The sequence below is a fragment of the Camellia sinensis genome, chromosome 4 (genome assembly GCF_055761805.1).
Source record: "Camellia sinensis isolate YWXY chromosome 4, ASM5576180v1, whole genome shotgun sequence".
Lineage (NCBI taxonomy): Eukaryota > Viridiplantae > Streptophyta > Magnoliopsida > Ericales > Theaceae > Camellia > Camellia sinensis.
In genome coordinates, this window is record NC_138964.1 from 55,302,711 (window position 1) to 55,374,799 (window position 72,089).

The 72,089-nt window shown below is 40.2% G+C and overlaps 3 protein-coding genes across 3 annotated transcripts; all 3 read right to left on the reverse strand.

Annotated features, from left to right (window-relative positions):
• Window positions 1-290: 290 nt before the first annotated feature.
• LOC145823770 (uncharacterized) lies at window positions 291-23,111 on the reverse strand. Its single transcript, XM_082923287.1, has 13 exons — window positions 23,054-23,111; window positions 22,166-22,383; window positions 21,981-22,076; window positions 19,350-19,468; window positions 19,083-19,175; window positions 13,770-14,233; window positions 13,028-13,686; window positions 12,819-12,951; window positions 3,990-4,008; window positions 2,691-3,154; window positions 1,949-2,607; window positions 1,318-1,872; window positions 291-299 (listed from the first exon to the last, which is right to left on the reverse strand). Exons 1-13 carry the CDS (start codon window positions 23,109-23,111, stop codon window positions 291-293), a joined length of 3,546 nt encoding a protein of 1,181 aa, XP_082779413.1.
• Window positions 23,112-44,924: 21,813 nt separating this feature from the next.
• Window positions 44,925-46,130, reverse strand: LOC114271474 (uncharacterized). Its single transcript, XM_082922901.1, has 5 exons — window positions 46,043-46,130; window positions 45,830-45,937; window positions 45,484-45,741; window positions 45,306-45,374; window positions 44,925-45,196 (listed from the first exon to the last, which is right to left on the reverse strand). Exons 1-5 carry the CDS (start codon window positions 46,109-46,111, stop codon window positions 45,005-45,007), a joined length of 696 nt encoding a protein of 231 aa, XP_082779027.1. The 5' UTR covers window positions 46,112-46,130; the 3' UTR covers window positions 44,925-45,004.
• A 1,656-nt stretch (window positions 46,131-47,786) lies between these two features.
• On the reverse strand, window positions 47,787-50,516 carry LOC145823771 (uncharacterized). Its single transcript, XM_082923289.1, has 6 exons — window positions 49,689-50,516; window positions 49,234-49,508; window positions 48,967-49,146; window positions 48,591-48,875; window positions 48,276-48,509; window positions 47,787-48,168 (listed from the first exon to the last, which is right to left on the reverse strand). Exons 1-6 carry the CDS (start codon window positions 50,514-50,516, stop codon window positions 47,787-47,789), a joined length of 2,184 nt encoding a protein of 727 aa, XP_082779415.1.
• Between the last annotated feature and the right edge of the window lie 21,573 nt (window positions 50,517-72,089).

Here is a 72,089-nt window from a genome sequence, read left to right on the forward strand (position 1 = left end):
AAAGATGGACTGGTCCTTTTGGATTTCTTTGTGTGGGCTTGGCTCACTTCGGTTTTGATAATGGGTTCGACCCATCAGTTTGGTCAATGTATTAGGTCTAGCAGCTTGGCCTAGCCTACTGCGTATTGCGCCTAAGTGGTTGAAGAGTTGGGAAGATCATTCTTCATGGAGATGGGCTTAACTGGTTGGCCCACACATTCATTTGACTCACTTGGATTTGGGCTTAGTGGATTAGATCGGCCCAAAGCTTGGATCCAACATATTTATATTCTGCTCCTTCAATAGTAATACTACATGTTCTGAAAAATACTCAAAAATAATTACAATTTAAATTGTATGAATCAGATTGATAATAGATGTGGTTCAAGTTTAAATGTATATAATACGTTCACTTTTTGAATAAATTTTGGAGTAGAATTTATGAGTTCTTATCGTTTTTGTTTATGTTATGCAACAATTTGTTGTTGAGATAGTTAAAAGGGGGCTAAAAAATCATTCTTCAAATACCTCAGTTCTAAGAATATAAGTGATTCATTCTTCAAAACCAACACTTTGTACTCCTTAGCCGAAGTAAGTGCATGACTAAGGAGTGGTTGGCTGGAATAAACCAACTCTTGTTACTCTTCAGCCGAAGTAAGTGTAAGGCTGAAGAGTGGTTGGCTGGATTAAACCAACACTTTGCACTCCTTAGCCGAAGTAAGTGCATGACTAAGGAGTGGTTGGCTGGAATAAACCAACTCTTGTTACTCTTCAGCCGAAGTAAGTGTAAGGCTGAAGAGTGGTTGGCGGGATTAAACCAACACTTTGTACTCCTTAGCCGAAGTAAGTGCATGACTAAGGAGTGGTTGGCTGGAATAAACCAACTCTTGTTACTCTTCAGCCGAAGTAAGTGTAAGGCTGAAGAGTGGTTGGCTGGATTAAACCAACACTTAGTACTCCCCAGCCGAAGCAATTATGTCGGCTAAGGAGTGGTTGGCTGGTAAGTATAGTTTAACCAACCAAAAACCGAAACAACACTTGGAGTAATAGAAGACATTACAAATGCAAGCATATACACAATAACCGGAATAAGAGAAGTAAAATTTTCATTCAAAAAGAAGTCATTACAAGGCTGCTTAGTTCGGTTACAAAGAAAAGACTACAAAATTAAGAAAAAAGTTCATCTATTTCGGCGTCGAAGGCAGCATCGGCGTCAACTTGAAGACCGGTTTCGAGCACTACAACATTTTCAGAAGGAAGAACGGATTCGGCTGGAGCCACGGCTTCACTTGGTTGATCAAGAGTTAGATCTTCCACCACGGGCTCCGACCGAACTACCTGATCTGCATTCACAACCGAAGTATCCTCAGGGGCAGAGTCTTCATCAGAAACTTCATCGTCTGAACCCTCAAGGAACTGCTGTTGCATGGCCGTGGCATAATCCATCAGGGAGTTCGGTATAAAGTAGGCTGGAGGGTTGAAAACCTCGGTCTGAGGATCATGACCGAGCTTCTCAACGGCTCCCCTCCAGCCGCACTTAAAGAACAGATCCTTGGCCGCATTGCATTGTTGGGCATAAGCATCCTCTGCCCTCTTGAAGCCTTGTTTGTCGGCTTCCTTCACCTTCTCTTTTATTTCGGCATCCTTCTTTCTTTCAAGTTTTAGCAACTCGCGCAAGTACTTGTCCTTCAGCACGATGGCAGTCTTTTGCTTTTCGGCCTCGGCCGAACTAACCATTCCGGTCAGACGACCGACCTCACCTCGGAGTTCGGCCATTTCCTTTCTGGCCTCCTCTAGTTCGGCCGATTTCGCCTCCGCCTCTGTCGCAGCTTGCCTTGTCACTTTCCTCAGCTCCAGCACCTTCCTATGGGTGATTTGATTTTTCTGGATAGCCTGACAAAGCAACAACTTCAATTTAGCCGAAGAAAAAGAAAAGTAGAAAAACAGAAATACGACCGAAGTTACTTACCAGAATCATTGATTTCGTGGCTGACCGGATGGACTTCAGCTCGGTGGTTAACTGTTTGTGGTGATGTTCCATGTCTTTAGGCAGACACACACTCTTGGCCAAATTGATGGCCAACAGGTGGTCCTTCTCAGCAACAACCGAGTCTGTTTCCAGAATGTCTCGGTCGTTGAAAGATAGCTTCGGTGCCCAGCAACTAATGGTCCGGTCGGAAGACTCCGGTCGAGGGCTTGGTGGTAAGCTCGGCTGAATGACAGGTTCTTCATCAACCAAAACTCGTTCGGGTTCGGCAGTCCGGGGACGTTTGGTCCGGCGGGAAGAGGATGGCTGTTGGGAAGGGAGGGCGACAACGGCAGGCTGCGATTGACTGGGAGGCGTTACTTCGGGCCTAGCCGTTTCGGTAAGAAGGGCCCTAACTCTGCTCCTTTTCGCCATCTCTTCTTCTGCTGTTAGAGGGACAAGCCTTATCTCGGGCAGAGTTGGGTCCGGCTCCGGTGCTTCCTCGAGAAGAAAATCAGTTACCTTTGCTTTGCGGCGACCGCTATACCGGTAGGTCGGCTCAAAATTTAGAAGCTTTGACCAACTTCTTTCTTTAACCCGTAGTGCGGCTCGCAGAACCCCAAGGTTGGGATAACTGTACAGGGAACGGAGATGGGCGAAATCTGTAATAAAGAGAAGTGTTAGTTCGGCTAATAAACTAAACAACCGAGATAACAAACAAGACAGAAGACCGAAGCAAAATTACCAGGCTCTCCCATTTTCCAATTTATAGGTCGGCCAGGAATTTGAGCTTGAAAATCCTCAAAATTCCCAGAGACCCAAAGGAAATCATCATCGTTAAGATCTTTGTCCGGAGTATGCTTAATTATCTTCTCTCGGCGGCGGCGAATTCTGAGGTAGTAGACCCACCCAGCATTCTTTGAGCCGATGGAATACTGATGGAATATTTCGGCTAGACCAAGATTAAGTCCGGTTTGGTGGTTTAATGCGTCTATTCCCATTATAATACGGTAAGTATTGGTGGACAGTTGGGTAGGACATAACCTAGTCTGTCTAAGAAATTCGCAGATGAGCGGTTGGACAGGAAACCGTAGTCCGGTTTCAATTATTGACTGAAGGGTAAAAGGGACGGAGCCTTCATTGTCCCACGGAGTAGCATCTTTCTTGGCCAACTCCAGTTGGACATCATCAGGAATCTGGTAGTCCTGCCTGAATTCGGCCATACCACCAGGGGTTTCGACTAAATATCTATACTTACCCATTTGTTGAATAAGTTACGAATAAATTATTTCGGTACGAAAATTTGGCTCAGTAGCCCGGTTGAGCACACGTAGGAGTGCCTGGGCAACCTAAGTCTGCAAGGTAGAAAACAAAGGGGTTAAGCACAGATCGTGGGACCGCGCTACAAATTATAAGCAAGATATACAAATCCTACTTCGGCTCAGTGGGCTGGTTCTACCTCGGCTCATCAGAAGGTTGGTTAACTCGGTTTTGAGCAGGTTAGACCGGTTTTAACGTCTAGGGGCAGCTTTCTGAGTTCGGTCTAAAAAACTCAGAAAGCTGGTTTAGTCCCAAGGCCTAAATCGGTTGCAGTTTGAGGAAAGTTACTTCGGTCGAAGCCCCTAGGGGCGGCTTTCTGAGTTCGGTTTAAGAACTAAGAAAGCCGGCTGGGCCCCGAAAGCCTTAGCTCGGTTATTGACCGGAGTACCTAGTTCGGTACGTGCACGTTTTTCCGGTGAGTTTATCTTGGCTAGAGTGGTTGAGAAGAAACTACTGCTATTCCTTTGAGTCCTAGTTCGGTTGTTCTCTGAAATCTATCTACATACACAACACAAACAGTATCCTGGTTCGGTTGGGATGTGATTCTGGATCGAAATCGAGTTTTCTCTAGGGTATATGACATATATTCTTGGGTTCTATGGTTTCTTCATCAAAGTACGAAGAGCAAAGCAGACAAATGAAGAAAAATGTTTGCAAAAAAGCATACAAAGCAAAAACAGATGGAAAAACAAGTAACAAAAGCGAGAAGGGTAGACCTGCTTACCAGATTGAAGAAGAAGAAGCTGAAGATGGAGCAGTAGCAGCAACAGAAGCACGAACACAGTAAGCTCAGAACTCGAGCAGCAAGAGAACAGAGAGAGAAGACGAAGGAATAGCAAAAGTGTAGAGACCCTAGCCTCAGGAATTACTTTTGTTAGAAAGCCCAAAATTTGGGCGGGAACCGTTTCAAGATCACAAAACACGAAGACGGCGTGACAGCCGTCCTTAACCAATCAGAGCCTGCCACGTGTCATTGGAATGAGAAGCGTTACAGTCGCTGTGATTGAAGAGACGTTTTTGACCGGACATAGTGATATCCGAGGTAAAGTTAGATCGGCTAGAGAGGCTAAAGGGTTCTTAGATCGGCTGAAAAAGCCTAATGAAACTCTAGCTCGGCCAGTAGACTGGTAATCCCAATCTTGTTGCACAGATGGAATTAAGGGGCAATTGAGAGGGTAATTTTTGGGAAAAATTGGGCCGAGCTCCGAGTTTGGCTTCGAGGCCCAAAACGCGAAGGACTAAGTAAAAAGGCCGTAATGGCTACTTCGGCCTAGGGGCAAGGTTACTCCGGCCTTAAGGAGACAAAATTACTTCGGCCCGAGGAGATGAGATTACTCCGGTCCAAGGAAGAGTAAAGCCACTCCGGTCCGGAGACAACTCGGAGTTAGGCCGGTCTCAGAGTTAGTCCGGCCGCAGTATGTTCTGGGAAGACCGGTTTCAGAATTAGTCCGGTCGTGACATACAGCGGTTGGGACGGTCAGAACTTGCTACTTGAAAGTTTGAACTAAGCACATCAAGGTCAAACAGGGCAGCCGAAGTAATCAATTGGAGGAGCAGACCGAGCTAAGTATAGTTCGGCCCTCTGTGGCTCGGTATAGCCAATTTTACTTCGGTCATGTGTAAGTTCGGTCCTATAAAAAACCATCCCACTTGGTTTAAGCAGTGGGGGAGGGTGCAAAAGGATAAGCATTATCCCTAGGAGAATGAATCCTAGGAGGACTCTGCATGGAGAAGTACAAGTCCTACTAGGATTGTGCCATACGAAACTTATAAAAGCTCACAAGCAACACCTTGGAGGAGGTAATTGAACACAATCTTTCTGAGAACTTAGAGCTTTGTCTATTTGTCAAGTTTTCTGACTTAGGCATCGGAGAGGTTTCCGGCACACACCCGCCGGCTAGCTCACGTTTGTGTTTTCAGGTGACAAAGCGACGTCGTACGGAGGAGCGTGGATTTGGTCAACAGGATTATACGAGGAGAATTATTTCCTCCCCGTACAATTGGCGCCGTCTGTGGGAAGAACAGACAAGAACAAAAACCTCTTGACTAAGCTTCTCCTTTTCTCATTCAATGGCACACATTGAAGACTTGCCGCAGTCCGCCGTCGACGGACTAACTCCAGAAGGGGGCGCAAGGCGTGAGGGATTACCTGCTGTCCCTCCCATGGCGGACTTGGAGCCCCAACAACATAATTCCAGGAGGAGTGGCAGGGGAAGGCGGAATGGCAGCCCTCGTCACTCTCAAAGTCCCGACAGGCAAAGGAGGAGGATTGATCCTCAAGCCCTGGAAGATCGCGTAAAGGAACAGGATGAACTAATTCGAAGGATGGCGGCGGACATGGAGACTTTAAAACGCCAGATAAAGACCAAAGATGTGGCGACAGGAGAGGGGCGCAAGCATAAAACGCCCCCTCACCACTCAGAGAATCGTAGTAGGAATACTACGCCCTCCCAAGGAGAGAGCAGAAGCCTCAGGACAGGCGACACTCACTCCTTATCTTCAAGAACTCGTCACTCCAGGTCTGAGAGGACGAGATCCGAAAGATCGTATACTGAAGGAAGTACGTATTGGCCTTCACATTCACACCAAACCAGATCCAGACAAACCGAGCTACCCAGGTCATCCGACTTACGAACCGTACTAGAAGAAAAAGCACGATGCAAGGAGGATGCCAGGGCAAAGGATCCACACCGAATTTCGGCCCTACAACGGTTGGCTCCTCGAACGCATGGAAGCGTCGAGGTTGGAATGCCAATACCGCGACCGGCCTACGAACCAGCGGACAAAGCATTGGCAAGACTACAGACTTCGCCGTTTGTCCCAGCGATCGAAAACGCACCCCTACCATCAGGCTTCCTTCAGCCGAAGTTCAATACATATGAAGGGAAGACGGATCCGTATTCTCACCTCAGCCACTTTCGCCAAGTTATGGCTGTGTACAGGCGAAACGAGGCCCTAATGTGCATACTCTTCCCATCAAGTCTGGGCGACTTAGGCTTGACTTGGTTCGAAAAACTCCCAGAGGGCAGCATAGCCTCCTGGGCCCAATTGGCAGAAGCGTTCGTAACAAGGTTTCGGACAAATACTAAAACACCGGTGGAGATAGACCAGCTACTCTCCATCGACATGGGTGAGAAAGAAACCCTCAGATCTTACAACAGTCGCTACTGGGAGACATTCAACCAGATTGGAGACTGCCCCACCAATCTAGCCATTGCGCAATATAAAAGAGGCCTACCAGTAGGGAACCGACTAAGGGATTCAATTACCATGACGCCACCCCTCACCATGGAAGCCCTGATGGAGAGAGTGCATCAGCACATCAGGGTAGAAGAAGATGGCGCACGTTCCAAAGCCAAAACAAGTGCGGCCACTGTACCAGAAAAGAAAACCTCAGCAAAGGTTAATACGGTGGACCGAAGTAACAAAAATGGACGTGGCAGACGAGATAACGGAGAAGACCCAGACAAAAGATGGCTAAGAATTCGCACTGCCATAACCACGGTGTTCAAAAAACCAATATATCGGATTCTGAGCGAAATCAAGGATGAGCCTTTTGTCAAGTGGCCAGCCAAGCTTGGAGAAGCTCAGAAGAATTACGACGACAGATCACGGTGCACCTTCCACAAAGAAAAGGGGCACCGAACTGAGAATTGCACGCCCCTAAGACAGCATTTAGAAGAATTGGTGGCAGCAGGCCACTTGGACGAATACATTGAAGGAGGAGCGCAACCGGCCCCCCAAGATCATGACCAACCCAACAGAATGCCAAATGACGCACCACCACAAGGCATTATCAATGTAATTCATGGAGTTTTTGAACCTGAGCGCGTATGCGAGCTTAGAGGTTCAATCAAGAAGGCTGAACACTTTAGGGAAGTATTAAGTTCCCAACCCGCCATCAAGAAGGGGAGGACAGAGGCAACAAACGTCATGTCCTTTTCGGATAAGGACTTGGAACGAATTTACTGCCCCCATAATGATGCCCTGGTTGTCACTCTCCGAGTCAAGGATTTTGACGTCAAGCGGATTCTGATTGACCAGGGTAGTTCATGTGAGATCATGTATTACGACACATTCAAACAACTAAAACTGCAAGACAAAGACTTGGCGCCTGCAGTTTCTCCCCTGATTGGATTCAACTCCATGCCAGAGTGGCCTGTCGGCAAAATAATCCTTCCAGTCAGAGCAGGAAGTGTATCAAAGCAGGTGGAGTTCTGGGTATTGAAGGTCCCTTCCACCTACAACATCATCCTGGGCAGAACATGGCTACATGCTATGCGTTCGGTAGCGTCATCATACCATCAGGTAATGCGGTTCCCCAATGACGCCGGTATAATTGAAGAAGTCTATGGCGATCAAATCATGTCAAAACAGTGCTTCGCCACAGCAAATGGAAGCCGAGCTGCCAAAGGATACGTTCATTCGGTGGAAGAACCAGAGAGTAATGAACTATTCGCAGACGTCGGCAAAGAGGCTGATCAGAAAGCGGTGGAAGACTTGGTGGAGGTAAAAATAGATGAGAAGAACCCGGATAAGTTCTTCTTGCTTGGCTCATCATTGTCCAGCGCTGAGAGATTAGAGGTCTTGGAATTCTTGACCTCTAATATCGAAGTGTTTGCCTGGACACCTTACGACATGCCAGGCATTGACCCAAACTTCATCAGTCACCAACTCAATGTCCACCCATCCGCCAGACCAGTCATTCAACGCACGCGCAGATCGGCACTCCACCACGCCGAAATAGTGGCAGAAGAGGTAGGCAACCTATTGGAGGCAGGAGCGATAAGGGAAGTGCACTACCCAAAATGGATCTCCAACACCGTCGTAGTGCCAAAAAAGAATGGTAAATGGCGTGTCTGCGTCGACTACAAAACAGTCAACAAAGCGTGCCCAAAAGATAGCTTCCCTCTACCAAGGATAGATCAACTGGTGGACTTAACGGCAGGACATAACCGACTCAGCTTTTTGGATGCATACAGAGGCTACCACCAGATCGCCATGCATGAACCAGACCAGGAGGTCACATCCTTCACAACACCAAGGGGGTTATATTGCTACAAGGTCATGCCCTTCGGCCTAAAAAACGCAGGGGCGACATTCCAAAGGATGGTCACCAAGATGTTTGAACCATTGTTAGGCAGAACAATGGAGGCGTACATCGACGACATGGTGGTCAAAAGCAAGGATAAGAATGACCATCTGAAAGACCTAGGAGAGATGTTCCAGATCCTGAAGAAACACAAGCTACGCCTCAACGCATCCAAATGCGCATTCGGAGTTGGATCTGGCAAATTCTTGGGCTTCCTGGTGACCAACCGAGGCATAGAAGCAGACCCCTCTCAGATCAAAGCCATCCAGGAATTGGAGAGACCAAACTCAGTCAAAGAAGTGCAGCATCTCACTGGTATGGCGGCTGCACTCAACCGGTTCATAAGCAGATCGTCGGACAGACTACGACCGTTCTTCCAAGCTTTAAAGGCCAAGTTTGAATGGGATGAAGAATGCGACCGAGCTCTGGAAAGCTTAAAGGAGTACATGTCTTCCCCACCACTACTTGTCACTCCAGTACCTGGTGAAGAACTCTTTTTGTACCTGGCAGTTTCTCAGCACGCAGTTAGCGCAGTGTTGGTTCGTGCAGAAGGAATACAACACTTGCCCATCTTTTATGTCAGCAAGACATTATTAGGAGCCGAAACAAGGTACTTGCCCTTAGAGAAACTAGCATTAGCATTAATGATGGCATCCAGAAAGTTGGCACATTACTTTCACGCCCACACCATAGTCGTCCTCACAGCCTTTCCACTAAAAGCTCTATTTGAAAGGGCAAACTTTAGTGGGCGAATTCTGAAGTGGGCAGTAGAATTGGGACAATTCGACGTCAAGTTCCAACCCAAAACCGCAATAAAAGCCCAATCCTTGGCAGATTTCATCGCAGAATTCACTCCTGGAAGTCATCATATCTGCCCAGTCGACCTGACTGTAACAACCGAACTAGGGACGGAAGTTGACGCCGAAATAGCGCAACCCCTAGTGGAAGGTAGTCCATCAACAAAACTAGGGACAGAAGTTGACGCCGGAATAGCGCAACCCCTAGTAGAAGGTAGTCGATCAAGCACCAAGGCAGATCATGCTAAGGATAGCAAGGAAGAGACAAACAAAGGCTCACCAACAGTTCAAACAGAGGACGAAGGGCAGACAGCCAATATGGACTTTGAAGAAAACACCATCCTTGACCCCACGGCATCATCTGACCCTTCCACATGCTGGAAACTATTTGTTGGAGAGATGTGGAAGCTCTTTGTGGATGGAGCATCCAACCGACATGGTGCAGGGCTTGGCATAGTCCTCATCTCTCCAGACGGCCTGGTTATAGAGCAAGCAATCAACCTTGGCTTCCCAGCATCCAACAATGAAGCAGAGTATGAGGCGCTTATCGCAGGACTCAAATCGGCACACTTCATGAAAGCAGCCGAAGTAATGGTATACAGTGACTCTCTGCTGGTGGTAAACCAAATTTCTGGCGAATACGAAGCAAAGGATGACAGAATGGCCAAGTACCAAGAACTAGTCAGAATGGAGATCAAAAAGTTTGATGTGGTAAGGATAGAACAAATTGGCAGGGAGGAAAACAGCCGAGCGGACGAACTAGCCGGCCTGGCTTCAATGGCAGATACATCAATCCCTCATCCATTACTCATCGACTTCTTACCAAGACCAAGCATAGAAGACCCCGAAGCAGAAGAAGTATTTTGCGCAGAGTTAGGGCCCTCCTGGATGGACCCCATCATCCTGTTCCTAAAAGACGGCATCCTACCAGAAGAGAAAAAAGAAGCCAACAAAATAAGGGCAAAGTCGCAGCGATTTTGGCTGTCTCCATCTTTTGCATTATACAAGAAGTCATTCTCGGGGCCTTACCTCAAGTGCGTTCATCCCAACAAAGTAGAAGCCTTCCTGTTCGAAATACATGAAGGGGTATGTGGAAGTCATCAAGGGGGAAGGTCGCTCGCCTACAGGGCTATTTCGCAAGGATATTGGTGGCCATATATGCAAGCAGACTCAGAAAAATATGTGAAAAAGTGTGAAAAATGCCAGAAATTCGCGCACCAAATACATCAACCAGCAAGAGAACTCCTACCTTTAACTAGCCCATGGCCTTTCGCAATGTGGGGCTTAGACATAGTAGGACCACTTCCACCAGCACCCGGAGGCAGAAAATTCTTTCTCGCAGCAACAGACTACTTCACAAAGTGGGTAGAAGCAGAAGCATTGGCGTCAATCAAAGAAAAAGATGTGAAGAAGTTTGTTTGGCAAAATATTATCACTCGGTTTGGCATACCAAAAGCACTGATCTCAGACAATGGAACTCAGTTCGACGGCAGAATCTTCAGAAGCTTTTGTGAAGAATACAAGATAGAGTTCTACAATTCCACACCGGCGTATCCTCAAGCAAATGGGCAGGCTGAAGCATCAAATAAAGTCGTCTTGGATGGACTAAAGAAAAGGCTAGAGAAAGCAAAAGGCAAGTGGGCGGATGAACTTCCTCATGTTTTATGGGCTTACCGCACCACACCTCGGCGATCAACTGGAGAAACACCATTTTCCTTAGCCTATGGCATGGAAGCAGTGATCCCACTAGAAGTTGGCCTTCCCACAATTCGAAGCGAAAATTTTGATCCAGACTTAAATGGAGAAGCCATAGCCTTAGAACTCAACCTTGCAGAAGAAAGAAGAGAAAGAGCATTGGTCCACATCGCCGCGTACCAACGAGAGTTAATCAAAAAATACAGCAAAAAAGTTCATCCAAGACAATTCAAAATTGGCGATTGGGTATTGCGCAAAGTAATGGGAAACACCTTGGTCCCAGGAGACGGCAAGTTAGGCCCAAATTGGGAAGGTCCTTATAAAGTGGTTGGGTTAGCCGGCAAAGGGGCATACCACCTAGAAGACAAGGACGGCAAGGCAATCCCTAGGCCATGGAACACGGCCAATCTCAAGTTATTTTACTTTTAGCTTTTTCTTTTTCAAGCATATGTAATTTTCTCTTCCTTCAATAAAATAAGAAATTCTTTTTGGCGCAAATTACCCTTTGTAAAAGTTAGCTTTCAAGACTTACGTATATTACAAACATGTTACTCTAAGTTAGCTGGAAAAACTAACTTAAAGGTTGGCTGGATTAAACCAACACCCATCCTAAGCCCAGGATAAGGATCCAGGCTGCAGGACATTTGGTCGGAATAACCAAATACTAGAAGTTAGCTGGAAAAACAAACTTCAATGGTTGGCTGGAATAAACCAACTCTTGTTACTCTTCAGCCGAAGTAAGTGTAAGGCTGAAGAGTGGTTGGCTGGAACAAACCAACACTTTGTACTCCTTAGCCGAAGTAAGTGCATGACTAAGGAGTGGTTGGCTGGAATAAACCAACTCTTGTTACTCTTCAGCCGAAGTAAGTGTAAGGCTGAAGAGTGGTTGGCTGGATTAAACCAACACTTTGCACTCCTTAGCCGAAGTAAGTGCATGACTAAGGAGTGGTTGGCTGGAATAAACCAACTCTTGTTACTCTTCAGCCGAAGTAAGTGTAAGGCTGAAGAGTGGTTGGCGGGATTAAACCAACACTTTGTACTCCTTAGCCGAAGTAAGTGCATGACTAAGGAGTGGTTGGCTGGAATAAACCAACTCTTGTTACTCTTCAGCCGAAGTAAGTGTAAGGCTGAAGAGTGGTTGGCTGGATTAAACCAACACTTAGTACTCCCCAGCCGAAGCAATTATGTCGGCTAAGGAGTGGTTGGCTGGTAAGTATAGTTTAACCAACCAAAAACCGAAACAACACTTGGAGTAATAGAAGACATTACAAATGCAAGCATATACACAATAACCGGAATAAGAGAAGTAAAATTTTCATTCAAAAAGAAGTCATTACAAGGCTGCTTAGTTCGGTTACAAAGAAAAGACTACAAAATTAAGAAAAAAGTTCATCTATTTCGGCGTCGAAGGCAGCATCGGCGTCAACTTGAAGACCGGTTTCGAGCACTACAACATTTTCAGAAGGAAGAACGGATTCGGCTGGAGCCACGGCTTCACTTGGTTGATCAAGAGTTAGATCTTCCACCACGGGCTCCGACCGAACTACCTGATCTGCATTCACAACCGAAGTATCCTCAGGGGCAGAGTCTTCATCAGAAACTTCATCGTCTGAACCCTCAAGGAACTGCTGTTGCATGGCCGTGGCATAATCCATCAGGGAGTTCGGTATAAAGTAGGCTGGAGGGTTGAAAACCTCGGTCTGAGGATCATGACCGAGCTTCTCAACGGCTCCCCTCCAGCCGCACTTAAAGAACAGATCCTTGGCCGCATTGCATTGTTGGGCATAAGCATCCTCTGCCCTCTTGAAGCCTTGTTTGTCGGCTTCCTTCACCTTCTCTTTTATTTCGGCATCCTTCTTTCTTTCAAGTTTTAGCAACTCGCGCAAGTACTTGTCCTTCAGCACGATGGCAGTCTTTTGCTTTTCGGCCTCGGCCGAACTAACCATTCCGGTCAGACGACCGACCTCACCTCGGAGTTCGGCCATTTCCTTTCTGGCCTCCTCTAGTTCGGCCGATTTCGCCTCCGCCTCTGCCGCAGCTTGCCTTGTCACTTTCCTCAGCTCCAGCACCTTCCTATGGGTGATTTGATTTTTCTGGATAGCCTGACAAAGCAACAACTTCAATTTAGCCGAAGAAAAAGAAAAGTAGAAAAACAGAAATACGACCGAAGTTACTTACCAGAATCATTGATTTCGTGGCTGACCGGATGGACTTCAGCTCGGTGGTTAACTGTTTGTGGTGATGTTCCATGTCTTTAGGCAGACACACACTCTTGGCCAAATTGATGGCCAACAGGTGGTCCTTCTCAGCAACAACCGAGTCTGTTTCCAGAATGTCTCGGTCGTTGAAAGATAGCTTCGGTGCCCAGCAACTAATGGTCCGGTCGGAAGACTCCGGTCGAGGGCTTGGTGGTAAGCTCGGCTGAATGACAGGTTCTTCATCAACCAAAACTCGTTCGGGTTCGGCAGTCCGGGGACGTTTGGTCCGGCGGGAAGAGGATGGCTGTTGGGAAGGGAGGGCGACAACGGCAGGCTGCGATTGACTGGGAGGCGTTACTTCGGGCCTAGCCGTTTCGGTAAGAAGGGCCCTAACTCTGCTCCTTTTCGCCATCTCTTCTTCTGCTGTTAGAGGGACAAGCCTTATCTCGGGCAGAGTTGGGTCCGGCTCCGGTGCTTCCTCGAGAAGAAAATCAGTTACCTTTGCTTTGCGGCGACCGCTATACCGGTAGGTCGGCTCAAAATTTAGAAGCTTTGACCAACTTCTTTCTTTAACCCGTAGTGCGGCTCGCAGAACCCCAAGGTTGGGATAACTGTACAGGGAACGGAGATGGGCGAAATCTGCAATAAAGAGAAGTGTTAGTTCGGCTAATAAACTAAACAACCGAGATAACAAACAAGACAGAAGACCGAAGCAAAATTACCAGGCTCTCCCATTTTCCAATTTATAGGTCGGCCAGGAATTTGAGCTTGAAAATCCTCAAAATTCCCAGAGACCCAAAGGAAATCATCATCGTTAAGATCTTTGTCCGGAGTATGCTTAATTATCTTCTCTCGGCGGCGGCGAATTCTGAGGTAGTAGACCCACCCAGCATTCTTTGAGCCGATGGAATACTGATGGAATATTTCGGCTAGACCAAGATTAAGTCCGGTTTGGTGGTTTAATGCGTCTATTCCCATTATAATACGGTAAGTATTGGTGGACAGTTGGGTAGGACATAACCTAGTCTGTCTAAGAAATTCGCAGATGAGCGGTTGGACAGGAAACCGTAGTCCGGTTTCAATTATTGACTGAAGGGTAAAAGGGACGGAGCCTTCATTGTCCCACGGAGTAGCATCTTTCTTGGCCAACTCCAGTTGGACATCATCAGGAATCTGGTAGTCCTGCCTGAATTCGGCCATACCACCAGGGGTTTCGACTAAATATCTATACTTACCCATTTGTTGAATAAGTTACGAATAAATTATTTCGGTACGAAAATTTGGCTCAGTAGCCCGGTTGAGCACACGTAGGAGTGCCTGGGCAACCTAAGTCTGCAAGGTAGAAAACAAAGGGGTTAAGCACAGATCGTGGGACCGCGCTACAAATTATAAGCAAGATATACAAATCCTACTTCGGCTCAGTGGGCTGGTTCTACCTCGGCTCATCAGAAGGTTGGTTAACTCGGTTTTGAGCAGGTTAGACCGGTTTTAACGTCTAGGGGCAGCTTTCTGAGTTCGGTCTAAAAAACTCAGAAAGCTGGTTTAGTCCCAAGGCCTAAATCGGTTGCAGTTTGAGGAAAGTTACTTCGGTCGAAGCCCCTAGGGGCGGCTTTCTGAGTTCGGTTTAAGAACTAAGAAAGCCGGCTGGGCCCCGAAAGCCTTAGCTCGGTTATTGACCGGAGTACCTAGTTCGGTACGTGCACGTTTTTCCGGTGAGTTTATCTTGGCTAGAGTGGTTGAGAAGAAACTACTGCTATTCCTTTGAGTCCTAGTTCGGTTGTTCTCTGAAATCTATCTACATACACAACACAAACAGTATCCTGGTTCGGTTGGGATGTGATTCTGGATCGAAATCGAGTTTTCTCTAGGGTATATGACATATATTCTTGGGTTCTATGGTTTCTTCATCAAAGTACGAAGAGCAAAGCAGACAAATGAAGAAAAATGTTTGCAAAAAAGCATACAAAGCAAAAACAGATGGAAAAACAAGTAACAAAAGCGAGAAGGGTAGACCTGCTTACCAGATTGAAGAAGAAGAAGCTGAAGATGGAGCAGTAGCAGCAACAGAAGCACGAACACAGTAAGCTCAGAACTCGAGCAGCAAGAGAACAGAGAGAGAAGACGAAGGAATAGCAAAAGTGTAGAGACCCTAGCCTCAGGAATTACTTTTGTTAGAAAGCCCAAAATTTGGGCGGGAACCGTTTCAAGATCACAAAACACGAAGACGGCGTGACAGCCGTCCTTAACCAATCAGAGCCTGCCACGTGTCATTGGAATGAGAAGCGTTACAGTCGCTGTGATTGAAGAGACGTTTTTGACCGGACATAGTGATATCCGAGGTAAAGTTAGATCGGCTAGAGAGGCTAAAGGGTTCTTAGATCGGCTGAAAAAGCCTAATGAAACTCTAGCTCGGCCAGTAGACTGGTAATCCCAATCTTGTTGCACAGATGGAATTAAGGGGCAATTGAGAGGGTAATTTTTGGGAAAAATTGGGCCGAGCTCCGAGTTTGGCTTCGAGGCCCAAAACGCGAAGGACTAAGTAAAAAGGCCGTAATGGCTACTTCGGCCTAGGGGCAAGGTTACTCCGGCCTTAAGGAGACAAAATTACTTCGGCCCGAGGAGATGAGATTACTCCGGTCCAAGGAAGAGTAAAGCCACTCCGGTCCGGAGACAACTCGGAGTTAGGCCGGTCTCAGAGTTAGTCCGGCCGCAGTATGTTCTGGGAAGACCGGTTTCAGAATTAGTCCGGTCGTGACATACAGCGGTTGGGACGGTCAGAACTTGCTACTTGAAAGTTTGAACTAAGCACATCAAGGTCAAACAGGGCAGCCGAAGTAATCAATTGGAGGAGCAGACCGAGCTAAGTATAGTTCGGCCCTCTGTGGCTCGGTATAGCCAATTTTACTTCGGTCATGTGTAAGTTCGGTCCTATAAAAAACCATCCCACTTGGTTTAAGCAGTGGGGGAGGGTGCAAAAGGATAAGCATTATCCCTAGGAGAATGAATCCTAGGAGGACTCTGCATGGAGAAGTACAAGTCCTACTAGGATTGTGCCATACGAAACTTATAAAAGCTCACAAGCAACACCTTGGAGGAGGTAATTGAACACAATCTTTCTGAGAACTTAGAGCTTTGTCTATTTGTCAAGTTTTCTGACTTAGGCATCGGAGAGGTTTCCGGCACACACCCGCCGGCTAGCTCACGTTTGTGTTTTCAGGTGACAAAGCGACGTCGTACGGAGGAGCGTGGATTTGGTCAACAGGATTATACGAGGAGAATTATTTCCTCCCCGTACAGAATATAAGTGATTCATTTAGTTTTCTATCGGTAGCATGATCGGATTCTAAACCTACACGCATATTGCCAGCGGATAAACTTGAAAGCAAGACTTTTCATTCTTCATGACCCACTTGTTTCTCCAAAAACAAGAGATCAAAGTGATTTTCCTTCTAAACCATTCAACAAGATCAACAAACAAGGGATAAGATCAAAATTATTTTATTTCTATTTTTCCTTAGTAAATTTAATATCCAAAACACGATTTCAAAGTCAGTCATGGAGAAAATAGAAAATAACATCATGTTGATGGTTGGTAGTAGGAGGACGTCTCAATCATGATCTTTATTTGTAAGAAGTTCAAGTTTACAAGGCAAGATTACCAATTTGTTTGTCCCTTGAAATTTCAAATTATGCTAACTTTCTTACATGAACACATGGACAACTAGTACTTAATTAGTCAGGAATGGACCCAGAAGAGCGACTGGGGAATGCACCTAAAGTTTGGAAAAATCATTTATTATTGACGTGTTAATAAAAAATATTTAAATTATATAAGTTGGCTTTCTAAGATTTATTTTTTAAAAATTTAATACTTGCCCCGTAATATTTTTTTAATATTAGGTGTATTGAAATTCATAATCATCTTAACTTTCGTGAATGAACCACATGGGCAACTAAGAACTTAATTAGTCACGAATAGACTGAGGGGAGCGATTGCGGGACTGCACCTAAAGTTTTATAAAATTACTTATTATTGAAGTAATTAATTGAATATATTTTAAATTGTATAAGTTGGAATTTTTTGTTTTTTTAATTTAATACCAGCCCCATAATATTTTATTTGAAAAATATTAATATATTACTTTACTGTACAAGTTTTGGCTGCATACAGTGACAGAGAATAATGAGTGAATGAGATACTCAGCCATGGCAGCCAATGCAAAAGATATTGCTATCTAAAAGGCAATCTAAGGGGTGAATTGGATTTCTATAAATAAAAATTAATAATTACCTAGTAAAATTAAGAACTAGTCCAACAAATTAAAGCATAATTATGAACTTAACAGTAAATGATCAAATAAAATAACAATGAAGTATAGCTAACACAGAGAGTAAATCATATGATTAACATAGGAATATCAGATAGCTATAACAGTAGTAGGTAAGTAAAGAGATTAGGGAAGAGAATGCAAACAAGATTTATAGTAGTTCGGTTCAATCAAGCCTACGTCCACTCCTCAAATTTCACTTGAGATTTTTCATTGTGCTTTTACCTTCATAGGGGTGCTAGCAACCTCATGCATATGGAGCAATCCTCCACAGATTTTCAACTTCACAGAGGCGCTAGTAACTTCATACACATGGAGCAATTTTTCACAAATTTTCTAGCTTTACAGGAGTGCTAGTTACCTCTTACAAGATGAGTATTTTTGCTTTCAAAGAAAGCTACAAGAATAACCTCTCACAGGTAGGTACAAAAAATTGAAGCTCAGATTTTTCTGTAAAACCTCTCAAAGATATATATGCTTAAGGCTTAGGCTTAGTATTTGTTTTCTGAAGGAAATTAATTAAACAAGAATGGAGAATACTTCAGATAACTCTAAGAATGAGTTTCAGACTGACGATAGAATCAAAGAAATTTTCTTGGCTCAAGTCTCTTTGATTTTTCTAAAAACCTGTTACAAACAAGTAGGCTTAAGGCTAAAATCTCAATGTATAATCTACTGAAGAATGATAAGCCCAAATGAAGAACACTTCAGGAACTCAATGTATAGAGAGTATGTGAATGATGAATGATAAGGAATTTATTAGTTTGTTGTTCGCTTCTCTATTTCTCTCTATTATCTTCTTTACTTCACAGAGCTTTATATGTATAGTAGAGCTCAGTGCTCTGTTTTGACTGACACGCCCATCTTTTTCTTCTCGTTGAGGATATGGGATGGTGATGGGTTGAGATGATATATAATTTATTGCTCAGAAGTTGTCTCTAGCCCATGTGAGATTTGCTCATTGAATGATGGGTGAAAAATTCAGAATGAATTCTTTTATGCTCTCAGCATCTGACAGTTTCAATGAGCTCTGCACAAGGTGGTCGTCCACCCAGATGACCACTGTGAACATTTTCTCTTGGTGGTCATCCGCTCAGACGTCCTTCCTAATGTCCGGTTGAGTCCCGGTTGTGAAGGGTGACTACTGCGGTCATCGATTATACTGCTGGTCTGACAGCTGGAGCAAAGTTGGACTGAATTAGAGCAAAACAGGTTGATTTTTCACTGACCAGTTGACTACTCGATTGCCCGCCCAAGGTTGGGTTTGATCTCTTGTTTTGCTGCTCTTTGCTGTTATGTTTTGTTGCTTGGTTCTTGCTTGTTTAAGCTGCAATTTTGGCCTCTAATAAACATAAATAAGATAAATGAGGATGGGTTTTGATGTTAAATTAATTATAAGATTTCAAGCAATTTAACTCTTCAATTAAATCAAAACCTAAATCAGAATAGAATCATCAAAATCCATTTTATTAATGCTATGACTAGCAATCTCTCATATTTTGATGATTGCACAAAAGGATGCTTTGATTTGTTTGGAGTGAAGAACAACTCCCCCTCAAGGCATGCTCTCCTTTAATTCTCTCCCCTTGACAAAGTCACATTCATATTCATAAACATCCATTCTCTTCCCCTATGACATTATCAAAACTAAATAAGGAATTAATGTTTAAGTCACTTTCCTCCTGAGGAAAAAAATGTTACTCTTACATTATCAGCAACTTAAGAAGCTCAAAGATCATGTTTGTAAGAATTAAGATACCAAAAATAGAGATACCAAAACAATCAACTCTTTCTCTTCCCCTGTGACATTATCAACATTATCAAGAACAATGAGGGAAATTGGCACTACTTTGCAATATGGGATGATGAAAAATGGCAAGTCTCATTATAGCTCAAATAATCATCCATATTAAGTATGTTACCAATGTCGAGAAGAGAAAAATAGCAGCACGCAATGATCATGCAATTCAATACCGGAGTAATAACAGCATGAAGGTGTAGGTGTAAGCCCATATGTTTGATACCAGAAACAAAATGCAATCTGAGCGAATTTTGAAAGAAACATTCATGTTCAACTTAGTGAAATACTTCCCCTGTTACATTCACAAGAGCAATAGGAGATAAGATAAAAAGAAGCTCATAACTGAATTGTTTCTCCCAATGATACCAATAGGCTACCAACATGCAATCTAGAAGATTTAACAATCATACCATAAGCATTATGCAGAATACCAATTATAGTTCATAATAACTTAATCTCATTACAATCTCATGGAGCTAAGGTAATTCTATAACTAAAGCATGTCCAAAGTATAACAGTTTATATGCTTGGTAAATCATGAAATCAACATATAACACATATTTAAGCATAAGCATGATTTTCGTTTTTCCTTGTTGGCAAGAGCATATTTCTTTTCTTTCATATACATTACAAGCCATGTGATGCAAATTTAAATTCCATGAATAATCATCCCTTTCATATTATTGTAATGAAAAATGTTAGTTCAAAGGATATGAGAGAACATATGAAATTTACCGTTTGCTTAAGAGAGTAGTAGGAGATATACCTTTAATTCATGAGTGGGAAAATTTTCAATCTTCAATTTCCTTTCATACAGAAGTTATTTCAAAGGGATTTTAACAGATATTTAGCAAAATTATTTCTCTCCCTAAGTTGGTGCTTCCCTTTTCTCTTATGATCTTGTGCAGATATATCCAATCATAAAACAATCACAATAATGTAGGGTAATAAATGTATGCACATTGTAAATGTTGTTCAATTTCACTCTTTAAACACAGACTTGAAAAATAAGAAACAATTCAATAGGTGCCATGATGAATCAAGAGTTTAGAATGCTATTTTTAGATTCTTCAAATCTTAGCACATAACATAGTATATGAGAAAATAGTTTTATGTTCTTTGTTCTAACAAGAAATAATGCATCTCAATTAATCACATAAACTTAACAAAAGGCATTTTCATCAACTATATCCAATCCACATGCTTAAGCTTGATATAATCATTTTACTCAATGTGGTACAAAACACGAATGCTATAAACTAGTTAAGTTTGACAGTTATTACTCAATAGCATTTCATGAGATATATGCCAATATAGTTCTTCTTCAAATGATATTCAATGGAATAGATGCAATGTCTCTACATATATTTCTCCATTTTATTCAAACATTGTTTGAAGATTTTTTATTTATTTATTTTTATTTATTTTTACAATTGAATACATCAAATGTTTCATAACTTAATCAAATATTCCAATGTCAAGCATATGAGCATGACCTTTTCATATTGAGCATAATTCTGAGATCACAAGAGTACATGGATGTACCAAACACAATTTTCGCAATGTAGTTAGTATACAATCTCAAAACATGCTATATCATCAAAATTGATTCTATAATGATATTACTCAAAAAGGATTATCAAATATGTATGTAGTCATGTATATGAGATGAAAAATATAAGAATATGCTTACAAGTAAGAAAACATTTTATCACTTCTTATCTCTTTTTCATAATAATAGATGACAAGATATAACATAGTCAATGAATACATGAATCATTTATACTTTAATAGGTATTCATCAAAATAATATAAATCTCACTTTTGAGTGCAATGATAGTTATTATGGTAAAGCATAACATGACTAATCAAACTTAGCATAATTATGTTTCATGAATGTAATGATTAAACTCAACCTATTGTACATAGATTACACATTAAAGAATATAGAACTTTTAAGCTTAAAGGTCTGTTAGAGGTTTATACTTTCATTTACCTATTTGGAATCTTCACCCATACATTACCTCTATTGTTCGTCTTGGTGATTCTCATTACATCATTTGTCTTTTTATAGGGACTGATTTTGCTCTTAAGATTGAACACTTTTGTTGTGTATTTTCTCTCCAAGTCCTTGGTGTTCTTTGAGGTTTCACCTACAAAATAATTTGATTTCTTTCTTGGTACCCATGCTTTCTTGGGTCCATGGTCTCAAGAACATTTGATCTCATACAAACCTTAGGAGGATCTTTTTCAAAAATGGCTTTGAAGTTCTTTTATTTCTTGATAGGATCAAAACCAATGCTTACTTTATCGAAAACACATTTTTGATTTCCAAGAAGCTTGTTGAGATTTCCTTTTCCTTTTACAAAATTTTTAAGTGTTTTGTTTAAATTCTCAACACTGTTTTTCAAAATGTTTTTCTCATTATTAAGATGTAAAGTCATTTTTCAAAGTAGAATTTTCTAGTTTCAATACATCCATATCATTTGAAAGGGAAGTAACTAATTTCTTTAACATATAAATTTTTAGCACAAACTTTTCTAAATTCATCATGAAGTTCATTAAAAGTATTTTCAAGTTCTTCATAATTAAAGGTTACCTCATCATCTTCTTTTACCATGAAGCATAGATGAGATGCTTCATTGTTGTTGTTTTCCTCATCAGAGCAACTTTCAACATCTTCTTCCCAAATAACTTAATTTTCTTTTTGCATCCATCATGGTAGGTTCACAAGCTATGAGTGACCCCAAAAGTTCTTTAATACTTAATCTTGTTAGATCCTTTGCTTCTTGAATAGCAGTTACTTTTGCCTCCCAAATCTTTGGTAAAGGCCTAAGATTTTTTCTCACAAGTTCAACACTAGTATAAGATTTACCAAGAGATTTTAGAGCATGGTAAATCTAGAAAACATCTCAGAAATAGATTCATGGGATTCCATCTTAAAGAGCTCATAATCATGAATAAGCATATCAGTACGTGACTCTTTTACTTGACTGGTTTCTTCATAGGTAATTTTAAGTTTATCCCAAATCGCTTTTGCTGTATCACAACCAGAAATCCTATTGTACTCATATGCATCTAATCCACATACAAGGATGAGTTTGGCCTTAGCATTAGTTTGTAATAGTTTATAGTTATACACATCATATTCTTCTTCAGTTTTGGGCACACTAATATTGTCTACTAATTTGGTAGGAGTTTTAGGGCCTTTCGTGATAATGAGCCACAAAATACAATTAGTAGCTTGAAGATACAAAGTCACTTTTTCTTTCCAGTGATCATAATTGCTACCGTCAAACAGAGATGGCCTATTGCATGCTTAACCTACAGCAGAGTAAGTACTATATATGGTTGTCATGGATCAAAAACTCCAAGATTATAAAATCTAAGCAAGAGCCAGCCCTAGGCTCTGATACCAATTGTTGCCCAAGAGGGCGTGAATTGGATTTCTATAAATAAAAATTTACAATTACCCAATAAAACTAACAACTAGTACAACAAATTAATAACAAGCACAATGATGAACTTAACAGTAAATGATCAAGCAAAACAACAATGAAGTATAGCTAGCACAGAGAGTAAATCAAATGATGAACACATGAATATCAGATAGCTATAGTAGTAGTAGGAAAGTATAAAGATTAAAGAAGAGAATGCAAACAATATTTATAGTGGTTTGACTTCAACCAAGCCTACGTCCACTCCTCAAGCTTTACTTGAGATTTTCCACTATGCTTCTAGCTTCAAGGGATTCTAGCAACCTCATGTATATGGAGCAATCCTCCATGGATTTTCTACCATCACAGGGGTGCTAGTAACCTCATACACATGGAGAAATCCTCCACAGATTTTCTAGCTTTACAGGAGTGCTAGTTACCTCTTACAAGATGAGTATTTTTACTTTCAAAGAAAGTTACAAGAATAACCTCTCCCATGTATATACAAAAATTAAAGCTCTCATATTTTTCTGTAAAACCTCTCAAAGGTGTATATGCTTTAAGGCTTAAAGGCAGTGTTTGTTTTCTGAAGGAAATGAATTAAACAAGAATGGAGAATACATCAGATAACTCCAAGGAAGAGTTTGAGACTGATGATAAAATCAAAGAAATCTTGGCTCAAGTCTCGCTAATTTTTCTGATAACCTCGCACAGGCAAATAGACTTGACACTAAAAGCTTAACGTATAATTTACTGAAGAAGGTTGATAAGATCAGATGAAGAACACTTTAGGAACTCAGTGTATAGAGAGTATGTAATTGATGAATGATATGAAACTTCTTGGTTCGTTGTTCCCTTCTTCATTTCTCTCTTTATTATCTTCTTTACTTCACAGAGCTCTATATATATAACAGAGCTTAGTGTTCTGTTTTGTCTGACAAGCCCGTCTTCTTCTTCCCAGTGAGAAGATAAAATGGTGATGGGTTGAGATGATATATATTTCATTGCTCAGAAGTTGTCTCCAGCCCATGTGAGATTTTCTAGTTGAATGATGGGTGAAAAATTCGTAATGAATTCTTTTTTGCTCTCAGTATCTGACAGTTTCAGTGAGCTTTTCACAAGGTGGTCGTCTACCTAGATCACCACTGTGAACATTTTCTCTTAGTGGTCGTCCACCCGTATGTCCTCTCAGATATTTGCCTGGATGTCCAATTGAGTCATGGTCGTGAAGGATGACTACCACGACCATTGAGTATACTGCTAGTCTAATAGCCAAAGCAAAGCTGGACTAAACTGGAGCAAAACAGGCTACTTTTTCACTGACTGGTCGACCACCCAGGGTTGGGTTTGATCTCTTATTTTGCTGTTGTGTTCTGCTGCTTGGTTCTTGCTTGTTTGAGCTGCAATTTTGGCCTCTCATAAACATAAATAAGACAAAATGAGAATGAATTATGATGCTGAATTAATTATAAGATTTCAAACAATTTTACTCTTCAATTAAATCAAAACATAAATTAGAACAGAATCATCAAATTCCATGTTATTCATGCTATGACTAATAGATATGAAAAATAGTTTAATATAGAAACTAGTTTGTTTCAACCGGAAAAAAAAAATAAATACAAATAAAATAAAAAATTTGAAGATGAAAGGTTCATTTTAGAGTGATACTATTGAGGATATAAATACAAAATTGTTTGGGTTAAAATTGGTGAAAAATCCATTCTTATGGGGTCACAAGTTATTTAGTCAAAGGTTTAATGTTTTTTTGGTAATAAAGACATGTGTTAAAAAGTCGCCAGGATTAGAAAAGTCATGGGTTGTCGGCGGTAGAGGGCAACGGTGGCCGGTGCCAGTGGTTGGTGGCAATGAAGTAGACAAATAGGCGACATTGAATATATATGTGAATCGATAGATAACGCATGTACACATTTGAACAAATATTTGTAGATTTGAACAAATAGTTAGACATATAGGTGACATGTGTACACATTTGAACCAATAATTGGACATTTGACAAATCGTTGGACAGATTAAATGACATATACAGATAGGTAACATTTTAATAGATAGACAAGTTTGTAAATTTTGAACAAATAGGTATCCTTTTAGACCAATAACGTCTTTTTGGCCCAAAAATATTTAAGCTTGTCCATTTCTGAAACTGCTGGACCAAAAAATCCAAGCTTAAATCTTTTTAGGCTAAAAAGACATTATTTGTTCAGAGGGACACCTATCTATTCAAAGTTTAGTTATTTGTCTATCTGTACAAATGTCACCTATATATACACATGCCACTTATCTGCCCAACTATCTATTCAAATGTCCAACTATTTGTATAAGTGTTACCTATCTATTCACATTATGTTCAAATGTCCGCATATATGCACATGTATTACCATTCTATTCACTTATCTATTCAATGTCATTTATCAATCCACTTCACTAGTGGTCTGTGCGGTGCAGTTCGGTGTGGTTAAAGGATAAAATTAAAACCAAACCATGATGGCAAATTAACAAATTTGCTATCTATAACCAAACTGCGATTTGGTTGTTTCAATCTATTAGTTGATTGAAGAATAACTTTAAACAATTATCATGAATTTGCATAATATATAACACTAACTGATTTTACATAATTTTGTTTCATATCTGTAACATTATTTTTTGCTAAATTTCACATCTAAAATCTCTTTCATATTAATTTTTATTTTGATATTTTATTTTGATATTTTATTGGAAGTAAAAAAAATAAAATTATATTAACTATTGCAGGGTGGGGCAATTTTGAAGACGAAATATAAATTTCAAATCACGGATCAAACCAATCCGCAATTAGCAGGTGGATTACTACGGACAAAATGGTATTTTGCATAGCTCTACACCTCATAACTGCCACTGCCACTGCCAGCCATCAACGACTTTTTAGCAACTTTTTCAACGCATGTCCTTATTACTAAAAAATATTAAAACCTTGGACTAAATAACATATGGCTCATAAGAATGGACTTTTCACCAATTAACACACCATCTCATCAATAGGTCATACTTTTGGGACTTATTATCCATTAAGTCATATTGATAAATTTATCAACTAATAAATTTATCATACTCTCTTATTCTTATGAATATATTTATAATGATAAATTTATCGGTCAGGACTTATAGGTAAATAAGTCTAATGACTGATTGGTAAGTGTCCCTTTTTAATATAACTAACGTGGAAAATTTAATTTGGGGCCAATTAAATTATTATGCTTATATCTAATTGTAAAAAACAATAATAATAAGTAACAAGAAAATTTCATTGAAAAAAACATATTTGTACCATTACATGTAATTCTAGAACAATGCTGTTGATATATGAGTTTTTTAACACTACTTAAAACACTTAATCACTTAATCTGAGAGTTTCAGTGCAAAGAGTTTCATAATAAAAACTATGGCAACAATCGTCTCTAATTTTTAATTATTTATTTATTTTAACATGGTTCAACTATAATATACATCTCTTTTGGATGCTTATTGTAATTTGTATGCACCTATCACGTTGGGCATAGCTAACATTTACTTTAAAGGGAAAGCTTATGGTGTGCACTGCTTCAGGATGCACTCCATTATAAATTGATGTAATTTTATCACAAATTTTTGAAACATTAATTACAAAATATGTAATCTCGTCACAAATTAATGTAACAAAATGTCCAAAAATTTGTGCTTGATGTTACAAAAGTTTGTGATTTGGTTACGACATTTTTGTTACACCAATTTGTGGCAAAATTAACCATTTTGTGGTTGATGTTATGAAATTTTATGATAAAATTACGTCAATTTATGGTATGGGGCCTAATATTTACACATCAAATTTAGCTCCTTACACCCCTTTTCTATTTACACCCCATTAGAAATTCAAATATGTTCATTTTATCTCCTTACATACCTCATAACTCGAAATATACCCTCAAAACTAACCTTTCTTCATCTCTTTTGAAACCCTAACTTACACACTCATCTCTAATTGTCATAACTACCATCTCCAACCATCATAGACACCACTTTGTAGCCCTCCCCCACCCCCTACAACCTTTCCCTACCCTAGCTACTACCAACTTGTAGCCCCTTACCCCAGATCCCTCTTAATTATAACAGCCACCACATTGCAACCATCTCCGCTGCAGTAACCACTACTATGAAACTTTCCTTACCCCAAGCAACCATGTAACGCCCCGAGAATAATCAAACCCAACCCAACCACATTAACCAACATTCATTGAATAATAATGACATAACTCCAACCTTTACGTCATATATCAACAATGTTTATACAAAAGCTTCACATGCAAGTTATACATTCATTGGTAAGAAGGATACATGAATCTATGGCATGTGAAGCATATGGTTCACAAAACAATTAAATGCCCTTATGGGATACAATTTCCAAGGCTTAAGCCCGGTTACATGAAAGTGGCCTCTTGGACCCATACAAAAATAGCCCTTGGCTAGCAATTTAATCTCAACAAAATGGAGCTATGTGCTCATCACAACTATCCACGCCCTCAACTTGGCGAGATCACCACGTCTTTACCTGCACCAAAGTCCCATAGGGGTGAGCATAAAGACCAGTAGAGAAATCTCACAAAGTTTATACAGTTGTGCAAACTCTCAATAAAAATGCAAATGTCAATGCCATGCCTTGCTCTTTAAAGAAATTTCATTTCATGCTCTTCCTAAAGATTTACATTTTTCAATAAAAGCCTACAATCTCAACACATTTCAAAACTTCCAATTTTAATCAATAGGGGCGGTAAATACGACACTGGTAATCCCTAGGCTGGTGTCTACAAGCAGACTCTACAAGTACTACCAAATTGTCATTTTTACCGGTATTAACCGGAAGGCTTGACACCTATTCGTGCGATTTTCTGGTCTCTCACCATGGACACTCAGGCCAACTTATCAAGTTCAACTACACCCCCTAACCGGACTTACCAACGTATTTACCACATACACATTTCTGTTGTTCTTGTTACAGATACCAATTTCTTTAATGAAATAAATATCCTCAACTTAATTTCACAATGCATGACGGTAAATTAAGTGAGTATGCAATGCATTGATGTTCCATATCTCATGGCATTTCTCCATTTCATTTACCTTTACAATAATGACAACAATTACATTCCCATTTCCTCTTTCCATGATTCTTTCACAAGATAACCACATACCATCAACACATACTACAATTTTCTCATTTCACAAGTCTTAGCAATTTAATCTCATCAAGACTATATGTGATGTTTTCAAACATTAATCTTCGATACTTACAATTCTTACCATCCATGGTGCACAACAATTTGCCACTCTATTACAATCCATATTCACACATTTAGCAAAAATGTTAAAATGGCATCTTATTTCTCATAGATCAAGTAGGTTGCAATTTTGCTAAACATTTGATGAAATTTACTCTTATTCATTCTCTTGACGCAAGAAATGAAAGAAGTTCATATGTATTTTCATGTTTTTCCCAAAACCCCCAAATTCTAGGGTTCTTCATCCAAGACAAAACTTTTTCCCATTTTCTTAATGAATCCTACCAAAATCATCCTTCTTGAGTTTTATAGAGAGAGCATCCTCATGGATAAAAAGAAAAGTTGAGATTTAAACCCATCTTTCAAAACTCCCCCTCTCTCTCTTCATTTAGTGCAAAAATTAAAATCCACAACAACCTCATGGAAACTTTAAAACCAACATTCATATAGAAAAACATGTATATATGACTCAAGAAATCCTTACCTTAAGACTTGATGATGAAGAGAGGGAAACCCTAGCTTTGATGGAAGAGTCTTCAACTTTCCACAACACAAAGAGAAGCCCTAACTTGGATCTTCAAAATTTATGAGAGATGATGATGATCTAGACCCAAAGATTTCAAGAATCCAGGTGTTTTAGTGTTTTAGTGAGTGTTTCTAGAGAGAAGGAGGAGAGAAATAAGGTTTGGAGTGAGAGGAAAAAGCCCAAAATGTGATAGAAATTCGGCCAAAAGACATACAAAAAATAGAGATTCGGACTGTCCCCGTCCCGCACATGCGGCACATGCCCCTGCATGTACGGAGCCTCCTTCCCGCACGTGTGGCATTGATCCCCGCACGTGTGGCCCTCCAATCCGCACTCAGTCCCGCACCTGCAATTTAAGTAGTGTGCAACCACTGAAATTCACCCATTCCCGCACGTACGGCCTCACTCCCCGCACGTACGGCCCCTCATCCCGCACGTGCGGCCTTGGGCCCCGCATGTGCGGCCTTGGCTTAGCAACCCAGATCTGACTGGTTCAATCCCCAGGCACTCTAGACTCACCCGAGCACTCTCTGGAACAAGTGAAATTTACCATCGGACAAAACAAAAGTAAAAACTTTCTTTAGAGAAGTATTTCCGGGCGTTTCAAGTCCAACGAAAATAAAAGAGGAATGGAGTGAAGAAAGAAAGAAAGAGAAGAAAGGAAAGAAAGAAAGACCCAGTCATCACAAACCACCACTTGTAGCCCCCTGATGTCTTTCTAACCTCAAATCTAGGGTTTCAGAGGTGAGAGGAATAGGGATTAGGGTTCTTAGAGATGAAGAAGAGGTTGTTAGAATACCAAAGTTGAACAAATAGTCTTGGTGTGGCTTCATAACACCAATTTAATGCTAGATGTTCAAATCTAGATAACCAAACAGAATGAATCGTGTTTGTTCACGTTTTTGATGCTGAACGAATTGTATTTGTACAAAGATCGACCACCAAAACTGATGGGTGTAGACACCCCATTTTAATTGGCCCTAAGACTTTGGTGCTTTCTTTTGATTAGCCGATGATGACAATCAGAATGTGTTTCTCATAGAATCCTCAGAAGAGAGATGGAATTTGAGCTTTAATTCTAACCTTTACACATTTTTGGCCAAATTATTTTTCATCCAAAATTCACCAATCTCCACTACTAAAAGAATCTTGGCTCTTCAATCTCCATTACCAAAATTCTTACATCAATCCCCACTCACCATCCACATTCCTAATTACACCCCACCATCCCCACTCATCAGCCACTTTTATAATCACACCCCACTATCCTCATTCATCAACCACTTTCATAATTGCACCCCATAATCCCCACTCATCATCCACTTCCCTAATCACACACCACCATCACCACTCACCATCCACTATACATTGTCTCTCATTAGCTCCATTAGTGCCCCATTAGCTCCATTATTTTCCCTAAATACTCCACTTTGTGCTCCACTTTGTCTTTCACCATTGCCCACTTGCATTGCCTATATAATGAGAGCTCTAGTCTTGAGTTTGAGAGATGAATTTGAGAGGAGAAGTGTAGAGAGAATACTAAATTTAAGTTAGAATTTGAGAGGGAAAAAAGCCTTGAAAACAAGAGTGTTGTCTTTCCAAACTAGAGAAGTTGTCTAGCCTTCATGTATCTCATCTTCCCTTGCCAAAACTACTCATGAAACTCCTTGAAACCAAGTCCTAAAGCCTTGATCAAAAAGAGTAATCCTTGCCAAGTTTAAGAAGATCAAAGAGTGATCAACACACTTGTCCAAAACCATCATTCTAGCTCAAATTTCAAGCTCTTGAATTGACGATTTAGAACACAATTCACAACCTTGAAGGTGATCAAAAGGAAGCTTGGAAATCAAGAAGTTCATTGTTTCTTTGGAATGTGAATTTTCAATCTCTTTCATTTTCTTTCATTTTCTATCTTATATTTGTTTTCTTGCTCTAATTTCATATTAGTTTTGTTGTAAGCTAATCGGAAGTGGTTAGTGTTGGACAATCTTCACTATATTTAATGAAACAAATTCTATTTGTGTACTAAACAACAAACAGAATACAAAAGAAAATAGGAAATGAGAGAGATTGTTTGATTACAAAAATGAAACCAATAAATAAAAATAAATAAATAAAAATAGATTTTTACTTTGTTACAAAAACAAAATTAAAATTTGATTTAAATAAATAAACAGAAAATTAACAACTTACTTGATTAATTTCTTGAACAATATTCTGATCAAGTGCAGTGTTTGACACTGTGTCCTTAAGACAGATTTTTCCTCTCCACGGTACTTTCAGATTTTCGGACATCTATCTCCTAGCATAAAATGATCAGCAATGAATAAATGCAGCACTATAATTTATTAGCACAACGAACACACTATTTGTTTATACACTTTCTCACAAGAACAATAATGCAACAAAATATAGAGTAATACAGTATTTTTCTAGACGAAAAATTGTGAATAAAAACATTAAATAGGGGCTGCCTATTTATAGATAGAGTGGTGGCTTTTAAATTTGAATCCGATAGGTAGCAAATCTGTTTTGAACAGATACAGTACCTGTTCGACACTATTTGAACAGATTCAACTTGTTCGGTCACAGTTGAACACCAACACTGCTGCTCACTCTGCGCTGCCTTTCCAATACTCTGCTGAATTTTGCATTAGTGGGTGGTTGGCCATTGGTAAAGGTTGCAGGCCACCAGCTGGCCATGGTTGAAGGTTGCTGGCCATAAATGGAGGTCTGCCGGCCATGGAAAGTGGCATGCCGGCCACTGATGTATAGGTTCATCTTGCAGCAACAGAGGACAAACAGAGCATATACAGGGTATCTCAAGGGTTTGTTTGCACAACCTACCCCTCATTTTCATAGGAAAATCAAAGGAGTAGCAAGCTTTGGTTCACAAAACATCAATGGATGCAATTTCATTGCATGATGGCATGTGAAACCAAGTGTGCAAGTTCAATAAATGCAAAACAAGACACAAGCCTCCTCCTTTTCATGAATGATCAAAGGAAGAAGGTGACTTTGGAGGCTTGAATCATTTCATTACTAGCAAGTATGAAATGGTCCAAGTTCAATGTGTTCAATTAACGTCTGACTGAACACACCAAGACACAATCAAATTCTTATCTTTGCACAATTTTAGTTTAAAATTTTAGTTACCCCCTTTTAATTACCCTTTCATTCTTTAATCAATTAAGGCCAAAAGGTGAATTAAAGTCCTTTAATAGAGAAGGAAGTGTCAAACAAGGGGTAGTTTAAGGCAAGAGAGAGGGGTCATGCCGTTGATAATGAACCCCGAAAAGAGGATTAAACAATTAAGAATGGACCTCAATCTCAAGCTTAAACAATCCCAACGTTGAAACAACACTCAAAGCAAACAAAAAGTAAAGAAATGAAGGAGGTTGCAGAGATTATGCTTGCCAAAATTAAGTGAGAAAAACACTAAAACAATGTAACCAACTCAAACAAGTGGTGTCTAAAGGCCTAAAACACCATGCTTGTGAGGACACTTACACTAGAAGCATGCAAAGAAAGACTCAAATTACTTAACCAACCCAAAACAGAGACAAAACAGTCCAAAATACAGCCTAAAACATGCTGGAATTAAGCTACAGAAAGCTAAAAAAATATGCTAGCACATAGAGTTGGCTAACAAACAAAACACAAGGAGGGGAGGCTAACCCCTCCAAATTTGGACTTCAAAACATGATTTTGGCCACTGAAATAGGTCTGAAAATCAGTGTTTAAAAGCTTAGAAAAAGATAGTTTGAAAGTGGGAAACACAAGTGGAAAGGCCTTGCAAGCAAGGAATAAAGAAGGGTGAACCACCACCTAACCTTAAATGGCCTAAAACCACAAATTTCAGCCCACAAAAAAAGAGATTTTATAGCCTAAAAATAGTAGGAAAAAGATGGAAAAACAAGTGTGCAAAGCAAAGTAGAAGGGCAAGTGTTATACCTCTTGAAGCAAAGATCAATTCTAGGCAACAATTCAAGCCAGAACCAACTTCAAGACCTCTAAGAAGGCCTCAGGGAACCTTTGTCCAAAGGTGATCAACTTTGATTAAGGAGGTAAAGGCAAAAGTGTAGTGTATGTAGGCTAATGTGCACAAGCATGCATGAGAGAGAGAGAGAAATATATATATATATATATATATAGAGAGAGAGAGAGAGAGAGAGAGATTTTTTGCTCCAAAAATTCTAACCTTTAAAACAATATGAGAGGTCTTCTATATATAGAGAACCAAGCAATTCCCTCAAAAACATCCAGCCTTACACGTGCATGCATTTGTGCAAACATCTGGCACAGCTAGCATAAAATATCTACAAAACACACTGGTGACCGGCAAGTCATCACTAGTGGCTGGCAAGCCACATCAGTGGCCGGCACCAGGTCGGCAAGCAAAAAGTGATGATCGGCAAGTCTCTATCAGTGGCCGGTAGGTCACCAGAGGTTGTAGACTGAAAAAGATAGGCTTGGTCCAAAACTGGGTTTGAAAGGCTATTAGGGTTTGGGAGGCTCAAAGTTATGGCATTCCGCTGAAGACTTCGAGCACTTGGCGAGCAAACAAACTCATCATCTGGTGTGCATACGAGGACATCCAAGTTGTAAGGGCCGTCAAAAAGGGGTGTCTATACTACCTCAAAGGAGATGTGGGCCAATAGTGAAAGTATGCCAAAGGCAGAGTGGGACCGACATGGAAACCTGTTAGGGGTCGAGTTTAAGGCGGCTTTCACTAGCTTGTCTTGGTTTGCACCTGAGTTGGTAGCAATGGAGGAACGCTGCTGCATAGAATTCTACAAGAGATTGAGAACGAAGATCTTGTTCAAGGTTGCCGGAAACATGATCCAGAATTATAACCATCTTGTAGAGGTGGCGGTACATGTAGAGATTACAATGCAGGCTGAGTATGAATGATTTCAAGGTTCGAGGTCTAGGGGTCTAGAGTCTCAAGGGGACTTTAGAACTAGCAAGAAGCATAAGGGCACTGTAGACACCCCATTTTTGACCGACCTTAAGACTCAGACATCATCGTTTGTGCACGCGAAGATTGCGCATGTTTGTCCTTGTTTTGAGCGCCCGAAGGTCTCGGCTGAGTGCCTTGTCTCGAGGTCTCTTAACTCTCTTCTTTTTGGCCTTGTTTTTGGACCAAACCTTGGTGCCTTTGCTTGGAGGGAGAGAGAGGCCTGTAGGCAACTTTTCTCTTTTGTAGGCCACTTGTAGTGGCCCGTAGGCTAGTTTCGGGAGCTTTCGGCTGAGTGCCTTGTCTTGGGGTCTCTTGGATCCCTTTTTTTTTGTTTGTTTTTGTGCCATACCTTGTTGCTTCTTGCCTAAGGGAGGGAGAGGCCTTGCCGGCCACTTTTGGCATGTGTCGGCCACTTTCTTCCCTTGTAGGCCACTTAAAGTGGCCGTCCGGCTAGGGGAAGTCGCCGGCCGGCCAGTCGGCAGCCACTTTTTCTCCTTTTTAGATATTTGTAGATATTTTGAGCCAGCTGTGGCTCACTGAATTCATCATCCATGCACGTGTATGGAGGGATTGAGCAAGCTTTTTGCTTGCATTGCTCTATAAAAGGGGAGCTTCCTCCCACTTGAGAGAGGTTCAGCATTTTTAGAGCAAAAATATCTCATTCTCTCTAGAATTCTCACTCTCTCCCTATATTTGTGCTATTTTGTGCTTAGAAGTGTTATTTCTTCACACTTTTGTACACAAACACCTAGTCAAGCACCTTAACTTTGGAGCTGAGGCACCTTGGAGCTTGTTTTGAGGTCTTAGAATTGGTTTTGGTCCAAAATTGTTGTTGAAGTTGCTTCCTTCTTGCTGTGCTACAAGGGTAAGCTTCTTCTCCTCTTAAGCTTGTTTGTTGTATACTAGTTTAAACCACCTTTACATGCTTATTTAGGCCTGGTTGTTAACTACAAAAAGCTCTGATTTTTAGTGTTAAGAAAGGTTGTTTAAGGCCTCTTTGGTGTTGGGGGTGTTTCACCCTCTTGTGTGTCATATTTGCTTGAGGTTGGTGCCTTCTTTTAAAGCCTTGGAGGCACCCTTTGTTTGGCCTTTCTACCATTGAAACTCAGAGAAATTTCAGTGGTAGAAACCATGTTTTGAAGTCCAAAATAGGAGGGGGGTGGCCTCCCCTCCTTACTTCTTGGTTCCATGCCTCGTTGGCCTAATTAGTGAGCATGTTTTTCTAGCATGTGTTGGCTTATTCTCAGCTTATTTTTGGTCTTATTTCAGCATGGCATAACTCTATTTTGGCTTGGCTGAGTCACCTTATGCATGCTTTTTACGCTTGTAGTGTAATCTTGCCATTTAGCCTTACATGCTTGCCACTTTGGTTCATCATTCCGGCCTATTTTGACTGCACTCCAGCATGATTTTATCCATGTTTTAACATGCCTAAGCTCTGTTTCAAGTGGTCTTGGCCATGTGAGGCTTGCTTTGTGTAGTTGTAGTATAAAAGCCCTTGACTAGCTTTGAGTTTCAAAGTCTCTAGCATGCTTCACTTGAGTTGTTTGCATGCTTTGGCCTCACTTCTCACATGATTTTAGTATGTATAGCATAGTCATACTCTCACATGTGTCACTCATTCAATGCTTTTGGAGAGTTGTGCCTTGTGCCTTAATCATGAGCTAGTTTGTATGCATGCTTCTCTAAGCTTTTGGGCTACCATTCCAGCATGTTTTTGGTCTTACTTTGCCATGTTACAACTCTGATTTTGGTTGGTGGGGTCACCTCTTGCTTGGTTTTGGTACTTGTAGTGTAATCTCACTCATTAGCCTTGCATGCTTAGTGTTTTGGCTTACCATTTTAGCTTGTTTTGGCTACACTCTATCATGTTTCTAGCATTGTTTTGACATGCTTTAAGACTATTGTAAGTGATCTAGGTCCTTTGAGCATTGCTTAGTATGACTATGGTGCAAGTGCCTTAGCTAGTCTTGAGTTTTGAACACCTTAGCATGCTTTATTTGAGCTATTTGCATGATATGGAATCATTTAGCATGGTATTTCAGAGTATATACTTCCATCATGCACTCATATATATCGCTCTTTAATTGTGTTTGAGAGTTGGCCCTTATGCCTAGTTGATGAGCTATTACATGAGCATCTTTATCTTGCCTTTCATGCCATCATTTCAGAGCATTTTGGCCATTATTTTGGCATGCATGAGGTCTGTTTAGGGCTGGTTTAGTCCATTGAGCATTGTATTGCATAGTCCTAGTGTTGTGTACTTCGCTAGCTTTAATGCTTAAGGACTCTAGCATGCCATCCTTGTGTTGTTTGCATGATATGTCATCGTTTGGCATATGATTTCAGTGCTTGTACCTCTGTCATGCTCTCATAGATGTCACTCTTTCAATGTGTTTGAAAGTTAAGTTTTATGCCTTGCTTGTAAGCAAATGAGTGAGCATGCGTTTCTTGTCTTTGTGCTTAAGTTTTGATGTGTATTGGCCACTGTTTTGGAGCATCTTAGGTCTGTCCATATGTGGTTTGACCATTTGAAATTGATATTGCATGCCTTATGTGTAATACACTTCACTAGCTTTGATGCCTTAGCTTCTAAACATGCCATGCATGCTTTGCTTATACGATAGAGTCTTGTGCATGCCACTTTAACATTGAAAGATAAGCATCTTGTTTGCATTGCATTGTGTTTGGATCGGACGTTAATCCAAACACAAGGAATGTGGCACATTTTATACTTGAAGTGATGAAATGTGTTGCGTTTCTTGGTTGCCAACCCTCTTGATCATGCATGATAGAGGCGGAGGTTCATCGAGTCTATTTGTGCATTCATTGACTTGTGCAAGCTTGCCTCTTTGGCCATCAGGCATTGAGATGCGTGATTGGTGGCTTGAGAGTCGAGCACTACACTCCTTTGAGCTTGAGAAATGATAAGGAGAGTAGTTACACACATATTTCCTTGTAAATGCATTATTGTGCCTTTGTTGATCTCTGTTGTAGCAAAGCTGAGGTTCTGGAAAGGAAAGTGGCCGGCCAGCCACTGGCACTAGCCTGCCGACCAGTTAAAGTGGCCGGCCGGCCACTTGCAGCAAATTTGTCCATAATGCTCCTGTTTTAGGGCAGAGGCAACCTGAAAATGTGTTCGATGCTCCGAGGTCACCGCGAGTGCAAACAGAGACAACTTATGGCAGCACAGTGCATTTTCGGGCGAAGTGAACCGAACATGCATCTCTTCCTCGCCATCGAGGCCATTTAATTGCTTTACTTAGTTGGTTCATTTGTCAGTTTTGTAATTAATTAGTTAATGTGTTAGCTAATTTAATTCATTATTGTAATTTCTTATTTAGCTTAGCATAGCAAGTTTTTAATTCGGTTTATAATTAGTTAGCTAGAGTTAGTTAATTAATTGGTTTGTAATAATTAGCTTAGCTTAGCATTGCTAGTTAGCGTATTTATTCGGACCCTCCGTTGAGAGGGAAAATGTTGTAATAAGTGTGCGCGTGTGTGTGAATGTCTTACAACCCCACGTCTTTCTCCCTTTTATTTACCAGCTTTCGATGGTTAGTTTTAGGGCATGTTTCAATTAGCATATTTATGCTTTGCATGCGTGCATCATTCATTTGTCTTGCACGCACCAGGCTCGGCACATCATTCAAACCGTATTGAATGTCAATACTTACTTGAATACATGTTTCAAAGCATGTTATCGAATGTCGCATTCATATGCCATCTTAGATGGCCGAGCCCACTTAGTTGCATTTTTGCATGTGCTGCATCAGGCATCTAACATAGCTAGGATCATGCATGATTTCTAACTAGTTTTCTGTTTTGGCTCGGAGTACACTGTAATGTTTATGTTTTAGCATCCTTGCATGAGTGTGAGTGTTGCCATGTCAGCATGCTTTCCATGAGACTATTTGCTTAAATGATATAACGGCATGAATGCCTGTGGATGAAGGCTTCATCACTTGAATTAGAACAATTCGATCAAATGTGAGTTTTAAGCCCACTTGAGGGTGGCAAAATCATCATGTTTTAAGCCCACTTGAGGGTGGCAAATCCGTGTTTTAGCCTACTTGCGAGTAGCATCTTCAAACCATTTTCGAAAAAAACAAATATGAGATGTTTTGTTCCAAATCGAGCGATTATACTTGTATTTTGTGCGCATCACATAGTAAGTTAACTAATAAAATCGGAAAAAGAATACATGTGTTTTCAAAATAACATATCATGTTTAGTAGAGGCCGATTCTTTGATTGGGTGAGCGGGGGTGCTCATCTCATGGCCTTCCCCCCTCATTCCCAAGTTCCCGAGCCGAGGCAACTTTGGTAATGACAGACACGTGACCTTAGGCACGAGTCAGGATTTCCTAAATTTCCCAAATAAAATATTTAGGTGGTGACTCTGAAATCTGGCAAAGCAGTCCATGTTTGGCGCTTTTTTGATAAAAATCGATTTTTCAAAACGATTTGTCGGATTTGGATTCTTTGATGATTTATCAGTCTTACATTGCACTTTGTGAGATTAGATTCAGAACCGTGACAGGAGTCCGAACTGTAGTAGGTAGAACCCAATTTGCGCCCTCTCTGACAAGAGGGCGCGAATTGGGAGTTCGGGCGGTCTACGGCACCTCTTCATTCTAGCCCCAATCACAGCAGACTAGATCTATATTTCCATTGTCGAGTGTTGGCCCGAGAAGGAATGCTCAGGGCAGCTTTATAGTTTCAAGTGTGGCCAACCGGGTTACAAGGCTGGTTCCTGCCCATAAAAGGGAGGAGGGCAGCAGATGTTACCACCACCGCCACCTAACCGATCTTAAAGTCAGTCCCAAAGTAAGGGGCAAGGACCTACATGCTTTCAGTGTGGTCAATCGGGGCATTTGAGGAAAGCTTGCCCTCAGTTAGGAGGTGCATCTGGCGCATCAGGGTCGAGGTAGACTCAGAGCCATCAATAGGCTCATTCAGTTCAGATCCCATGAGCTAATCAGGGAGTCGCCTTGGCTTAGTCAGTATAGCAGGCCTATACTCTGAGAGATGAGTAGGTTGATCAAAGGCCACAAGGGCACGTGTATACTGTTACAGCGCCAAAGCAGTTGCTAGGATCCTCTGTTATGAGAGGTATTCTTGTTGTGTTCAATTCTTTGGCTAATGTATTGATTGATAGGGGTGCGTTGCATTCATTTATATCTTCTGCTTTTGCTTCTGCATTAAGATTAGAGGTGGCTTAGTTAGCGGCTCTGCTTAGGGTAGAGTCACCGATTGGGGGCTAGGTTGAATTGAACTGGGGATATTGTGATTGTGAGATAGAGGTTGCTGGGCCCTGACTTCCTTTTACATTTGTGTTATAAGACATGTTGAGTTTTGATGTCATTTTAGGCATGGACTGGTTGTCTTCGTATCGTGTTGTTATTGATAGTTACCGTCAAAGGGTTACGGTGTGCACCTCAAGTGGTGGCTGTTTTTATTTTCTGGGGGATTAAGCTAATAAAGTCTTATCACCAGTTTATGACTCTTGTGGTAGGGACGAGCTTAATTGTCTTCTTGTAACTCCCTTGGGTAGTGAGAGTGATGGGATCCGAGTTGAATTACCGAGGGTAGTTTGTGAATACCCAGATGTCTTTCCTGAAGATCTTACTAGTTTACTACCCCATCGGGAGATTGAGTTCTCCATTGATTTAGTGTCTGGCACGACACCAATCTCCATGGCATCATATAGATTTGCACCCGCAGAATTACATGAGTTAATGATTTAACTCCAAGAACTTTTAGACAAGGGCTTCACTCACCCTAGTATATCACCTTAGGGAGCGCCAGCTCTTTTCTCAAAGAAGAATGATGGGTCATTGCAGTTGTGTATTAATTACCGCAAATTGAATTGAGTTATTGTTAAGAACAAGTATCCTCTACCCAGAATAGATGACTCATTTGACCAACTTAGAGTGTCTCGTTGCTTTTCAAAGATAGATTTGAGGTCGAGATACCATTAGTTGAGAGTTAGGGAAGAGGATATACAAAAAATGATTTTGCGCGCACGTTATGGCCATTATGAATTCCTAGTAACGCCTTTCAGTTTAACCAATGCTCCTGCTTCCTTTATGGACCTGATGAACCAAGTCTTTTGAGACAATATCTTAATTTATTCAACCTCCGAAGAGGAACACAAGGAACACTTACGGATAGTGCTTGACTTGATTAGGGTCCACCAATTGTATGCTAAATTTGAGAAATGTGAGTTTTAGCTGACTGAAGTGAAGTTTTTGGGGCATGTTGTGTCGGGAGAAGGAGTAATTGTAGATTCTTCTAGGAAAGATGTCGTGCAAGATTGGGAACAACCTAAGAATGTTTTTGAAATCCGGAGATTCCTAGGGTTAATTAGGTATTATCGTCGTTTCGTAAGAGACTTCTCTAGACTAGCCGCACCGTTGACCAGGTTGACAAGTAAGGGTGTCAAACTTGTATGGAACAAGACTTGTGAAAAATCATTCCAAGAACTTAAGACTAGGTTGGCCACCACACCGGTTTTGATAATTCTAAAGAAGGGCTTGGGTTATACTATTTATTGGGATGCGTCCTGGAATGGGCTTGGTTGTGTATTGATGCAAGAAAGGAAAGTTGTGGCTTATGGTTCACGACAATTGAAAACTCATAAGAAGAACTACCCCATCCATGATTTAGAGTTAGCAGCGGTAATTTTTTCTTTGAAGATCTGAAGATATTATTTGTATGGTGAGAAGTTTGATGTTTTCTTCGATCATAAGAGTTTAAAATACTTGTTTTTCCCAAAAAAAAAAAAAAAATTTGAATTTACGCCAACAGAGATAGATGGAATTTATGAAGGATTATGACTTTGAGTTGCATTATCATCCGAGGAAGGCCAATGTAGTGGCTGATGTCTTGAGTCAAAAATCTGTGTGTAGTGTGGCAAGTGTGGCTATTCAGGAATGGGATATACTAGGTGATATCGGCAAGTTTGATTTGTAGCTGAGCGAGTCTAGTAAAGATGCTACCTTATTTACTTTAATTGCTCAACCTACCTTGATTAGCATAGTCATAGAAGCACAACAAGGTGACCGTGAGGTGGAGAAAATCCGTGATAGGATCTCCAATGGGAAGGAAAAGAAGGGTTTGAACATCCACTTGGATTTGAGTGTGAGGTATCTAGACACTTTTTTTGTGCCAAAATCTTGTAGAAAGGAGGTACTCTGAGAATTTCATCACTCACGCCTTGCTGTACATTCGAGAGGCACTAAAATGTATCATGATCTCATTCATCAATTTTGGTGGGAGGGGTATGAAATGAGTCGTCGCCTTATTTCTTTCGAAATGCCTTGGTAGCAAGTGAAGGCTAAGCACCAAAAGCCAATGGGTTTGCTACAACCCTTACCTATTACTGAGTGGAAATGAGAGTATGTTACCATAGATTTTGTAGTTAGACTTCCTAGGACACAACAGGGTGATGATGCCATTTGGGTGATTGTTGATAAGTTGACTAAGTCAACGCACATTCATTCCGATGCACACTGGCGACTCAATTGATTATTTGGTAGAGTTGTACATTAGAGAGATAGTTCGACTTCATGAGGTCCATGTGACCATTATTTCGGATAGAGATCTTTGTTTCACCGCTACTACAACAAAATTGACTTTTTACGGCTTGCAATGCATGCCGTAAAAACTTTTCACGGCATGCACACAAATACTGTTATATGATATGCCGTGGAAAGTTGAGCGTCATTTACGGCATGCTGGTAAAGTTGTAAAAAGTAATAAATTAAACATTAATGACATACTTTGTATATCGTATATAACTTTTTAATGTCATAAATTATCATACTTTCCATGACATAATTTTGCATGCCGTAGAAGATTATTTTTAATACATTTAGCTGTATATAGTATTTTACGACATTTTCTTGCATGTCATAAATCATCACACTTTTCACGACATAATTTTGTATGCCGTAGAAGGTCATTTTTAATATATTTTTGACATGCCTTGTATGCCGTATATAATCTTCTACGACATTTTCTTACATGCCATAAATCATTACACTTTTCATGACATAATTTTGCATGCCGTAAAAAGTTATTTTTAATATAATATATATATATATATATATAGGAACATGACCTTGCCTAACCGCATGTAGACAATAGCTTATAAAATGCAATCTGTTACAAACCAAGCAGAAGCAACAACTATGAAGTAAGCAAAAAAATCTAATATCTATACACCAAACAACCTCTGTACTAACTTTTATCCTCAACTTCTATCATATCAAGTTGATAACAACCTCAAACATACAAATCAAAAAAAGTATCCAAATCATAAGATTCACTAATCTCTAAAATACGACTTTAAACATCCAAAAAGTATAACTACAAATTGTAAATCAATTAGTCCAATATTTCGTCCATAAGAATGAATTGACTAGGCCATGCAACTGTATTTCCTATTGCATCTTGAAGATCATACATCTCATGAGTAGAACGAAACAACGGCACGTTGATTGTTACGTGGTTCACCCATACTTTCCAACACAAAGGTCCAAGAATTGCATGACGCACCTTTGACTTGGGATCCCTTGATGCAATTTGGCCTTTTGCAACCACCAAGTTTGACCCCTCCCAATGCAACAACTTGCATTTGACATTTGCTAAGCTCGACACACCATTACTTTGATCCTACAAAAATTAAGAGTGTATAAGCATACTGCATAACATTCATCCCATTTACGAGGTATTAGTTCAACAAAGGAAATGAAAGTGTCAAAAAGCTTCAACGAGAACGAACTTACATATGTCATCAATGTCAGAAAAGAAAATTTCAACCTGGTGAATACATATTTTGAGGTGGTCACACTTATGAGTCTACTCAACCTAATGAATATATAAAAACTAAATGGACATTCTAATTCAAGTGGATCTCTAATAAGTTGGAAACAGTGAGATGAAAAGAAAGAGAACTTTAATTTTATTTTATAGGTTTCATTTCTCACCAAAAGTAGTGAGATTTGGCAAGAAACAAGCTCTGATTGCTTTTGTATCTTCTATAATACCGAGATTGTTCATTAAAATGCACTAAAAGAAAAGAAACATCACCCATATCCCTATATCACATTTTGCTCTTTTACTCATCTGAACATGATAGTGAGAAAACACGATAATTTCTTTTCTTTTCTTTTACAATCATTTCTTTTTCTTCTTCTTCTAACCCCACAATCCAAGCGAAAGGTAAATTTTGCCAAGAAACAAAAAGTAGGCGGAAAATCACTATCATCAGGTGTTGGCTTAGAGCTAAACTGTTACTGCTGGATCACATTATAGCCCTAAAAATATGACAAGGCTCAAAAAAAGGATCTTAGGGGATACAAAGGCTATTCAACCACTACATAAACATTACCATCCGAGGTATAATTAAGACACATTTGAATGTCTGAAAAAATATGAATTGGATCACTTTAGGATTGGCTCATTAACAATCTCATACATACTACAATCCAAGTTGCACTAACAGACATACACATATCCATACATACATACATACATACATACATACATACTACACTCTAAGTTGCACTAACAGACAACCTCTCTCTCTCTCTCTCTCTCTCTCTCTCTCTCTATCTCCCTTCCACTCCCTCTCTTATACTGACTTTACAGCCTACCCAACAACAACCAAATACCCCAAATATATTTTAAAATTAATAATAAATTAACCTTCTCATCTCTTTCTCTCTCTCTCTCTCTCAAAAACTATTCACCTTCCTCTTCCAAGCTACATCTGCTATCAAAATTCTATTATATTAATGATTTGGGGTTTCTCTCTAAATTAACCTTGTCCTTCTTCGTTTTCCAATTTATTGTGGGTTCTTTCTCTCTCTCAAATTCAAATTCAAATTCAACGGGGTTAATTATTTGTTTTAATTTTCATTTGAAAATTGGTTTTGAATTTGGAGTGGGTTTTGGGTTGGGTTGGGTTGGGTTGGGTTGGGCTTGGCTTGAGGGAGTGCGAGGGAGTAATAAACTCTAATCGCGTGCGTCGGCGCAAGGTCACTTTTAGTTGGCATTTGCCTCTTCTCTTCTCTTCTCTTCTCTTCTCTTCTGTATCCCCTCCCTACTACTACTACTACTACTACTACTACTACTACTACTATTACTACTACAAGCTACAACTACTACTGCGATGATGACTATGCTTTTGCTGATGCAGATGCACTCTCACCCTTTTCGTTTTCAATCTCAATTTTAAACTCTCTCTCTCTCTCTCTCTCTCGCTCTTTCTCTCTATTCCCTTCTAACCAAACTACGCAACCCCAACCCAACCCAACCCAACCCAACCCAATAGGACTTTCTTTCTTTCATGATTGATTTGATTCCTTCAAGTAGACCGCCCCTGTTCATGTTATTGGTTTTGTTTAATTTGCCTACTTATTATTGACTTCTTCTCTGCTCTGCTCTATTCTATTCTATTCTATTCTATGGATTGACTTCACTCTCACAATAATAATGTCTTCATTTCTTCCTTTTTCACACTTCAACTGAATTTTTATTCCTTTCTTCTTTTTCTTTTGGGGGTTTCTATTCTATCGGAACTATCATATCATTCAAATTATGAATTGGCAAATCAAATGATGCTCCAGTTCTTAACCATCTTGCTACCCAATACAAATACAGGTTTGGGAATTAGACTCTCTTTTCTGTGCATCTCTACTAATCAAATTTAATCTTCTCTATTTCTCAACCCAACCAATTTCTCTTGCTTTTAAATTCTAAATCTCAACTGTGTAATCTTCAGTGGATCACAACATTATTGTCACCTCAACCACAACACAATCTTCAGTGGATCACTTTAGGATTGGCTCATTAACAAATTAGATAAGTACATGTGTTGCACTGTAAAGATGACAACTAAAAAATTGATTAATTTACTTTCTTTGTGAGAATTTAAATTAGTTCATTTCTTTTAAACGTAGAATTACTTAAATATAAAATTGAGAGATTCAAAATCTCTTTTGTTCGACACGACAACACTCACACAAATTTTGAAATAACTCATTTGATCTGCATTTGTGTAGCTCTTCTTTTTTCTTTTTTTTTTGATCTGCATTTGTGTAGCTCTTCTTTAACTAGCATTTTTTTCCCCTACTTATTTTATACTCAGGTAGAGCACTTCAGCTCAGTAATCTCAATCAATAGGGATTGAGCCCAAAACCATAAAGCCTATCAGTGAAAATGAGTGCACATAAAGGTTTCAGTGGCAAAATTGACATATTACTAGAAGGTTGAATGGTTAATAGCAACATGTAATATATCTACTAATTGAAATCCAAAAGATCGCCAAGAATTATGTCAATTGACAATTATTTTCTGTACCATGAGAGAAACAGTGAGCTAAATCCAATGAAAATGCCATATCAAGTTGTCATGCTTTATGTTGACCAAAAAAAAAAAGAAGAAAAAACGAAAAGTTGTCATGCTTTGAAATTAGTAAATCTGCCAGGCCATAAAACTTGGTTATTCTAATGAGTGGAGAATATGCAGCAGTGCCTATTTGGCTTGAAGCTCAATCTCCAGCAAATCAACAATGCAGTTTATAATTTCATTACTACAAGACCAGTAGTAAACTGCAAAATGGACTTTGAAGAAAGAAACAAAAAGGCACTTCTAAAAACGGCATAACTTACCATATCTAAACTAGTTGGAAGGTTTGCAATTGAAGAATCACCACGTTTAGATAATTTCATAGCTTCGATGCTTTCAGTAACAGAACCAACTTCATTCACCTAAAAAACCATAAAAACACTTCATTAAGCATATAGCTACCACATAATTCCAACAATTAAAGACATGAAAAGGAGATAAAAATGTTTTGAAAATACTATTTTCACTCACTGAAGTTGGAAGGTTGTCATGAGGAGTAGATTGGAGTAGATTGGAGCTTCTTTGGGAGGGATTGGTACCCTACAATCAAAGATAAACATACAAGTGATTTAAATATAAAATAACAAATTAAAGACAAACAAATTATGTACCATGAAATTATATTATCATGTTTAGCTTTTCCTCTTACATCATTTTGCCTTCTTTCTTTGATAAGCATGCCTCTTATCTCATCGAGTTGTTGTTCTAAGTCCAGCACCTTGCTTTCAAGTTTTCTCACGTGCTCATTTTGGTGTACTTGTGCATCAACCTTAGATGGTAATGCCCCAAATCCCAGCCCTCGTACACTCCCACGACGCTCGGGACCAAAAGTATGAAAAATCGCATCATCTTTTATAGATTTTGGACCCTCATCAGTAGAAGCCTTATGAAGTTCTTGAACATTTTTCTAAAAATATAAAGCATGTCTTAATAAATTGATGTGAATGCAAATTATAATACCAAAAATAAATAAATAAATAAAGTAATATTGGTACCACAGTTGCATCAAGCACTTCATTCATGGATTTTCCTTCCTTCCTTGTATGCCCTTTAATCCAAACTTCAACTCTTGATATGGATGATGGTGCTCGACTTTCTCTTCTCTAGAAAATAAAATAGAAAATGAAAATCAACATGATTAAAACAATCTCAAAGTAACCATACTTCATACCCAATTTACAAAATTACTTGAATCACTCTTAATTTACCATTTCATCCTCTAATCGTGCATAACCTTTACGACTCATGGTGTGAAAGAGGGTTTGCTTTTTTCTCATTGCCCTAAATCTTTTACTCTTTGCCTACATATACAAAAGAAGAATGTCATAATTTATATGATTAAGAATTCATAATTGAATCACTATGAGAAAATTTGTTGGTCTAATTAGTTTATAAAAACTAGAGAATTTCTATGAGGAAACTTACCTTAAATTCTTCGGAAGTTCGTTGTTTCACAAATGCTTTCCATTAAACCATTTCTACATCATCAGGTTTGGTGAGGACAATATTGTGTGCTAGCTTAGCACTTTTACCAAGAGGTCTTATTTTTCGTGATAGTTCAGATTTGTGTGAGCACCATAATCTGCCAACCTTTTGCATGATGTGTTTCCTATGGCAATCATGTATTTTGAATCTAAGCTGCATTTGCATTTGCATTTAAACAAAAATTTAGTGATTAGGAAAAACACTTAGTTGAAAGTATAATAATGAATTAAATAAATATATGTTACCTTCACACAAGCCCATAGCTTGTCTTTAACCTCTTCTGGAATATGCGGCCATCTCTTTATGGTTATTGGCACCATCTCTCGTGCCAAGATCCCTTCTAAAGTCGATAGTTTAACTGACTCAGGTCCCATAGGCTGATTCCTTTCATTGAAGTCAATTTCATCACACTTTTGTTTTCCTTTGTCATGCATCTTTAACTTTGATGCCCCCCCTAGTTTTCTTCTTTGGTACTTGAGTGGAGTCTATAACCCCTTCCATATCATGTGATTCAACATGTGGAGAAGTAGAACACTCATCTAAAATTCTGAATGATGCATTTCTTTTCTCATCCATTGTCGCAGCAATTATAGCTTCACGCTCCTTTCTAATTCTTTTCTCAGCTTTTTTTGAACTCTGTGCAATACATAAGGAAAAATAAGAAATAATGTGGACAACAATTGGTTATAAATTCAATTTTATGTTAAATGAGAAATAAAGTACCTCTCCAATCATCTTGCTAGTTGACAATTTCAAGATTCAACTGTTAATAAGAAAATGGGCATTCATAATAACAATTAGATCAACAACAATAAACCTGAGTCATTGCAGAGAAAAAAAAAATATCAATATCAGCCACCTCTGAACTTTGATTTTTGTTTGTGAACAAAAGCTAAATACAAAATCTAAACACAATGTTTGTGAACCAAAAATGGGAATTTTTTCCCTTGGGCAGATGGTTCAACCTAAGAATATAAATGCATCAGCTCATGGTAATACCATTTCATTTATCAAAAATATAAAATCTAATTATATACTCATGTGTCTCATTCTCATTTCCCTAAATAGCATACTGAAAGCTTATTAGACATTAAAAATTAAAACATTATGAGAAATTATAAGAGACACATTTCCTAATGATAAGCACAAGACAATCAATCCACAGTTCACAAACGGTATGGCCAATATAAAATTTAAAAAACCACAAATTTCAAATCAAATATCAATACATACAACTTTACAAGCCAAACAATAATTCTTTATCAGCCAAACAATAAATTCTTGATAATATTGATTTCAAAGACAACACAATATTCACTTACAAGTATATTCACTCATATTAACTTCAAAGAAAATAGCTTGTGAAATTATATAAAAGGAAAAAATAAAAAGAACGACAAGTAAAGGAGAACTAGTCAAGCTCAATAAGCATTCAGTTATATGAAAATCAAATGTTCCTACTTCTCATTAATCATGCAACACTTCCACACCCTCACAATCCATCCTCACGTAGTGCTCATCTTCATCATTAGTATTTGCACCAAGTCTAGATGCATCTAAAGGTGCAGATAGCATATAGGCATCTTTATCATACATATGCAAACAACGGAAGCCTCTTGAAGGTGCTTTAAGTACAACTTCCCAACTAGATGTATCATTATCCCTCAAATAGAACACTTGTTTTGCATGTGATGCTAGAATGAATGGATCTCTCTCAAATGGATTTCGTCCTTGTTGGATGTTGACCAATGTAAATCCATCTTCAACTTTGACACCGTTTCCAGTAGTTTCCCAGTCACATTTAAATAGAGGAACTTGAAATTTGTAGTAATCCAACAAAATTGTGTCTCTGATAACCCCATAGAAACAGATTTTTTCAATAACTTGTGCAATGTCTTTTTACTAGATCGACAAATAGTTTATGCTTCAATGGAAACACCACTATTTTGTGTGGACCTTTGGACATCACTTGTATGAAAGCGATGCCAATTAATGACATAGCCCAAATAAGACGTTGCATGTTTTCTTAGGCCAGCTGCAAGCCATTTCAATCTATCTAAAACCTCATTATCACATGATTTAATCTTTGCTTTCAACCATTGAGCAAAAGTGTCCATTTGTCTAGAATGTAGTAGAACGGCATCCCTCAAGAAACGTCTGTCCAAAAGCTTAAGCTCCTCCACATGCATTCTAATAAGGAAGGCAAATTGTGAGATAAATATATCATATAAACACTCAAGTAGTAATAGATGTTTATGTTATCATACTTACTCTAAATATGGTTGGACTTCAGAACTGTTTATCAACACACAACAATGAGCAATTTGTAACATATCCTCAGGTATCATGATTGAATTCCCCAACGTAATCGGACGTCCTTCTAGTATTGTTTCATTTTCAAATTCTTCATTGCGGTTATGTCGAGCACCTATTTCAGTTGCTTGCTTCATGTATCCACTACAAAATTGCATACACTCTTCAGCTATATAGCATTTCGCTATGCATCCCTCGGGTCTTGCACGATTCCTAACATATCCCTTAAGTATCTTCATATATCTAGACCATAATATAATTAATATTCATGTTAATAGCTTTTTTGACAAATACATGAATAGATATACATAATAAAAAGTGATATACACCTCACCTTTCAAATGAGTACATCCAACGAAATTGCACTGGTCCACATATGCGAGCTTCTTGTCCTAGATGGATTGTCAAGTGAACCATAACATCAAAAAATGATGGAGGGAAGAACCTTTCCAACATACATAAAGTCTCAGCAATATCTTCTTCTAGTAGTTCTAATTTATTCCTATCAATCACTCTTTGACATATTTGATTGAAAAAAGTGCACAATCGAAATATTGCATTCCTTGGTCACTCTAGTAAAAGTCCTCTCAACGCTACTGACAACAACTGTTGCATCAAGACGTGACAATCATGTGACTTGAGGCCTATCAGCTTACACTCTTCTAATGAAACACAATTAGCAATATTGGAGCTATAACCATCAGGCAGCTTTAAATCATGTAACCTATAACAAAAGATCTGCTTCTCGACTTTTGAAAGTATATGTGATGCTGGTGGAAAATAAAAATGAGTTCCTATGTTCTCCACATGCAATTTTTGTCTAATGCCCATTTCTTCCAAATCTTTACGAGCTTTAAGGCCATCCTTTGATTTCCCCTTCACATTCAATAGTGTGCCAATGATACTTTCGCAAACATTCTTCTCAATGTGCATTACATCCAAGTTATGACGCAAAAGTAATGCCAGTAACATCAATCAAATATTCATTCTATAAAAAATAAGAATAACAAATTCAACTAATTTTGAAAATAAGAATTCTACTTTCTTTAGACTTACATCCCAATATGGTAAATTGAAAAATATGGACTTTTTCTTCCATGGTTGAACACAAACTGGCTCTTTTTCTTTGATGATCTGGGACTTTTTCCTTTTCCTCTCCTTTGTTGCTTTTCCCCAATTATTTTCAATGTCTTGAACTACACTGAAAACATCAGAACCATTTAATGGTTTAGGCTTCCCTTGAAGTTCATGCTTTCCATCAAACCAACTTCTTTTCATCCGAAATGGATGGTTAGGTGCAAGAAATTGCCTGTGGCCCATGTACACAGTCTTTTTACTATTACTCAACCATTGTGAACATGTGTCAGTACTACATATTGGACAAACAACATTTCCCTTTATGGTGCATCTAGCTAAGTTTCCATAAGCTGGAAAATCATTTATTGTCCACATCAAAATAACCTTCAAATTAAACATGGAGTTGTTGGCTGCATCATAAGCCCTGACACCATTAGTCCATAATTCTATTAGGTCTTCCACAAGCGGCTCTAGATAAACATCTATGTTGTTGCCTGGTTGCTTTGGCCCTGGAATTAGTAATGTCAACATGATATTTTCCTTTGCCATGCATAACCATGGGGGAAGGTTATATGTAACTAACATCACTGGCCAGCAACTATACTTTAAGCTAAGATTGGCAAAAGGATTAAACCCATCTGTTGAACGACCAAGTCTAAGATTTCGTGGATCTGATGCAAAAGAAGGCCACTTTTGATTGATTGATTCCCATGCCAATGAGTCAACTGGATGTCTCATCTTACCATCTTGGCTTTTGTGAGGGAAGCGCCACATTAATTGCTTTTCCCTCTCTTGTGACTTGAACATCCTTTTAAATCTTAGTATTATTGGAAAATATCGCAACACCTTCGCAGGAACCCCCTTTTTAATCTTCTTAGTGCGTTTATCCACTTTCCAACGTGAATAATTGCATTTCGGACATGTCTTCTTAAGCTCTAAATCTTTTCTAAACAAACAGCAATCATTCACACAAGCATGGATTTTCTCATATCCTAGATCAAAGGCTTTGAGCATCTTTTTTTGCTAAATATATAGATTTGACAAGCGTGTTATCTTCTGGTAGCATATCAGACACTATTCGAAGAAGTTCATCAAAGCTTTTATCAGAATGATCATGTGTAGCTTTATGCTTGTATAAAGCAACAATTGTTGAGAATTTAGTGTACTTTGTACACCCTGGATATAAAGGAGTGTCAATATCTTCTAATAATTGTGTTAATTCTCTCTCTCTCTCTACTTTCACTTGCAGACTCTGCAATATTATCATCTTTAAAATGCACGCCTCTGAACATCTTGTATGTATCTAAAAATTCAACATCTTCATGATGTGACGATGCAATTAGTTGTTCCCCATGAAGGAACCAAGAAGTATATTTAGGATCCATCCCTTCCATGACCAAGCGCTTGTACACAATCTTGCAAAATTGGTGAGATAGATTTCGACAATTTCTACAAGGGCAAACGATCATTTCGGGATTCCCTACATTTGCCTTAGCTATATCTACGAATTTGCGTGCTCCATCTAGATAATCCTTCGAGACTCTGATAATTTTACATCAAACTCTATTATTCTAATAAAATGACCATATAAAAGCTTAAAAGTTATTGTGTTTGAGAAAAAAAACCTTGAAAGATGCACCCAGGATTTATCCATGTAGACCCAGGTAATCTCTTGGATACTGTAGACGTCCCCCAAACGCCCCAGGAAGGTGAGTCCCCCCTCCCCCCCATTTTGTTCATTGGGCTCACTACAATTCAGGACTCTCAAATTGTCATGGTTCTAAATCTGAACCAAAGAGTCCAAATCCAGCAAACCGTTTTGAGAAAATAGATTTTGAAAGAAGTGCCAAACATGGACTGCTTTGCCAGATACAGAGTCGCCACCTAAATGTTTTAGTTTGGGGAAATTTATGAAACCCTGACTCGTTTGCCTAAGGCCACGTGTCCGTCATCACCAAAGTTGCCTTGGCTCGGGAACTTGGGTACGATTGGGAAAGGTCACTTCGTGAGCACCCCCGCCCGCCCGATCAAAGATCGGCCTCTACTAACCATAATATCTATTTTTGAAAACATTATGCGTTCTTATTCCGGTTATTAGCCTAGATTTACTATGTGATACGCACAACATACAAGTATAGACTGGATCGCCTGAATTTGAACAAATCGTTTCATGTTTGTTTATTTTGAAAATGGTTTGATGGTGCTACCCGCAAGTAGGCTAAGACGTGGATTTGCCACCCTCGGGTGGGCTTAGAAAAAAACATGATTTTGCCACTATCTAGTGGGCTTAAAACACACATTTGATGAATTGTTCCAATCCAAATAACCCAACCTTCACCCACAGGCATTCAGGTAGTTATATCACATAAGCATATAGCCTTATGGTAAGCATGCTATTCATGGCAGTCACTCACACGCATGCAAGGATGCTAAAGCATAAAACTTACCGAGTACTCCAAGCCAAAACAGAAGCTAATTAGAAATCCATGCATGATCCTAATTATACAGAAATGCCTAATGCAACACATGTAAGAGTGCAACTATAGCAGGCTCGGCTATTCTAGACATGGCATATGAAATGCTACAGCTAATATGTATTCAATTTGGAATTGAAAATACAATACAGTTAGTATGATGCGCCGAGCTCGGTGCATGCAAGACAGATGAATGAATGCAAACATGCTATCATACTATATGCTAATTGAAACATGCCCTAATCTAACCATCATAAGCGGGTAAATAAAAGGAAGAAAGACGTGGGGTTGGAAGACATACATCACACACACGCACACTTATTACAACATTGCCCTCGCACAGAGGGTCCGAATAAATAATATACAGTCCCAAATGAATAATTACAGTCCGAATATGTACAAAACCCTAATTAATTAACAAATTAAATTAGGAAAGCAATAAATTGGCATGCAAGCCAGGGACTGTCCCAAATCTGCTTCAGATGATGAATGATGCATGCTCGGGTTGCCTCGTGCGGAGAATCCCTCGCGATGTCCCGGTTTGCCTCTGTTTACAGTTGTTCTTGGAATGCGTGCCAAGCTCCGGAAGGCTGCCGATTTCTAATTTGCTGCAACAGAGAGCAACAAAGGGGCATGGCAAAGTATTTTCACATATGTATGCATGACTACTCTTCGGGGAGTGTAGTCCTCGATCCTCGTGCCACCAATCACGCATATCAATGCATGATGGCCGAGGAGTCGAATTGCACGACTCAATATGAAATGAATGCACATATAAACACAATAAGACCTAAACTCCGTCATGGATAATCCGGAGTGTCGATGACTGGGAATTGAGACACGTTCCGTCACTCGAAGTACGAAACGTCCCTCGTTTCCCGTGTTTGGGCTAACTCCTATCCCAAGCACAATGCAATATGCATGACATGCATGAATGCAACTAATATACAACCTAGCATGCACAATGCTATGAGATGGCATACACAATGCACGATGTAACAAGGCATACACAATGTTCTAACATACAACCTAGTATACGCAATGCTATGAAATGAAATGGCATACACAATGCATGATGGACTTACACCAACATGAGTGGACCTCAGCCACACTCACATCAGTAGCCATTAGATGAAAATGAGACTATCGAAATGCGTGCACACATGCACGCAAACCGAGGACCGAACCTAAGGCAACAAATGCCACTCTACCAAAGCATGGCAAGGCATGGAATATGGTATGTAAACATGCAAATTTCAGTGCTAAAATATGATACAAAACAGCCTCGAATCATGAAAACATGGCACCCGATGCATGGAATGAATCCCGAAATTCGAAACTAGGCGCATGGAATGACTTACAGCTATACAAGGCATGCATTATTTGATCATGAAGCATGAAGACAGATGCAAGACAGTCCCAAAACATGCATATTTCCAGTTTATAACAAGCCCCAAAAATGAACGCAAATAGGGCTAATCTATCAAGCAAAAATGGCCCTAACAGAGGGATTAAACACAAAGGGACAGAAGCTGGCCCCAAATGGAAAAGAGCCCTTCAACAAAGTTTAAGAGGGGCTCAAAACAAGGCAATTACAGTTTACATCAAGCCACGAAAATAATCACAAATAAGGCCAAACCATCATGCAAGAAAAGGGCTAAAAGAGGGGTAAAGAGACAAGTGGTAGCTGCTGTTCTCAAACAGAGGAGAGCCCTTCAACAATGTTGAAGAGGGGATCAAAAAAATTTATTTTATAGTTTATGGAAAAGTCCAAAAGACTCACAAATAGGCCTAAAATACTATGCAAAAATTGGCCTAAAAGAGAGTTAAAGAGGCAAGTGATATCTGATGGCCTCAAACAGTGAAGAGCCCTTCAACAATGTTGAATAGGGGCTCAAAATAAGGCACTTTCCAGTTTGGCTCGAAGCCCAGAAATGCTTAAAAATAGGGCTAACATATTATGCAAGAAAATGGCTAAAAGAGAGACAAAAGGGAAAGGGACAGCAGATGGCCTCAAACTGAGAAAAACCCTTAATCAAACATGAATATTAGCTCAAAATAAGACTATTTCTAGTTAGGGTTGGAGCCCAAAAATGCAAGAAACTAAGGCTTATAGATGAAGCAAGAAAAGACTAGAAAAGGGAAGAAAGTGACTTACCCTTGTAGAACCAAACTTCAGTAGCTTTTGGACCGAGGAAAGGTGCTCCTAAACTCTGAAAAATAGCCTCAAGTTGCTGGAAGTGGAGTGTGGGTTGATAGGCTATGAGTTGGTGTAGAAATAGTGTAGGAGCAAAGGGTATTTTGAGGCTTGGAGTAGAGAGAGAGGGAGGCTTCAATACAAGAGCTCCAATGGATTTTTCTAACCCTGCAAAAATGCAGCTGAGGGTGCTGGTTTTATAGGGAAAGGAGTGGAGGAAAAAGGGGGGAAAATGAATTCAAATTTCCCCCCAAAAGGGCACCCCCTCGGATACAGGATCTGGGGGAAAAAAGAGGTCACAGCTAGAAGGAACAGGGTGTGGGGTCATGGCCGGCCAGGTTTTGGGGGTTCAGGTGGTCGGCCGACCACCTCCCATGGCCGACCAACCAAGGGTCAAAGGGGTCAAGCAAAATTACTAGTCGGCCACCTCATATTGGTGGTCTCCCATGTGTGCACAACACAATTATGTGATTGAAACCCAAAAAAAGTGAACCAGGAGAGAGAAAAGACCATTTTTTAGAGGGGGTCAAAAGGGTTAGGAACAATTACTAGTCGGCCACCAAATATTGGTGGCCTCCCAGGTGTGTACAACACAAATATGGGGTTTAGAGTTCAAGAAAGTAGCTCCAGGGTGGTCAACATTGGCTTTCAAGTGAGGAAAACGGGCGTCGGAGAGCGATGAAGAAATAAAACTAGTTTTTTGGAACAATTGCTGGCCTCCCACTCTCCTACAAGCTTCCTAACTATGAAAATAAGGTCTCCACCAAAAATGAACCAAAACGGATGCAAAACGGGTGTTTGGGGACCGAAACGCACGGCCCGAGGCCCCGAAAATGGGCTGTTAAGCACCGGAGGTGGCGTTTGACCACGAAGTTGGTCTCTCGGACCCCAGTGTCCCTCAAAAGGGAGGGAAAGAGGTGTATACCAAAAAAGCGGAGCAAACGGAGGTGGTTAGGTGGTCCCGAACCGAGGCACACGACCGTCGGCTCCGAAAAATCGAAAACCGGGTTCCAAACGGGAAAAATGGCCTACGACCATGAAACGTAGCCTACGGCCACTGAAAGATGATCTACGAGACCTCTCTTTCCCTTCGGGATGAGAAAACAGAGAAAACAGAGCTTGGTTTGCAAACCGAGGCAAGGCTCGCAGCCGAGACTCTGAAACTTCTGAACGAGCACTATATGCAATATCGCCGAGCGCTCAACCGATGACGTCTGAGTCTTAAGGTCGGTCAAAAATGGAGTGTCTACAGTTGCCCCTCTTTGATAGAACTCGAAAGTCAAGAAGTGACGGGAGTGACTGTCAAAGCCCAGAGACGACCCATTTTTGACAAGGCCGAAGACTTAGACAAACATATGAGATAAACAGAGATGCGCCTGCAGGCGTGCCCGCAGGCAGGGGCAAAATGCAACCAACAATGCAAGAAGCCGAAGGTATCTCAATGATCATGCAAATGCAGCAAGCATATACAAATCTAACTACATTTCATGTAGTAAGGATCATGTAAATAAAGCTGTAACGAAGCAAATATTCACAATAAATGTGACAGTTTTAAGTGGGAAGGCAAATCAAACTACATTTCATGCAGTTATGATGCAATCTTAGCAAGCATGTGTGATAGATACATAAAAGTGAAGAGAGTGTGATGGATACACAAAGTGAACGCGTGATAGATACACAAAATGAGCATAATGTGAAGTGAGTGTGACGGATACACTATATGAAGCAAAGTGTGATAGATGCACTAAGTGAACAGAGTGTGATTGATACACTGAAGGTGGACACAAAGTGTGATAGATGCACTATGTGAACAAAGTGTGATTGATATACTAAAAGTGAACACAAAGTGTGATAGATGCACTATGTGAACAGAGTGTGATTGATACACTAAAAGTGAACACAAAGTGTGATAGATGCACTATGTGAACAGAGTATGATAGATACACTAAAAGCGAACACAAAGTGTGATAGATGCACTATGTGAACTGGTGTGATGGATACACTAAAAGCGAACACAAAGTGTGATAGATGCACTAAGTGAACAGAGTGTGATTGATACACTAAAAGTGAACACAAAGTGTGATAGATGCACTTAGTGAACAGAGTATGATTGATATACTGAAAATGAACACAAAGTGTGATAGATGCACTATGTGAACAGAGTATGATTGATATACTAAATGTGAACACAAAGTGTGATAGATGCACTTAGTGAACAAAGTATGATTAATATACTGAAAATGAACACAAGGTGTGATAGATGCACTATGTGAACAGAGTATGATTGATATACTGAAAATGAACACAAAGTGTAATAGATGCACTAAGTGAATAGAGTGTGATTGATACACTAAAAGTGAACACAAAGTGTGATAGATGCACTAAGTGAACAGAGTGTGATTGATACACTAAAAGTGAACACAAAGTGTAATAGATGCACTTAGTGAACAGAGTATGATTGATACACTAAAAGTGAACACAAAGTGTGATAGATGCACTTAGTGAACAAAGTATGATTGATATACTGAAAGTGAACACAAAGTGTGATAGATGCACTTAGTGAACAGAGTATGATTGATATACTGAAAATGAACACAAAGTGTGATAGATGCACTAAGTGAACAGAGTGTGATTGATACACTAAGAGTGAACACAAAGTGTGATAGATGCACTTAGTGAACAGAGTATGATTGATATACTGAATGAATGAAGTGTGATTGATACACTAAATGAATGAAGTGTGATTGATACACTAAACGAGAATGTATGTGATAAATACACTAAAGTGAATATGTGCATGGTAGATACACAAAATGAGAATGTGTGTGATAGATACACAAAAGTGAATGAAGTGTGATTGATACACTAAGTGAATGAAGTGAAGTCTGATTGATACACAAAAACGAGAATGTATGTGATAGATACACAAAATGAAAGAAGTGTGATTGATACACTAAGTGAAGAGAGTGTGGTTGATACACTAAATAAATGAAGTGTGATTGATACACTAAGCGAACGAAGAAAGTGTGATAGATACACTAAGGGTGAATGAGGTGTGATTGATACACTAAAGAAATGAAGTGTGATTGATACACTAACTGAATGAAGTGTGATTGATACACTAAATAAAGGATCTCAAACGGAACTTCTTTGAATGAACCGTACATACAATATCGTGCATGAATGAGAAAGAAACTTGATAGGTACAATGCAATACAATGCATGATGTTTAAGGAACGTAATAAACAAGCGTAGCGGCGCTTTAGAAAGCACCTCATGAGGTGAGTGGCGGTGAACCGCTCTTCTCCGACGGGGATCTCCCCTTGTGCTCTTCGAACACTTACCTTCAATCTTACAGTACAAAGGCTCTGAAATACTGACAAGGATTCTTCACGTAGAATACTTTGGATGTTGCCTTTCTTCCTGATCATATTCACAACTTTCCCTATTCTCCAACGGGGTGACAGACTAGGTTGGTTCAGTATCCAGAATTGAGGTGCATACACGCTATCTCAACCTATGGGGCTTCCATACAGATTTCAAGCCGAGGACACGCCTCTGGGTATTTAAACCAGACTTTATTCTCGGAAATCTCGAACCTTTACGTTCTAGGCATCAGCCATTCGAACTTTAGTTTCCACCGTCGCAGTTGGTCTCCTAGGAACTCATTGCAAACACAGCCGAGATGTCCCTGGCATGAAACGGTAGTCAAGGAGAGCACTTCTAATTGCCATTTTGGCTTGAAGCAGACTTGATTTCGAGCTTGAGGTAGAGGCACACTCATACTTCGGAGCATTGGCAAGACTTGAAGAGGTACACACGGAATGTAGTCTTGGAGCTTATCGAAGTTGAAACAAACTCAGATACCCGACATTTTCCTTCTTTTCTTTTGCTTTGTAGTCTGGAACCCATATAGCTTCAAATAGGTCCTAGTTTTACTATTCTGACATGACCTGGGTTGAACCCTGCGATTTTATGAAGGAACAAATACTATTTTGCACAAATGTGGAGAATGACACAGCACTCTGAGCACAAAACGATTTTATTTTGAAATCGAAATTGAAAATGAATTCTCAACTGGGTATTGAGTCTACGACTGGACACAGCGCATCACGACTCAACAAAGGAAAACAAAGGTAAACAACATAAACACATCGAGACACGCTCGGAACGACTCAAAGCAAGAATCAAGATGAACAAAACAAAAGACACGACACTCAGACGTGTTACAAAGACGAGAGACCTCTCAGTGCATGAGGAGCCAGTTTCTCTGGGTATTATTTCCCACCCTTTCTAATTTGTGATTCTCACATCACTCGGCCCTCAGGCTCTGTTTTTCTAAAAAAGCCATTTTCTCACTTTTTCTCTCAGCTCACATCTCTCTATTCTTCAATCTCTCATTTTTCAACCCTCCCCTGGGTGGTTGATGGATAAACAAGAAATTGCGGGCTCATGCCCCTAGCATTCTGCTAGATCCTTCTTCTTCTGCGTGCAGCTAGTGAGTTTCTCCCACAGAGAGGCTGTACTACAACTGGGTGTGTAGCAAATCTGCAGCCGACATCGATTGACGATGCCCTGCTGGGGAGTTTGGACGTGATCAGATCTGTCCAGATGAGGGAGTGGAATATCTTGATCCATTCCAGTTCGTGCTTCGCACTTGGCTTGATACCTCGTTGCTCGGCGGGTGAGAGAGCTTTCAGCCCTTTTGCTGTTAACTTCAGTTGTGCCCTTTTCTGGCAGGTAGAGTGCCCTTCTTGGCAAGTATTGTGGCAATGGGGAAAAGACAGACCACCTGACTCGACTGTGCCCCTAGTTCATCATTTCAACCATTTTTTTGTTTTTGGCTTTTTACTAAGACAATTTTGACCAAAATGAGAGTTCGATTAACATGCTTGTTCAATTTTCTGATTTAAAATCATGCAAGTCAGGTTATGAGCACTGAAAATTTTCCTTTTTGGGTCCAAGAAATGGTCCAGTTTTGGAAAATGGAATACTTTTCAAGAGAATTAATCAACTTTATTAAAAATTCTCAAAAACTATTTTTGCAAACGGCCACTGCTCAACGAGCACGGAACCTACCATTGAGATGCACAACCTCGGATCCGAAGGAAAATTGCCCCTTGCTTGAAGAGAGCTTCCTGGCAACAGAAAGTTGCCCCTTGTTTGAACGGCACCGCAGCGTATTGAATGGCAACGGAAAGTTGCCCGTTGTTTGGATAGCACCGCGGCGCATTGTAGTCAGTCCTCAGAGTGACGAACACAACCAAATTTTCGGATTCAGAGAAAGCAAAGATGACCAAAACCATTACATAGACACAGTGTTTTACGGCTGGACTTCAAAATGAAGTTGCCTACGTATCCCAAAGATGGGAATCAAGCCTCACGTAGTTCGGGGTTAAGGTACACTCGGGTATTTAACCTCTCCTTTTACGCTCTAACTTTTGCCAAGGCCACCCTTTGCGGGTTTTCAACCTTGCGAGCTCAGTTCTTCTTTTTTTTTTTTCATCTTTTCTTTTTATTTTCTTCATTTTTCTTCTTTTCTTTTCTTCATTCTTTGCATTTTTCTTTTTTCTTTTTTGTTTGTTCTTTTTCTTACTCTAACTTTTGCCTGGGTCGCCCTTCCGGGTTTTCGGCCCAGCGAGCCTCTCAAGGGTAAAAGTGTAGCTTGGTCCATGTCAAATGGTTCTGAGATCGTGAATCCGTCTGAATCCAAGAGAGTGGCTGCTGTTCGCTGACGATGTAGGAGTCCATCCCGTGGAGGCTGAATTTGCCCCTAGTGTTGTAGATCGAAACTCAGTTTTTCTTTAGTAATACTTTCTTCTTTCTTCCCCTCTGGGATTTGGCATTCTTGCCGATCTTTGTTAGCTTGAGAAACATCCCAATTTTTTGACTCTTCGAGCATATCTGACAGTTTTGCCCCTAGTTTGAAGGGCGCTTCTGATCTAGCTTTGCAAGCTTCTTTTGATGACATCTGATCTTCTTGATCTGACTTTCTTGTCTCTTGTTAGAGGGCTGCTTTGAATCTGGCCACACAGGCCTCACGTTGTAGTTGACCATTGAACATTTCTGAACTTAAGTCCAAGGTTTGACAATGAGGGGTCAAGTCTTGAGGCTGAGAGCGATCCTAGGTTGTACAATCTCAAGAGCGATTCCACATAGGTCTTTGCAAGATCGCGCAAAACATTTTGTTTTTGAAAGTTTTTAAAGAAGCGACAAATCGTTCGCGCTGAAGATAGTGTGGAACCAGTCTGGATCAAGCCAGGGTCCTTCTTAGTACTCACGCCGACAAGCATGATTTCAATCATTAAAGGCTTAGCACGCCTCTCTTTCTCTCAATTTGATCAAAGTTTTGCAAAACCTGAGGAATTTCTTCCTCTTCGTTTTCACCGTAGTGTTCAAAAAAAGTTTTGAAAGACTTAGGTCAATGCAATAATTTCAAGGCACAAGAGAGCAGGTGGAATGCACTGCCGTTTCATTCAAACCTTCTGGCACAACTGGCGCAAGGCAGAAGCAAACACAAGAGTGTGAAAATCACTGCTGTTTCATTCAAATCTGTTGGCACAACTGGCTCCCCAGCAGAAACAGACTCAAAAGAAAACAAAAGGACAAACACAAAACAAAATAGTGATATCCGAAGAAACACCCCCGGAATCACTTGACTCTAACAAAACAGGACTGACTCGATACAATAAGACAGTCCCTTAATCAAAAGGCCGACTCAGAACAAAGAGACAAACTCAAAACAAAACCACAGAACTGACTCAACACCCAAGTCAGAAGCTACAAAAACCAGTATTCACAAATTCTCAAAATAGTGCGTGCCACACGCCACATCTGAAGTAAACTGAGTGCCAGCCACAGCTGGTTCATTCCTCGATCACATAATCACATTATCCCCCGCAAGTTCACTGATCAAGTGCCGATAGACTTTGCAGGACCTGGTGCGGCAATGACCCCGTTGTCAAACAGATCTTGTACATCATGGCGCAGACGAAAGCAACTGTCGGTGTCATGACCGGTTTGTTGATGGTAGGCACAGTATTTAGTCTGATCATGCTTTGCAGGGATAGGATCGGGTAAGGGCCATTGTTCCAATGGTTTCAGATGTCCTTTCCGGATTAAGACCTCTAGAGCCTTTGACAAAGGCATATGAAGTGGAGTGAAAACCCTCTTGACTCGAGGTGGATATTTGGTTTCTTGTGAGCTACTTCTAGACGCACCGGTGAATGGGGTAGCTGTTTTTGATGCAGAGGTGGTAACCATGCCCACTTCAGAAGATCTTGCAGCTGCATCACCACTGGTGGTCGCATTTGAACTGCGGGAAAATGCCCTCCTGGGCTGCTCTTTCTCATGGTCAAGAAGGCCCTACTTCATAGCATACCCGGTCTGTACTCCCATCTCATGTAAGTCTGAAAAGGTGGGGAAGGGGAGAACGATCATTTTCTGCATAAGCTTGGGCTGGAGATTACGCACAATCATCCGAATTTGATCTTTGTCAGTGGGCCTAAGGGTCATCATCGAGGCCTTGGCCCTCCAGCAGGCTACGAAATCAGAAAAACTCTCCTTAGGCTCTTGCCTTGTTGTCTCAAGATCACAGGTTGTGACCTCGATTTGCGTGTTATAGGAGTACTGCACAACGAAGGCCTCGACCATCTCATCCCAGTTTCGTTTGACATCATCTTCTAATTTTGCATACTAGATAACGGCCACACCCGACAGGGTCCGGCCGAATAATGAAAGTTTCTGCAGCCTGGTGAGGCCCATCGGCCTTAGTATGTCCGAAAACAACCGGAGGTGCACTATGGGATCGCCAGATCCATCAAATTGATCGATGTGTGGCATCTTAAATCTGTCCGGCAGCGTCACAGCTGCGTCGGTATACCCGTCCTCGATGTCCGGGATGGACTTGACGCCCTGAGATTTCTTGAACAGCTTTTCAAGCTTGCTCACCTTCAATGCTGTGGGGTCCACCTCGGACTCAAAGGGAGAATCCGGCAGGTTGGTGGATGCTTTAGATAATTGGGGTAGGATTGGGGGCGGAGGCGGTCCCATCGGAATGTCCGTACCTTCTTGGACATTTGGTGTCTCTCCAGGTGCTGGAGCTCCTGGTGGGGGAGGAGCCTGATACGAAGCAGATGCTCCGTTTTGCTGTTGTAACCTGGTGATTAGCTCAGCCTGCTGTTTGGAAAATTCCATCTGGTGGGCAGCGTCTTGCTGCATGAGTTTCATACTTTCTTGGAGTTGACGTATCATTTCCTCCATCCCTGCCATGTTCTGTTGTTCCGGCTAACTGACTGGTGGGGTGACTAAAAACTGATAAAAATTGCGGCCTCAGCCTGACTATTCACTGGTGGGGTGGATAAGGGCCACTGATCTGGTAACTGCTGAACTGGTGATCTGTGCCTAACTGGCCCCTTTTACCCTGCCTCTAGCAGAGGAACACTGATTTGCCCTTGAACTAAATCTCTGACCTGACAAAGTCTATCAGCACAAGTCCGATGAACCTCGGGGGATATCGGAGCCTTCTGAAGCTATGGTTCCAAGACTACCTAGCAAAAGAGAAAACATGCAGCATCTCAGCCTGATTTCACTTGAACAGATATGAGCATAGTTGAATGAGTGTGCTCTCTACTGAATTCTGCCCAAAATTCTGCCGGTGAACTGATACCCTCAGGTAAAACTGATTCCCAAATACTGATGCCCGCAGGCCTGATACCCAGACTTGCAGACTGTTGCATGCATTCCTGTAGGGACACACTCTAAAAGCACATAGCAAGCAAGTGAGAGCCAAAACACCCCTATGTTGGGGTAGGGTTTCCCTGTCCTACTTTGTCAGGAGCTAGGGTTTCACTACGCACGCAGTGGTTTCAAACAACCTATATCGGGTAAGCAACCTGTCCTAGTTTGGAATGGTCACTATGGATCCGAATATGCACTAGGTCGAATGGTCGAAAAGGGTGCCCCGGTAAAACCGGGGTTTGTGTTCCCATACTGGCAGAGCCCATAACCGGTCAACCTTATGGTCATGCCTTGACAAGACAAGCCTCCGGTAAACCGTTCAGGAATAGCAGATGGCAAACGCAGTGTCCTAGGCGCACCAATGCAAATGCAATGCAAAGAAACACATAAGTGTAGTCAAAAACAGATATCATGAGTTCGAGTCAAGTTCTCTAAATCCCCAGTAGAGTCGCCAGAAACTGTAAACGTCCGCCGAACGCCCCGGGAGGGTGAGTCCCCTCCCCGTTTTGTTCATTGGGCTCACTACAGTTCAAGACTCTCAAATTGTCATGGTTCTAAATCTGAACCAAAGAGTCCAAATCTGGCAAATCATTTTGAGAAAACAGATTTTGAAAGAAGTGTCAAACATGGACTGCTTTGCCAGATACAGAGTCGCCACCTAAATGTTTTAGTTTGCGGAAATTTAGGAAACCCTGACTCGTTTGCCTAAGGCCACGTGTCCGTCATCACCAAAGTTGCCTCGGCTCGGGAACTTGGGTACGATTGGGGAAGGTCACTTCGTGAGCACCCCCGCTCGCCCGATCAAAGATCAGCCTCTACTAACCATGATATCTATTTTTGAAAACATTATGTGTTCTTATTCCGGTTATTAGCCTAGATTTACTATGTGACGCGCACAGCATACAAGTATAGACTGGATCGCCTGAATTTGAACAAAACGTTTCTTGTTTGTTTATTTGGAAAATGGTTTGATGGTGCTACCCGTAAGTAGGCTAAGACGTGGATTTGCCACCCTCGGGTGGGCTTAGAAAAAAACATGATTTTGCCACTATCTAGTGGGCTTAAAACACACATTTGATGAATTGTTCCAATCCAAATCACCCAACCTTCACCCACAGGCATTCAGGCAGTTATATCACATAAGCATATAGCCTCATGGTAAGCATGCTATTCATGGCAGTCACTCACACGCATGCAAGGATGCTAAAGCATAAAACTTACCGAGTACTCCAAGCCAAAACAGAAGCTAATTAGAAATCCATGCATGATCCTAATTATACAGAAATGCCTAATGAAACACATGCAAGAGTGCAACTATAGCAGGCTCGGCTATTCTAGACATGGCATATGAAATGCTACAGCTAATATGTATTCAATTTGGAATTGAAAATACAATACAGTTAGTATGATGCGCCGAGCCCGGTGCATGCAAGACAGATGAATGAATGCAAACATGCTATCATATTGTATGCTAATTGAAACATGCCCTAATCTAACCATCATAAGCGGGTAAATAAAAGGGAGAAAGACGTAGGGTTGGAAGACATACATCACACACAAGCACACTTATTACAATATTGCCCTCGCACAGAGAGTCCGAATAAATAATATACAGTCCCAAATGAATAATTACAGTCCGAATATATACAAAACCCTAATTAATTAACAAATTAAATTAAGAAAGCAATAAATTGGCATGTAAGCCAGGGACTGCCCCAAATCTGCTTCGGATGATGAATGATGCATGCTCGGGTTGCCTTGTGCGGAGAATCCCTCGCGATGCCCCGGTTTGCCTCTGTTTGTAGTTGTTCTTGGAATGCGTGCCAAGCTCCGGAAGGCTACCGATTTCTGATTTGCTGCAACAGAGAGCAACAAAGGGGCATGGCAAAGTATTTTCACATATGTATGCATGACTACTCTTTGGGGAGTGTAGTCCTCGATCCTCGTGCCACCAATCACTCATACCGATGCATGATGGCCGAGGAGTTGAATTGCACGACTCAATATGAAATGAATACATATATAAACCCAACAAGACCTAAACTCCATCTTGGATAATCCGGAGTGTCGGTGACTGGGAATTGAGACACGTTCCGTCACTCGAAGTACGAAACGTCCCTCGTTTCCCGTGCTCGGGCTAACTCCTATCCCAAGCACAATGCAATATGCATGACATGCATGAATGCAACTAATATACAACCTAGCATGCACAATGCTATGAGATGGCATACACAATGCACGATGTAACAAGGCATACACAATGCTCTAACATACAACCTAGCATACGCAATGCTATGAAATGAAATGGCAGACACAATGCACGATGGACTTACACCAACATGAGTGGACCTCAGCCACACTCACATCAGTAGCCATTAGATGAAAATGAGACTATCGAAATGTGTGCACACATGCACGCAAACCGAGGACCGAACCTAAGGCAACAAATGCCACTCTACCAAAGCATGGCAAGGCATGGAATATGGTATGTAAATATGCAAATTTCAGTGCTGAAATATGATACAAAACAGCCCCGAATCATGAAAACATGGCACCCGATGCATGGAATGAATCCCGAAATTCGAAACTAGGCGCATGGAATGACTTACAGCTATACAAGGCATGCATTATTTGATCATGAAGCATGAAGACAGATGCAAGAAAGTCCCAAAACATGCATATTTACATTTTATAACAAGCCCCAAAAATGAACGCAAATAGGGCTAATCTATCAAGCAAAAATGGCCCTAAAAGAGGGATTAAACACAAAGGGAAAGCAGCTGGCCCCAAATGGTAAAGAGCCCTTCAACAAAGTTGAAGAGGGGCTCAAAACAAGGCACTTTACAGTTTACATCAAGCCACGAAAATAATCACAAATAAGGCCAAACCATTATGCAAGAAAAGGGCTAAAAGAGGGGTAAAGAGACAAGTGGCAGATGCTGTTCTCAAACAGAGGATAGCCCTTCAACAATGTTGAAGAGGGGCTCAAAAAAATTTATTTTACCGTTTATGGAAAAGTCCAAAACAACTCACAAATAGGCCTAAAATACTATGCAAAAATTGGCCTAAAAGAGAGTTAAAGAGGCAAGTGATAAGTGCTGGCCTCAAACAGTGAAGAGACCTTCAACAATATTGAAGAGGGACTCAAAATAAGGCACTTTCCAGTTTGTCTCGAAGCCAGAAATGCTTACAAACAGGGCTAACATATTATGCAAGAAAAGGGCCAAAAGAGAGATAAATGGGAAAGGGACAGCAGATGGCCTCAAACTGAGAAAAACCCTTAATCAAACATGAATATTAGCTCAAAATAAGACTATTTACAGTTAGGGTCAGAGCCCAAAAATGCAAGAAACTAAGGCTTATAGATGAAGCAAGAAAAGACTAGAAAAGGGAAGAAAGTGACTCACCCTTGTAGAACCAAACTTCAGCAGCTTTTGGACCGAGGAAAGGTGCTCTTAAACTCTGAAAAACAGCCTCAAGTTTCTAGAAGTGGAGGGTGGGTTGATAGGCTATGAGTTGGTGTGGAAATGGTGTAGGAGCAAAGGGTATTTTGAGGCTTGGAGCAGAGAGAGAGGGAGGCTTCAATGCAAGAGCTCCAATGGATTTTTCTAACCCTCCAAAAATGCCGCTGAGGGTGCTGGTTTTATAGGGAAAGGAGTGGAGGAAAAATGGGGGAAAATGAATTCAAATTTCCCCCCAAAAGGGCACCTCCCCGGATACAGGATTTGGGGGGAAAAAGAGGTCACAGCTGGAAAGAATAGGGTGTGGGGGTCATGGCTGGCCAGGTTTTGGGGGTTCAGGTGGTCGGCCGACCACCTCCCATGGCCGGCCGACCAAGGGACAAAGGGGTCAAGCAAAATTACTGGTCGGCCACCTCATATTGGTGGTCTCCCATGTGTGCACAACACAACTATGTGATTGAAACCCAAAAAAAGTGAACCAGGAGAGAGAAAAGACCATTTTTTAGAGGGGGTCAAAAGGGTCAGGAACAATTACTGGTCGGCCACCAAATATTGGTGGCCTCCCAGGTGTGTACAACACAAATATGAGGTTTAGAGTTCAAGAAAGTAGCTCCAGGGTGGTCAACATTGGCTTTCAAGTGAAGAAAACGGGCGCCAGAGAGCGATGAAGAAATAAAACTAGTTTTTTGGAACAATTACTGGCCTCCCACTCTCCTACAAGCTTCCTAACTATGAAAATAAGGTCTCCATCAAAAATGAACCAAAACGGATGCAAAACGGGGGTTCGGGGACTGAAACGCGCGGCCCGAGGCCCCGAAAATGGGCTGTTAAGCACCGGAGGTGGCGTTTGACCACGAAGTTGGTCTCTCGGACCCCAGTGTCCCTCAAAAGGGAGGAAAAGAGGTGTATACCAAAAAACCGGAGCAAAAGGAGGTGGTTAGGTGGTCCCGAACCGAGGCACATGGCCGTCGGCTCCGAAAAATCGAAAACCGGGCTCCAAACGGGAAAAATGGCCTACGACCACGAAACGTAGCCTACAGCCACTGAGAGATGATCTATGAGACCTCTCTCTCCCTTCGGGAAGAGAAAACAGAGAAAATAGAGCTTGGTTCACAAACCGGGGCAAGGCACGAAAGAGTCCGAAAGTCCGGAGGCAAGGCTCGCAGCTGAGACTCTGAAACTTCTGAACGAGCACTATATGCAATATCGCCGAGCGCTCAACCGGTGACGTCTGAGTCTTAAGGTCGGTCAAAAATGGGGTGTCTACAGATACGATTGTGCTTAGAGCTACATGTAATCTCTGGATCCAAACCTAAGTAAATGAGTCCACTTCCAAACCCAAGTGAAAAATAAGGTCAATTTGTTGGAAAAGGAAACAAACAAACAAACAAACAAATTTGAAATTTTATTTTAAGAATATAAAATTAATTTATAGACCAATCGTATTGTAACACGAATTAACAAAAATTAAACAAAATATAAAAAATGAGAAAAAAGAATTGCATAGGGAACTCGCAAATGAGAAGAAAGTCATAATGTATAGCTTGACAATGGTATATACAAATGCAATCACAGAAAATCTCTTATTTGATGTTGAATTTTCTAACACATTTTATTATATTGTAATATGGGGGGTACTCTTCAAAGGTGTCCTGGTTATGACCCTTTGAATAATTTTTTAAGGCTGAGCAAGAAAAACATATTTTTATGGGATTTTGTTCAGTTTTTGAAGCACTCTTTAATTTTAATATGCAATTGAGTGATTAGTGATACATACAAATGGTGGTTTCTTTCATTCTGTTTGTCTTTTTTGTAGTATGCAAGTTCTATTCTGGTTAAATTCATTATCTCAAAAGAATCCTACTAAAAAAAAGAAGAAAACAAAAAGTTCTTGCTTGACAACTAATAGTGGATCCAACCACTAAACAAAACAATCTGCTTGAGGGAGAAGCACCTGTTTTTTCATTGGCTTCTTTCACCAGATCAAGTTTCTAGACTAAGGCCATTAATAGATCTTATACTAGGAACAAGGATTTAGGATTGGTTTTACAAATTTATCCTTGATTTTTTTTTTTTTTTTTTTTTTTGGGAACCAAATTTATCGTATATAATATACTCCACATTTACCAAAAGTAGCTAGAATGTATCAAAAGTAAAAAAAACACAGGCAATAGAATGAAATAGAGTCGAATAATTACTCCATCAAAATATTTATTTCTATGTTTGGTTGACTAAAAAATTTATGAAAAATAATCATTAAGCACTATTATAAGAAAATGATCATTTCATAGGTAAGTCCAAAAAATAATCATCAAGCACTATATATATATATATAGGGTTTAAAAGGCCCCGTGCAAGCGACAAACTATTATTACAATATGTTTAAGTTTTGTATTTTGACAAATTTCTTCCCAAAATTTTAAATAAAACCACAAGGAATGCAAACATTTGGAACCAATCAAAGACAACAAGGAATTATTTGAATTTTAAACCATAGCTAATCTCTTCCCAGAATTTTAAATAAAACCACAAGGAATGCAAATGTGAATGTGTATATATATGTATTTATTCAATATGTAAAACACAAATCCCGAATAATAAAACCACGGATGTTCTTGAAACAAGAGAAATCAAATAATGGCAATATATTCATAAATAGTCACTACAAACTAAACAACCGGGAGGATTGAGTAGAAAATGAAATGGGAGCATGATAGCGAACCATCCTATTTATGGAACAAGCTGTTTCATTTCAAGATCCAAAATAATTTTCAGAAGTAAACCAAATTGTGAAAATGGAGCCTGGTAGTTTCACCAGAACACCAATGTCTTCATCTTATTTCCCCTCAACCAGAGCCGGAAAGTGATATATAGATAGAGAATTCCTCTCTTAGGATTACAAATTTCCACTACAAAAGTCATAAATGAAAGCGAAAAGCATGAACAAATAAGAGAAGAAGAGAACATATAAATCCATGACAATTTGGCAGTTCTAGGAGTTTTGAGTTAGAGACAGATTTTGAAACTCACATGTCATAACCTATAAAATGTAGAGATGATTTGATTGATTTACTTAGGCCTGTTTTTGCTGCGAAGCAATGTGGTTTCAATTCTCTATAATAACTTGGTCAAATAGTGCAATTAGTTGCTTATGGAATAATAATCATTGTGAATGAATACAGGGACTAAATAAGAGGTCTTCCATGTGAAGTGTTGAACTCTTAGATTTTGGAAACGAGTTATATGTGCTGACTAAAAAGAAAACTGTTTTTGAAAATTTTAAATTAGTTTGTCTTACTGACTTTTAAAATTTTTAATCCAATGATACAGATGTGCAGAGCCTGAGGTCGCCATTTTTGGGAAGATGTACAAATAAACAGAGATCTTACAGTGTTGCTTCAGAAAGCGGAGGTCGCCTTTTGTTCATAAGCTCCTGTCTCCCTATGAATCCTTGCTGCTTGAGATCATAAAGTTGAAATGAAACTGCAAGGGAGAAAAATTTAGGTTAAGTGAATAGAAGTCAAATCAAAATCAAAACCCTAGAAATCAAAATCAAAACTCTAGAAGTCAAATCAATATCAAAGAGAGATAAGAGAGGAGAAACTGAATTAATTGAATAAAGGATGCAATCCAAGGCTCTCACCGAATTAATCCAAGGCTCTCACCAAATTAATCTAAGGCTCGAAATTAGAATCAAATGTCAAGCTCGGAATCAATCGATTGGTGCTCATGTAACTAACATCATCGGAGGGGCAGTGGCTGGTGGTGGTTGCTGGCGGTGCTGGTTGGTGCTAGTGCTGGTGGCTGGTGGTGGTCGCTGGTTTTCGGATTGCATTTTTTTTTTGGCAGAAGTTTTCACGACATGTTAATGCATGCCATGTAAAGTTGTAATATTTTACAACATGAAATATATGTCGTCTTAAGTGCAAATATTTTACGACATATTTTTGTAAGTCGTGAAAACATATATTTTTTACGGCATACTTTTATATGCCATAAATATATGAATTAACGACTTACATAGTATGTATGGTGTTATTAGCAAAACATTAACGGCTTGCAAAAAAAAATGTCGTAGAATGTACTAATCACGACATGCATTTAACGCATGTCGTAAACATGATGCCGTAAATAGTGACTTTTGTTGTAGTGCCCAGTTGTGGCAAAGCCTTCAAGAGGCATTGGGAACTAAGTTGACCCTTAGGACCGTTTATTATCCTTAGACCGATGGGCTGTCAGAGCGTACCATTCAAATTTTGAAGGACATGCTTAGAGCTTGTGTCCTTGATTTCAAGGGTCCTAGAAGAGGCACCTACCGTTGATTGAGTTCGCCTGTAACAATAGTTATCAAGCTAGTATTAATATGGCACCGTTCGAGGCCTTGTATGGCTGACCTTGTAGATTTCCAGTTTGTTGGGCCGAGGTAGGTAATGCATTAATGTTGGGTCCAGAGATCATTAGAGAGGCGACTGAGAAAGTTGTTCTCATTCAAAAGAGGCCAGCTACAACTTAAAGCTGGCGGAAGAGTTATACCGATAAGTGAAATTGACCACTATCTTTCGAGGTTGGTGACCATGTGTTTCTTAAGATCTCGTCGATACGAGGTTTGATGAGATTTGGTAACAATGGGAAGTTGTCTCCAAGATTTATTGGACCTTTTGAGATTTTAGATTGAATTGGGAAAGTGACTTACTATTTGGCCTTACTGCCACAACTTTCTAGGGCTCACAATGTGTTCCATGTATCTATGCTTAGGAAGTACGAACCCAACCTTTCACATGTTCTTGATTAGGCTGACTTGGAGGTAGATGAGGATATCTCATACGAAGAGCGACTGGTTTAAATTTTAGGTGTCCGAGAACAAGTGTTGAGGGGTAAGATTATACCGTTAGTGAAGATGTTATGGAGACACCATGGGGTTGAGAAAGCAATATGGAAATGAGAGGTGGAAGTCCGCTCCAAGAATCCGGATTTATTTGAGAATGCCTAGTTTGTTCTAGATTGTAATGCTCTCATGTGTTTGAGAATAAAATGTTGAAATTGTAAACCACTAGTTGTTATGATTGTTGTTGTCCTTCTTTTTTAGCATAAGAGAACTATTGTAAGATTATTACAATTGTTGTTGAACTTATGCCTATGATTATTGTATTAGTGGTTATTAGGATTGTGGCCTTGGCCTATGGAAAACTTTGATGATGGTAATGGAAGGTTGTTGAGATTGAAATATCCATGTTGTAATTGAATTGTTGTTGTATGGACTCATTATGGTCATTAGTGTGGTTGGTACCACTCAGAGCCTTTTGTTTTGTATTGCCCTTGTTCTTTGGAGGTGGTTGGTGAGAGGTGTGACCAAATTTCGGGGGCGAAATTTCCTAAAGGGGGAAGATTGTGATGTTCCGGGTGTTGGACTTGACTAGTATTGGGTAGTAAGTTAGTGTGCATTACTTTCGGCGTTTTGTTTATCGTATTGGGTTGTTGAGATCTCTTTTCCTACTCTTACTAAACCTTT

Excerpts from the sequence above, each read along its gene's own strand:
- LOC145823770 (XM_082923287.1), bottom strand. The coding sequence starts at position 23,111 with ATGGGAGAGGTTATTCTTGTAACTTTCTTTGAAAGTAAAAATACTCAT. Across the intron at positions 13,687-13,769 it reads TTGGAAAATGGGAGAGCCTG|ATTTCGCCCATCTCCGTTCC; the intron begins GTAATTTTGCTT and ends TCTTTATTGCAG. Across the intron at positions 2,608-2,690 it reads TTGGAAAATGGGAGAGCCTG|ATTTCGCCCATCTCCGTTCC; the intron begins GTAATTTTGCTT and ends TCTTTATTACAG.
- LOC114271474 (XM_082922901.1), bottom strand. The coding sequence starts at position 46,111 with ATGAGAAAAAAGCAAACCCTCTTTCACACCATGAGTCGTAAAGGTTAT. Across the intron at positions 45,938-46,042 it reads CACGATTAGAGGATGAAATG|AGAAGAGAAAGTCGAGCACC; the intron begins GTAAATTAAGAG and ends TTTATTTTCTAG. Across the intron at positions 45,375-45,483 it reads AAGAAAGAAGGCAAAATGAT|GGTACCAATCCCTCCCAAAG; the intron begins GTAAGAGGAAAA and ends CTTTGATTGTAG.
- LOC145823771 (XM_082923289.1), bottom strand. The coding sequence starts at position 50,516 with ATGTTCAAGTCACAAGAGAGGGAAAAGCAATTAATGTGGCGCTTCCCT. Across the intron at positions 48,876-48,966 it reads TGGATGTACTCATTTGAAAG|ATATATGAAGATACTTAAGG; the intron begins GTGAGGTGTATA and ends ATTATGGTCTAG. Across the intron at positions 48,510-48,590 it reads GAAGTCCAACCATATTTAGA|AATGCATGTGGAGGAGCTTA; the intron begins GTAAGTATGATA and ends CTTCCTTATTAG.